At 37.5% G+C, this 72,089-nt stretch overlaps 3 protein-coding genes and 1 pseudogene across 3 annotated transcripts; all 4 read right to left on the reverse strand.

Moving 5' to 3' along the window:
• Positions 1–6,109: 6,109 nt before the first annotated feature.
• LOC138397570 (taste receptor type 2 member 13-like) lies at positions 6,110–7,021 on the reverse strand. The gene is given in 1 exon segment (XM_069491740.1): positions 6,110–7,021. A coding segment is annotated over 1 exon segment (912 nt).
• A 9,821-nt stretch (positions 7,022–16,842) lies between these two features.
• LOC138396841 (taste receptor type 2 member 50-like) lies at positions 16,843–17,732 on the reverse strand (annotated as a pseudogene).
• Positions 17,733–24,116: 6,384 nt separating this feature from the next.
• TAS2R14 (taste 2 receptor member 14) lies at positions 24,117–25,076 on the reverse strand. Its single transcript, XM_069491054.1, has one exon. It carries the CDS (start codon positions 25,074–25,076, stop codon positions 24,117–24,119), a length of 960 nt encoding a protein of 319 aa, XP_069347155.1.
• A 7,276-nt stretch (positions 25,077–32,352) lies between these two features.
• On the reverse strand, positions 32,353–51,096 carry LOC138396843 (liprin-beta-1-like). The gene is given in 12 exon segments (XM_069490528.1): positions 32,353–32,460; positions 32,602–32,667; positions 33,348–33,499; positions 34,823–34,948; positions 35,810–35,975; positions 37,813–37,905; positions 41,840–41,971; positions 42,937–43,050; positions 44,146–44,232; positions 46,827–46,999; positions 47,002–47,031; positions 51,033–51,096. Coding segments are annotated over 12 exon segments (1,311 nt in total).
• Between the last annotated feature and the right edge of the window lie 20,993 nt (positions 51,097–72,089).

Here is a 72,089-nt window from a genome sequence, read left to right on the forward strand (position 1 = left end):
TTTACAATGTCATCCTCTCCTTAAAATGGATTCATTTTGATGATGTATCCATTTGATTCATTCATCATCCTGGCACAATGAACTGTAAACCCCAATCTAGAAAATACAACATATATCTAGAGTTTATGATTAGCCTACTTCTTCATAACCAACCTCATCAAGGCAGATTACTTATCAAATACTCGAAGTTTAAGAAAACAGAGAAACTCTGCTCTCTGATACAATACGAAAATCTGTTAGAGTCTTGGAAGCTTTAAAACATGCCACAAATTCTCTGGCACTCCTTCTATTGACATCTGGAGTGTGTGTACCCTCTCCTTGAATCTAGGATGGTTTCTGACTGAACTAACTCACTAGAAATGGCAGAAAGGATGCTATAGGAGTTCTGAAGCTCAGTCATAAAAAGCCATGCAGTTTTGCTCTTACTCACTGGAACATTTACTCTTGGAGCCCTGAACCGCATGTAAGTAGTCCGACTACTCTCAGGCCACCATGCCCAAACCTCACGGAGAGGCCACGGGTAGGTCCTCTGGTCAACAGTTCCTTCTGAGCCCAGCTTTAAAGTCTTTTTACCCCAAGTGTCAAACCTACGAGCCAAGAAGACTTTATACTTGCACTGTCCAATATGATACCTACTGGCCACATGTCACATACAACTTTTAAAATCCAGATTAATTCACACTAAATAAGATTAAAAGTACAGTTTCTCAATGTCACCAGCCACATCACAGGTGTTCAGTAGCCGCATGTCGCTATCACCTCTGTACTGACTACATTGCCGTCATTGTCAAACAATCTATTTCTCGGCTCTGGTGTAAATAAGTTCAGCCCCAGTCATATGAATTCCCCTCACTTATTCAAGTCTTTCTGGCTAAAGCCCCAGACAGTGTGGAACAAAAAGAAGCCATCCCTGCTATGTCCTGTCCAAAGTTCTGACCTATGGAATCTACGAGCATAAAAAAAAAAAAAATGGTGGTTGCTTTATACCATGAAGTTTTGGAATGATTTTATTATACAGTAATAGATTATCAGAATAGAATTATTCGGCATATGAATGGTAATAGTATTTTGTTATTTCAAATTTTCCTCTCCTTCTGTCTCTCTCCTACTCCATAGAGGTATGCATAGCATGTTTATTTTCCTCACAGAGTTTAAGGTGAGACTTGTGTACATTTCCCGAAAGTTTCCCATACATTGAGCTAAACTTATTCAATCTTAATTCTGATGATGGCAAACCAGGGAAGCTCAATTAGTCACGTTCTTTGTGTAATACAACTGCTGCCTTTCCCTCCCAAAGCAGAAGTAGTTAATCCAAAATTCAGTGACACTCAAAAAACAATGAGAGAGATAACGTAGGCCTAAAGGAGTCAAAGTAAATGAGTTGGATAACCCACCAAGAGACACATCCTAGGCAAATTCACAAAGAAAAGTCCATGACTAAAACAAAGGCTAATTATAATAAGCAAATGCAAAATGTCAACAGAACTGAAACTGAAATATATGGAGGAGAATCCAGAAAAAAATAATACGGTGAAAAAGGGTCATTTTATTTACTCAGGCAGCAAATACTTATTGCATATCTTCTTTGTGCCAGATCTCTAGGAGGTGGGATACAGCAATGAAAAAACTATTTTTTTAAATGCCTTTATTCTAGTATGAGAAGATGAACTCTAAACAGATAAGTAGAAATATAGCGTACTGAAATCAATATAGTGTTTAAGAAGCTGCAAATGTAAGTAGAGAAGGAAAATAGAAAGTGTGTGAGGAGAGAGATTGAAATTTTAAAGAAGGTGATTAGGGAAGGACTGAGAAGTTGACATTCAAGCAAAGACGGAAAATAGGTACACGAATGATCCACGTTTTGTCTGGATAAACTGCCTTCCAAACACAGGCAACAGCAGAGCGAGTGTGCTGGCATTGCAGCTGCCTGGCCTGTCTGAGGAAGAGCAAGGAAACCAGCGTGGTTGGTGCGGAGAGAGGGAGAGCGAGAGCACTGAGAGATGAAGTCACAAGAAGAGGTGTGAGGGCAGCCACGTGGGCCGTGCCCAGCAAAGCCTCCAAGGCCCTGAGAACCCCCCTCGCGCCAGTGTGCCCAGGAGGCAACACATGAAGTCGGAAGAGATTCCTTTGGAGCTTTAAGTTTTAATGTCTGCCCTGCTGAGTTTCGGACTTGCATGGTACCTGTTGCCCACTTTTTTGGGCTAATTTCTCCTTTTTGGAATTTGAATGTTTATCCAATGCCTGTACAACCATTGTATCTTGGAAGTAAATAACTTGTTTTTTATTTCACATGCTCATCCCTATAAGGAACTTTCCTTGAGTCTCAGAAGAGACTTTGGGCTTTTGAATCAATTCTTGAATAAGTTAACGCTTTGGGGGCTACTGGGAAGGGATAATTGTATTCTGCAAAGTGAGAAAAACATGAGATATGGGGGACTGGGGGCAGAATGCTACGGTTTGGATGTGGTTTGTTCTTCCCCACCAAATGTTATTTTTAAATTTAATCCCCAACACAGTGTGGCGGTGTTGGGAAGTGGGGCCTAGTTGGAGGTATCTGGGCCACGAGGGTAAATCCTTCATGAATGGCTTGGTGCTGTTCTTGAGGTAGTGAGTGAGTTCTAGCTCTCCCAAGACTGAATGGGTTCTGGGGTGGGAGGAGGAATGAATTCATTCCCAAGAGACTGGGTTGTTACAAAGCCAGGGTATCCCTTTGGTTTGGTCCCTCTTCACACATGCTCGCTTCCACTTTGACTTTCTCTGCCATGTTTTGACTCAGCACAGACGTCCTTAGCAGGACCTGAACAGCTGCCAATGCCGTGCTTCTTGTACAGCCTGCAGAACCATGAGCCAAATAAACCTCTTTTCTTACAAATTACCCAGCCTCAGGCATTCCTTTATAGCAACACAACATGGACTAACACCCTGGGAAATATTATTTATAAGATTATTTCAATGAATTAGAAAGCTTAGATAAAATGGACAAATTCCTTGAAAGATAAATATTACTGAATCAGGAGCAAAAAGAAACAGAAAATCTTAATCACCTTAAAACGATTTTTAAAAATTGAAAATTCTTCGTTAAAAACCTTCCCACATAGTAAGGAATGACCTAAATGATGAATTCTATCACATATTTAAGAGGAAAATACCAATCTTACAACAATATTGCAGAAAATAGAGGAGGAGGGGAACTCCCCCTCAAACTTATTTTATGAAGTTAGAAATACCCTGAAACCAAAATCAAATAAAACCATTATAGTAAATTAAAAGTATGGACAAATACTCCTCATGAATGAGGGCCACATAGAGTTTATCCTAGCAATGTAAGGCTGGTGTACATTGAAAAGTGAATTAATATAATCACCATATTCACAGAATGAGGTGGGAAAATCATATTATCATTCCAATAGATGTATAAAAATCAACTGACAAAATTCAGCACCCATTCAAAATAAAAGCTTTCAGCAAACTAGAAGTGCAAGGAAGCTTCCTCACACTGTTAAAGGACATTTATGAAAAACCGACAGACAACATCATGTTGATGGTGAAAAACTAGATGGTTTACCCTAAGATGTGGAACAAGGCAGGGATATGTGCTCTCATCACTTACATTCAACATTGTCTTGGAGGGTCCAGCCAGTAGAGTAATGCGACAAAATGAAATAAAAGCTATAATGACAGCAAAGGGGAAAACAAAACTCTTTTATCTACACAAAGCGATCATGTACATAGAAAATCTCAAATAATCTATGAAAGATGTTTCTAGAACTAAAAAGTGAATTTAACAAGTTCATAGTACATAAAGTTAATATTACACAAAAGTTAATTGTATTTCTATATACTAGCAACAAACAATTAGAAATTGGAATTCAAAACAAACCCTGCCATTTTCAATAGCCACAGAAATAAAAAACTTAGGGATAAATTTAACAAACTATGTCCAAAAATTGTACATTGAAAACTACAATGGACCAAAACAAATGAAAAGATATGCCATGCTCATGCACTGAAAGATGTAATGTTGTTAAGGTGTCAATTATTCCAAACATGTGTCTATACACTCAGTACCATCCCAATCAGTATTTCATAAAGCTCTATAAAAGAAATTGATAAACTAAATCTAAAATATATATACAAGAGCAAAGGAACCAGAAAAACTGAAACAATTTTGAAAAAGAACAGCGTTGGAGGACTTACTATTACATTTCAAGATGTAGTATTGAACTGCAGGAATCAAGTGAGTATTTTATTGACATGAGGATAGAACAGAAAACACAGACTAGAAAGAGACCGCCACACATATGATCAACTGGTTTTCAACACAGTGCCAAGTTGACACAATGGGAGAAGATAATCTTTTTAAACAAATGGTACTGAAAGAAATGATTTCTGTATTTTAAAAATGAATTCTAGTTCTAACCTTATAGTGCAAATATAATTTAATTTGAAATGGGTCATATACTTAAACATAAACCTGAAACCATAAAACTTCTAATAGAAACCATAAGAGATAATCTTCATAATATTGGAGTATGCAAGACTTCTTAAATAGAACATATAAAGCACCAGCTTAAAAAAAAATGATTATTGGACTTTATTAAAAAAATTTTAAATGTCTTCCCTTTGAAAGGTGCTATAAAGAAAATAAAATGACAAGCCACTAGCTAGTAGAAAATATTTACAAAACATATGTCTGATAAAGAAACTATGTCTGGACTGTATAAAGAACTTTTACAACCCAATGATTAAAACACCAAACAATGAACCAAATTAAACAATGGGCAAAAGATTTAAAACCACATTTCATAAAAGAAGTTCCATGAATGACCAAACACCCATAAAAAACTCTCAATATCACTAGTCAGCAAGAAAATACAAATTAAAACCACAGTGAGAAGCCATTACACACTAGAGTAGAATGGCAAAAATAAAAAACAGAACAGAGTACCAACTATTAGCCAGGATGTGGAGAGACCAAAACCCTCATACACTGCTGGCTAAAATATAAAATGATACAACCACTTTGGAGAACATTTTGGCCATTTTTTAAAAAAGTTAAACATACATTTACCATATGATTTGACATATTCCTAGGCTCAGGAGTAATGGAATCATATATCCAGAAAAAGACACAGATATGAATGTTGATATCAATTTTATTTATAATGATCAATAATTAAGAACCATTCAAATGTTCATCAACAGGTAAGAGAATTTTTTTTTAAAAAGATAGTGTATCCAACACTGTTCAGGAATACTACTCAAGAATACTACTCAGGAACAAACATATAACAGTACACACCCTACGACTACATATTTATGAAATTCTGGAAACAAAAGAACTCTGTTATATTAACAGTTAACCAAAAGCAGATAAGTAGTTTCCTGGGAAGAAGGGAGTGAGGGGCAGGTTGGATTGCAAAGGACATTGATGTTGTAGTCACACAAAAAGTCACACATTGCCAAAACTCTAACTGAAATATGAACTAAAAATGTTGCATTTTGTTGTATATAAACTATACTTCAGTAATGTTTATTTCAAAAGCATCAAGTAAAATATGCATGTATACAAATGTATAATTACTGAAAAAGGAAGGTCATTGTTTTATGTGGCAATTATTCATATTACACTTATTAATCTTCTCAATTTTCCCATCCCATCAGTACTAGTAATAGTTGCAAGTCCAAATTTTCTGTATATTCTGTTCCAAATAGCTAGTTGTCCTCAATTCACCAATTAAATAGAAGTACCTAAAACACACATACTCAATAAGCTATTTAGAACTGAAGAGTCATTGTTAGCCAAAAGGTGGGGGATTGCATAATTAATATCTGAGGGTATCGTGGTACACATTTTTAGATTACAATGGAATCTATCAATGATTTCTCCAAATAAGTTTTAAATTCCTGATAATATAGAAATACACATTATAAATATGTAATATTCTTAGGTAAGAAGCTAGTATAGATACTTGAAAAATTTACAATGACCTTCACAATGGAAGAAATTGGGAGAAATATAAAATATCTTTAAACTTCTCATAGACTTCTGTTTTTATCTAGAATGTTTATACAATATGGTTGAATGACTGATGGAATTGTGTGTTCTTCATCTTATAGCCCACACCTTAGCTGCCACCCCAAGATAGGCCTGCCTTAACTTAGAGTTTCCCAGAATCAGGACAAAGGAGTGGATTGAAGGATAGATGACTTCAATAGTTTGACAAAGCATGTGGACCAGTTTGGCCTGATTCATCTCAGAAATCCATGCTATGAGAAACGACAGAAAGAAAATAGCATAGAGTAGGAGGAACAAGATCACAGTTTTCAAGGCATTTATGTGGGCCCTGGTCCTAAGATCTCTGTGTCCTTTGAAAGACAGCTACATCTTCTGGAGATGTTTCCACAGGGAAAAAATTAACAGGACAAAAGCAATCAGGGCCACAGTAAATGGTATTAGAGTGAACTTAGTCATAGTGAATTTAACCAGCTCTGAAAATGTTACAAAGTCACTCATTTTGAAATTCCAAGTTGTGTTTCTTTCATATTTCTCTACCCAGTCCTTAATATGAATGTTCATTTTTATCATATTTAAAATCAGGAAAATTAAGCTTCCTAGCAGTATCATCAGAATCACTTTTTTTACTCTCCACTGCAGGTAGAGAAAAGTGGGGCTGGAGAAGGTGGCTATTTTAAGCAAATAAAAGACGCTGAGGATTGTAGCGAGCCAGAGACTGAAGTGATTGGCAACTACCCAGACGAAAATAACCAGTCTTAATTCTGTTCCAGCCACAAATAAGGCTGGATAATGCAGAGTTGCAAACCAATTTACTGATATTTCCCAGAGCAGACCAATTCTGGAGATCGCCAAGACAATGAGGATTTTATCAACTAAGGACAACTTTCCTTTATTGACCCAGTCAATGCAGTTTATCAGTACTATGAATCCATTGCTCAAATTCCCAAGCATGACCTCTGCGATTATTATGAGAGTGAAGATGTGCGGCAGGGTACTTTCCATATCAGAGCAGAGAAAGCTCAAAATCTGATACCACTGCTGGTTATTTGCTCTTCTAAAATGCTATGTATATCCTTGAATGTACAGTGACAATCTTCTTCGTCCTTCTCCTCCTTCTGCTCCTTCTGCTCCTCCTTTAATCGTTGGCCCAATGTCAAGTCTGAAATCTCCAAGGTTTGTTAATCAATGTGCTGCATATAGCTGTTCCTGGGAAGTCTTTATTTCTCTTTAATTTCTTTGCTGAGCCCTAGTTAAGATATTTATGTCCTCACCACAGGCAGAAATATTCCATAGATGATTATGAAGCAAAGCTGAATTCACATTTGCAACCATGCAAATAAAGATATATTTTCTTTCATTGCTTTGTACTTGTCTTGTCTCCCCTGTAAAAAATTTGGTTCTACCAGCTTGAGTTCTGAGTTACAAAGATTATAAAAATATGATTCGTAAATATGAAGCTGAATGAAGCATTGCCACTGAGGATTTATAAAACTCTCAAAGACAGATCTGTGTCATTTCAAAAGGGTCCTCAGTTTCTGGTCAACCTTGTGAATGAAGAGAAGCTCGTCTACAGAGCTCGTCTTCCTCACTCCCTGCCTCTTCACCACGCAGTAGAGCTACCATCATCCCCCTTGGGCACCAAATGCCTGCAGCCTTTATCCACTTTCCCCTCCATATTTCTTTTCCAAACTTAAAAGTGAACAAAACATCAATTTTGAAAGACCAACAACAGCTACCAAAGAAAGCAGTACTACACTATGTCATAAATTTCAAAACCACGAGCGAAGCAAAGAAACAGATGACGGTAGTCTTCCCTTACCGGGGGAGATAATTCTGCCTTATTCATGGGATGTGTTCCCGAAAGCCCCAGTGGGTGCCTGAAACTGCAGATAGTACCGAACTCTATGTACACCATGGTTTTGCTATATATGCATTCCTGTAATGCAGTTTAATTTATAAATTAGGCACAGTAAAATATTAACAATAACTAATAATAAAATTGAACAATTATTACTATAACATGTACATTAATAAGTTATGTGAATGTATGTGGTCTCTCCCTCTTTTTCAATGCCTTATGGTATCATACTCACCTAGTTTTGAACTGTGGTTGACCTCAGGTAACTGAAAGCAGAAGTGTGGATAAGGTGGAACTCCTGTATTCATTGTGAAGTGTCAACATTCCTCATCCCACTTCACCCTCTCAATACAAAGGAAAGTGAAATAGCAACATTCTAAAAATGTGAAGACTAAAGAAAAATTGCCTAATTCAATATTAATGTAAATAAAATACTCCTTTTAATCTTGATGATAGCCTAATATATAGCTATTTTGCCTGATAAAGAAAAAAGCTATTTTTATTTAAGAAATATACAGTTTATGAATTATAAATGTGTGTATTGTATTACTAATGGAAACTTTGCTGAGTGATCTACAGAACTCTCAGATACTCACAAAATAATTTTGTAAGGTTTTTTGGAGTGGCCGACGGCAGAGAAAGAAAGACGAGCAGAGTTGAAAGGGATAAGTAAAGAGGCTTTATTGGGGCGCTCCCGGGTGGGGGTAACGGGTCCCAAGAGAAAGGCCCAGGTGAGCCTCATGGTCCCACAAGTGGAACCACAGAAGCCGCCTCGCCCAGAAGTCTGAGTGGGTTTATATAGGTTCTTAGGGCTAGGGGATGGGAGCTTCTGGGGCCAGGAGATGTGGGCGTGAGGAGTGAGGAATTTCTTTGTTTCAGTTTTAGGGTGGGTATTCAGGAATAGGGGGGACTGCTTCTTTTTTCATTAGGGAAGGGAGGGGTACCTGCCACTAGCCTTGCAAATTTAATTGCAACATGATTGATGATTTGCAAATTTCAGTTATAAAATAACTACATAGATATTTTTTATTCTGTTGCTACGATGGTATATTTGTCAAAGTAGAATAGAACATATTTCCTTTAATAGTTTGTTAGCTTATTTATTTATGACTATTAAATATTTAGATATGCGTCACGTGGACTTCCATTTGTACTCTTGACACAGGCCTGATGAAATCCTGTATACCTTTCCATTTTAAGAGTAAACTATATGAGGACATACTGTATCTAACAAGATATACCGTTAGACTCTTTGATTCTGTAAAATTAAAAAAAAAAAAAAGAAAAAAAAAATAAGACATAATTTATATACAAAAAAACAAAACAAACAAAAAAAAAAAGAGTAAACTAAGGATTGCCTTCCTATCTGTTCAGAGAAAAGGGTTTGAGGATGCTGGCCACAACTTGTTAATAGCCACAATTTTCATGAGTAAGTCACCTGAGGGACAGGACAGTATTTGTATATTAAAAATAATGCCATAGTCCTTTAGAACTTGTGACATAAAACATGAGAGAGAGGTAGAGAATGGATAGCAGAGTTGTGGTTTTAAGCTGCATGTTGGTGGTATGTTTCCATATGAGAAAATATTAAAAAAACAAATTAGATTAAAGAAAAGTGGTCTCCTACTTCTTTGGGAGAAAAAAGGATAGATGCTAGGGAAAAATCACAGAAAGACTTTTTCAGAAGTCTGGACTGGAAAGGAAAAGGAGACAATGTGTAAGAAGAGAAGACTATAAAAGGGGAAGTATTTTCCTTGGATTGTGGAATCATATGAAATATGGTTTTAATGTTTTGCTTCACTTCCTCTCATTCACTTAAGATACCCTATCCGGGTTTGGTGCTAAGATTTTGCTAGGCTCATAACATTTGTTGACAAATTTTTCTTTTCTGTTTTTCTTTCTTCTTACTCCATATTATTGTTATATATAACAAATTTATAGAACATTTTATAAAGTCTAAATGACTTATGATCAAGTTCACACAATGTAAACACCTCCCATGTCAAGAAAGGGAACTTTATAAACCCCAAAACACCTTGTAAGCTCCTAATCACAACCTCTCTCTTTGTCCCAGAAGTACTAACTACCCTGCAACTGAGATCATTGTCTTGTTTTACTTTATTTGTTTTATATTTGAATATGTATCCCTAAATACTAGCTTAGTTTTGCCTGGTTTTGAGTTGCATATGAATGGAATAAGACTGTGCATATTCTTTTTGCATTTAACTTATTTTGACCAGTATTATGTTTTAAAATTAATCATGTTTCATGTAGAGATAGATTATTCATTTTATTGCTGAATATTATTAATTGAATAAGTATTCACAATTTATATATTCTAATGGAAACACATATTTGGATTGTTTTGATTTTGGAAATATTATGACCATGATGTCATGAACATTCTTTAACATGTAACTTATTCTTGAGCACATGAGCATACATTTCTATGATCTTGATCTAGAACTATTCTGTTGCCTATTTCTCTTGATCTTGTTCTTGATAGTTACAGTTTATAGATATTTGTCAATTTCGGCAAATAATATTTTTATGTACATTTGGTTATTCTATTATCTGCTTCATATCCACAGAATATCTCCTTTCAATTCTTCATGTTGTTATTTGCTTTTTTTCCCACAATTTATTTCACTAGAAGTTTATTAAATTTGTCAGTCTATTCAAATAACCAAATCTGCCTTGATTGATCTTATCAAATGTATTATTCATTAATTTCTACTTTTATATATACTATTTACTTATTTTTACTTCCTTTGAGTATGTTTGCTTTTTTTTTTTTAAATTTTCTGAAATGGATATTTAGAACACCAATTTTCATTCTTTCTCCTTTTCTCACATATTTATTCTAAAGGTATTTCTCTAAGAATCTGTAACAGTTTCTTATAAAGTTTTATATAGTTCATTATACTTAAATTTGAATATTTTCTAATTTTATTGTGATTTTTCTTCAACTGTGGACTATTTTTAAATATAGTTTTCATTCCCATAGAATTTTCCATTTTTTTAATTGATTTTTGGAAAAATTGAATGAAAGTCACAGAACATACTCTATATACTGACAACTTGTGATATCTGCTGAAATTTTTCTTATACATGTGGTCAATTTTGGTAAATGCCTTATGTTTGTTGAAAGTAACATGTATTATGTAGTTTGGAGGTGCAGTGTTTCATCCATTCACTAGAGCTATTTGTTAATTCTGTTGTTCGAATTCTACTTATTCTTTCTGAGTTTTATCTTTTTGAACTATTATTTATTGAAACTTAATGTTAAACTATATTACCATGAGTATAGATTCATCTATTTCTCTTTGAAGTCCTGTCAACTTTTACTTCATATAATTTGATGCCATGTTAGTTGGTGCATATAACATTAGAATTGTAATATCTCCATGGCCAATTTAACCTTTAGCCATATGAAGTGACATTATCTACTTTATTTTTTTCCTTAAAATATACTTTGTATATGTTCAAATAATTATATTAGCTTATTTCGTTTAGTGTTTTACGGTATGGTTTTTCCAGATTTTACTTTTAGCTTTTCTGTATTATTAGAGTTTAGACATATAATCTTATATAGCATACAGGTAATAAAATAGAAACTAAGGCTATGTGCTACCATTCCATTTCTTATACGATGATAATAATGTATTATTGTAGAAGCCCTGTCTCCCTTTTGTAGTTACATATTGTCATGTGAAGTTTTTGGTCAATCAAATATTTTGGAAATGACATGTTGCTTCTGAGTGAGTGCATTTGCTCACCAGTTCAAAACACTGCAAAGTCCTCATTTTCTTACTTTGACACTCAAACAAGGTCAAGAAAGTCTCTGTCACTCTGGATTCCTATGTGACTACTATGAGCACTGGACATGTAACAGAAACTAAAAACAAACAACAAAAACTTTTCCTAGGTGAAGTCCCTGAGATTTGGCAGTCTTGTTCACTCAGCATAGCCTAAGATAACTGGCCTCTTAAAATGGGGTGCTGCTGAAACAAAGCACCTAATACATGTGACATTGGCTTAATAATGGCTTCATTGGCAGTGAGTGGCAAGAAAAACATTACTGGTTACTGAAAAGCAAGTTACAAAGTATCAAAACACTTGATAAACTGCCACCTATGATTACTTGGAAGGTAGATCATATATTTGATGATTTTGTAACTTTAGGAAAAGAAAATTATAATCGAATAATATTAATCGTGCATTTGACAACATATTTTTAATTGGTGTCTGAAAATAATTGCCTACTGTCACACTAAATAGCAAACAGAGAGGGAGACTGTCTAAAAGAAAGTGATATTTATTTGGAACTAGCATTGCAATGGGAATATGTGTGCCATAGTAAACTATGTGTGTATTCAGAGAGATAAAGGAAGACAAGAATTTTTAAAGACAAAGTGAGGGGGATTATATAATTGTTTTCAGATGATTATCCTTGACTACAGGGATCATTCTCAAGGGTGGTGCCAGTCTAAGGTCGGACAAGCAGTTGCTGGACAGATGTCCTTGCAGAAGTATTTTTGTTGTATAAGGCTGCAGGTGGCCTTTGTGCAATGTTGTGATTTTTGTAGTCTTCCGTGGTAGCTCTTGTGAGCAGTCATAAGTGCATGAGAACCCCTCCTTCATGGCCGTCCCAGGCTCCATGGCAGGATTTTAGCACAAGTGACTCCATTTTGATTCTGACAACTTTTACACTACTTTGCAAGCAGGAACAAGAATTACCAGAGTCTAGATACTTGGGATCTTTGAATGGAAGAGGGAATAGCTTCTCAACACCAAATAGTGTTTGAGTTTTAAAGCCTGCTTTTAACTCAGCCTTCAGGCTAAGATTATTTCAAGGGTATGGTTGTTAAAACTTCTATTTCATATACAGATGAAGGACAAATTAATAGTAATTATTCTTTCAGTTTGACAAACTAACTCAAGGCACAGAGCTTAAATATCTCATTTTCCTTATAACGCCTCAGAATGCTCAAAGCATCTGATATTAGGTCCAGAGAGAAAGGTGCGGGGGTAAAAAAGCAATGAAATACAGTAAATACAAGGATGACTAGAAAAGAACTGCGAGTCATTCCCTGGCATGTAAAATTGACTGCAATCCAGTACATTAAAACCTGGTTTTGAAAGAGCTGTACTTCTGAAAGGACTGCCAGCCAAAACTCAGATGCATGTGTCAAAGTAAATTAAAAGGGAGACTGGGCCTGAAGAATCCCTGAGCAGACAAAGCCAGTTAGGCCTCATAAGTGACCTTAACTGTGCTTTATTTACAAGCATAAGCAAAACTTAACTTAAGTTATTTCTTATAAATACCTATTTTAAAGAAAAACAGAACTTAAGCTCAGCCAATCGGAAGCGCCCAACAAACCTGTCTTTCCAAGAGAGTAGACAAAATAAGGCATCTATATAACTGTACTTGCTTTATTTCTGTGTGTCTCCTACAAAGCCTCCCCTTTGCATTCCCTCAGTAGAGCTCCTGAACCACTTCTTGTTTGGAACTGCCCAATTTATGAATCACCATTTGCTCAAATAAACTCTTTAAAATAAATTTTTAGTGTGCCTCAGTTTACCTTTTAATACATGTTGAGCTAAAACCCCATTCTAGAGACATGGTTTAATATATTATGAAGATAATAGGAAGACAACAGAAGATATGAGAATCTCTTGAAGATAACACTTTTGTTCCTAGTTCTAATGGTACATCTTTTTTTATATATAATAATTCCTTTATTCCTCCCTCTCAGGACACCTTCAACTATCGCAGGCCCTAAAGGAGACCTGCCCTGCTACAGGACCCTAGAAAGGTAACAGTGCCAACTACATAACCCTCATGTTGGCTATGAGAAGGGTTAGTGGGAGGAAAGAGCCATCACCAAGAAAGAGAAAAACCGAGGCATGTGTCAAACCTAACAAATCTGTGAAGGCAACAGTCAGAAATCCAAGTAAACGATCATTTGCCATTTTACCAGTTCTGTGAAGATCTTACAAGAACTCCCATAGCAATGGATCAGTGTTACCATCAAGAAATGCGTTTGGGAGATAAGCTGGTGAGAATGACTGAGGTGATGGAAGTTGATACCCTGTTCTTTCCTCAGCCAACACAGTGGTGAATCCCACAGTTAGTACTACCACGAAAATGGCCTCCTCTGTACTAGGCTTCTCTTCAGATAGAAAAATCCATGATTTTATCATAATGTCTCATTTTTAATTAAGGGATTGATATAATAAGGAGTTAATAATTTTTATTGTTTCAGTCCTTCTCTGTTACTATTTCTTTTAATGCCATTAAGATATCAGTTCTACTGTAGGACAGGGCCATATTGGTCTTTATGAAATCATAACTATCATTATTCAAACGATTTAGCTAGCAATTTCCATACTAACACGTATTTTCTTTCTTATATAAGAGCCACAGGTGATAATTTTCCATATTCAAAATAGCACCCAAACAATGAAGTCTAGTGTTCTCAGATACAAATATGGATGGTTTTTCTCTCACTGTTTTCACTGTTTGGTTCACCCTTAAATGCGACTTATGAACACATTACAGTCCTCAATTTGGAGACTAGCAGGAGGTTAAAGAATGGAATTGACAGATTTCTGAATTAAGAGATGGCAATCAGCATCACCATCACTATCAGCAGCATCATTTATTAGATTTTAAATCATTTACTAGCAGGAATAAACTCAAAACCAGCACTTTGGATTCAAAATCAGACCCCTTATACCATTAGTCATAAATACCTCTGTAGCCATTAATTTTTAATTCTCACAGAGGTACTATATTCACACTCAGAAAACATACTGATAGGCTAAAAGACAAAAATAAATACCATGAATATTTATTCCACTGTTTTAGCCATTTTAATACAATTTCATCTAAACAAAGCTTAAATGCATGTTCATATGAGTATGCATACACAAACACCCACAAGTATGCTATAAAAAACTTATTCCATATCAATAAATCATAAACATTAGTCATTCCAGTTGTTTTATGAGGGGGAAAAAGTTTCTATGACCAAAGAAATTCAGAAAGCACATGCTATATCCTTCTCTTGGATTTTAACAAAATACCTTAGCATATTAAATGCTCAGAGAGGTTCTTCAGCACAGAACATTGTGTAATGTGCTTCGTCTGGTATTTACCAAAATTATTTTGGAAATGAGAACTGTTTCTACACAACATTTTTCAACATCATGTTAACAAAGGATCCTCAGGAAACCCACTGAGCAGTACTGCTTTGTAACATCTTTCTTAATAATTACATAGTAGGGCATAGACCTATGTATTATCCATTTATTTAAAAAATATTCTTTTTTTTATTCTTTTAAAATATTGTTTTGGATGTTTCACAGTATTTCATATAATAAACCTGGTATGATTTGAGTTTGTCCTCACCAAAAACCATGTTGAAATTTGACCCCCAGCGTGGTGGTGTTGGGAGGTTGGCCCTATTGGGAGATGTTGGAGTCATGGGAGAAAATCCCTTATGAATGGCTTGGTGCTGTTCTTGCAGCAGTGAGTGAATTGTCTTTCTGGAGAGACTGAATTAGTTCTCTTGTGAATGTTCCTGCAAGCCTGTGTTTTTATAAAGCCAGGGTGTTCCTGAAAGCTCAGCACTTGTCCCCAAGGCCGCATCAGAAGAACAAGGACAAACAGTTTGATGAGAAGGAAAGAGGAGTTTATTAATTTGCTGGCATATGAGGAGGATGGAGACTCCTGTCTAAAAATGTCATCATCTTCCTAATAAGTAGAAATACAAAGTTTTTAAGGGAGAGGCTTCAGGCTATATTCTGATCAGTCCCATCTCCCAGGAAGACAATCTCAGGACCTCCACTGATCTGGGAGGCCCACCGGGACCTTCACCCCCAGGGACAGTTCTGCCAGACATCCCCTGTAATATAAAGAACAAAGGACTCTCCCCTGCTCCTCCTGACCACTGGCCTGAGGCAGGCATGCAGGTTTTTGTTCCCAAAAAGAGTGGGAATGTTTTAAAGAGACAGAAAATATTTTTATCATTTTTTAGGTGATTTTCTCTGTTACAAGGTGCCTCTCCCGTTTTGCCTCTTTGTACTGTCTCCTTCCCCTTTGACCTTCTGCCATGTTGTGATGCAGCAGAAGAGCCCTCACCAGAGGCTGAGCGATGCCAGCACCATGCTTCTTGAAATTCCAAGCCTGCAGAACCATGAGCTAAATAAACCTCTTTACTTTATAAATTACTCAGCTTCAGGTATTCTGTTACGGCAACACAAAATGGACTAAGACAGAAACTTAGACTAAGGAATGGGGTGTTGCTATAAAGACGGGTGAAAACATGGAAGCAGCTTTGGAACTGGATGAGGGCAGTGGTTGGAAGGGTTTGGGGAAGCAGGTCAGAAAAAGACTGTATTGCTGAGGACGCAGCATTAGGGTGATTCTGGTGAGGGCTCAAAAGAAGACAAAAAGAGGAGGGAAGTTTGGAACTTCTTAGAGGTTGGTTAAGTAGCTGTGACCAAAATGCTGATAGAAATATGGAAAGTAAAGGTTGTTCAGATGAGGTTTCAGATGGAAATGAGGAGGAACTCACTGGGAACTGGAGCAAATGCACCCATGGTACCCCGAAGGGAAGAACCTGGCTGCCTGGTGTCCATGCCCCGAGGGCTTTGTGGAAGGCCAAACTTAGGAGTGATTACCTGGGGAGTCTGGTGGAAGAAATTTCTAACCAGCAAAGTGCTCAAGAAGTGGTTTGGTTATTTTTAATAGCTTTTTCTCAGTTACTATAGCAAAAGAATTACCTAAATCCAAATTTCTAATTAAAAGGGAAGAAGAGTGTAAAAACTTGGAAAATTCACCATCTGGCTATGTAGAATAGAAAGAAAGAACATTTTCAGGAGAGGCTCCTAGAATGCAAAGAGAGACCTTTTGATAAAGAGATGAGCAGGATAAAAGGGAGCCAGGGGCTAATAGTCAGAACAAAGGGAAAAAGGCCCTGAAGACCTTTCCAAGCTCTTCAAGGTTGCCCCTCCCAACACAGGCCCAGAGTCCTAGGAGGACAGAGTGGTTTTGAGGTACATGCCTCAGGCCACTGCCCTCCACCACCTCCAGGCGCTGCTCCCCACATTTTATCCTCTTGAAGCAGCCCTGGCTGAAGCAGCACCAGGGGCAGCTGCAGCTGCAGTTGCTGCTGCTGCTCCAGAGAGCATCAATGGAGAGCCTGGGTGGTATCCATGTGCGTGTGGCATTAATTCTGCAGGCCCACACATCACAACCATAAAGCTGCATCTTCTTGAAATGTTTGCGTAGGGAACAGATTAATAGCAGAAACCTATCAGGGACATTGTAAAAGAGTATGAAGTTTGCTAGAGTAAACATAGTCCTAGTTGAAAGGTATATAGTGCTCCTCAATTTCATCTTTCAAGTCAACGTTTCTTTCATATTCTTTTGTCTTCATACTCTTATCCATGTTTACCACTACAAGATGACAAGACAAAAAGACCAAAGTCCCCAACAGTATCACGAAAACTACACTCTTAACTTTCCTTTTTAGGTAAAGAAAAATGTGGTTGGAGAAATTGTCAATTTCGACCACATAAAGTATACTAAGGCTAGTTGCAAGTCAGATGCCAAAATAGTTGGTTACTGCCCAGGTGATATGAGCAATAATTCTTACTTCTAGATGATATAATGCTGATTAAACACAGTTGAATACCAATTTAATAACATTATTCAGAGAAAACCAAATCTGGAGACCACGAGAGCAGTGAGAATTTGATTAGCTCAGAAGATCTTTCATCTCTTGACCCAGTAATGAAGTTCACCAGTGCTATGAAGCCACTGGCAAATGTCCAAGAACACATTCTGCATTGCTACAGTGGAAATGTTGCTCAGTAGTAAACTTATTGTGTCTGGAAGCAAAAAAAAAGACAAACCTAGCCGGGCGCGGTGGCTCACGCCTGTAATCTTAGCACTCTGGGAGGCTGAGGCAGGTGGACGCTCAAGGTCAGGAGTTCGAGACCAGCCTGAGCAAGAGCAAGACCTCGTCTCTACTAAAAATAGAAAAAAATTATCTGGCCAACTAAAACATATATATAGAAAAAATTAGCCGGGCATGGTGGCGCATGCCTGTAGTCCCAGCTACTCGGGAGGCTGAGGCAGTAGGATCGCTTAAGCCCAGGAGTTTGAGGTTGCTGTGAGCTAGGCTGATGCCACGGCACTCACTCTAGCCCGGGCAACAAAGCAAGACTCTGTCTCAAAAAAAAAAAAAAAAAAAAAGACAAACCTATTATTAGTGGTTGTGATCCCTTAATATATTAACCTTAAGTTCTACTGGCACCTGGTTTTGATTGTGCAGTAAAGTGTTTGTTTTCTTTTAAATTCCGTTACCAACCTCAAGCAGGAAAGCACCAGAGTATACTATTTGCTACGTTCAGTGCTGTCTTTATGGAAAACATTCTTATTCCCAAAGCAGCTCAAAATAACTACTATTCATATGCTTTGTGTCCTTACCACACAGGCTGGAGTCTTTCATAGCTGATGTTGGCATGAAAGCTGAACTGTCATTTGCTAGCATGCAAATAAAGGTGTATTCGCTTTCATTGTTTTGCAGTTTTTTGCCTTGTCTAACCTCTACATAATTTGGGTTCATGAAGTTTAGATGTTAGCTATTAAAATTTTTAAACTTAATACATAGAATGTGTAGGAAAGGGCTAAATTGGTAGACGGAGATTAGTAATCCAGAGATGACCTTAATGGCTCATTACCATTAAGGGTTTATTTTACAAAAACATTAGATCCATGTAGAAAGGCTTAAAGGAACTCATCTGTAGGTTTTTCAAATTTTTACTATCAAAAGCTTTCCAGTTTCCCTAGGAATCCCCAGGAAAGCTAATATTCCCTCACATTGGGAGCTGATAACTACTTACTTATATTTAGCTTTATTGCTTACAAGCTCATAGACACACACCAACACACATACACCACCACCCATACATTTCATGTAGTTTACAGAAAATTCTAAGGAGCCATAAGACATAAATTATTGTCCTGTAATTTCTAAAATAAAAAATGAGTCTCCGAGGGCTGATTTAGATTTAAATCCTTTTCTTTCACACTCAGCTTTTTAGTCCAGAGCCTGGTACTTCAGAAACTGCTTATGCTACCAAGCCAAGAAATTAAAGACAATTTTTAAAAAGTGTATTTATTTGCCTTTTTTACTATGTACTACTATTATGTTTCTAACATTGTCTATTAACATATCTGCTTTTGTCTGTTTATTGATTTTTACAAAGAATCCTTTAGTCTGCCCTCATCTATATTTTATTTTAGTTTTCTATGTCATCAATTTCTTCTCTATTGTATGCAAATTATAAAATAGTTAAAAATACAAGCTTGGAAACCAAATTGCTTGTGCTAACATTACAATTTTCCCATTTTCTAGCTGTGTAACCTTGTGCAAGGTATTTAACTTCTTTTATTCTTCAGTTTCCTTAAGGACTTAATGTAGTACGATTGTTTTCAGGAATAATCATGATAATGTATGTAGAAAACTGATGTATAGCTGTCTGTATACAATAAAACTAAGTTAACACTAATATTATTATTAATATTATTTTGTTTCTAACTTCATTCCACTTTTTAAAGATGACTTAGTCACTAATCCTATATCTTCTTGAGTTAAATATTGGCCCATTCATCTTTTAATTTTTTTTTAATAAATACATTCATAGATATGAATTTTTCAGCTTTGGTTGAAATTTTCAAACTTTCAGTTTAGGTAGTACTTTAGTTGTTGTTCAGTTTTAAATTTGGTATTAACTCTAATGTGTGTGGGTTTTTTTTAAGATTTTATAGCTATAGTTGAATTGGAGAGTAATTTACTTTCCCAATTTATGGCATATTATTATTGTTAATCTTATTTCATTAAAGTATTATATTATGGTAATCTGAGAACATCTTTTGTGTAATAGCCATTCTTTGACATTTATTGAGAATTTGTTGGCTATGGTTTGAAGAAGTTAAAGGTTTCACTCAAATGATCGTGCATTCTCTGTTAGTGAAGGATTCTACATTTATCTATTAAATTAAACTTATTACTTGTGTTATTCACATCCTTTTTATAGTTACTAATTTTGCTTGATCTATCAGCTTGTGAAATACCTGAATTTTTATTGTATATTGATTCAACATTTTGTCCATTTTTAAAATTTCGATTTATTTATTTTGATACTATATTTTTAAAAGCACTCATGGCCATAATTATTATATCTTATTTATTGTTGTTTTATTAACTTAAATATCTCTCTTTAAATACTGATACAATTCACCTTAAAAAGCATTTGATATTAATATTGCTCCATCAGCTTTTGTTTGGTTGATATATTAGTTTAAGATTTAGCTTTGTATTACAAAGCTAAAGAAATGAGTAAAAACATCCTAGTGATTTAATTAAGTGGAAGCTTGTCTATCTCTCATCTAACAAAAGGATCCAAAGTTTGGATGCCAAAATGCGCATGATAATACAGGGGGTCTGTCAGGAACCAGGAAGGGAAGAATAAATGTTGGAAAGCCCCTAGCAGTCCTTTGACAGTTGGTATTCTTACATCTTTGCCCACATATTTTCTACCATTTTTTGTTTATTTCTTTTAGGTGTGGCTCTTGTATATAAGATATAATACACAAAATTAAAATATATAAAATTTATAAATGTTTAAAATATATAAAATTTAATATTAATATGTTATATATAACACATATATTTGCTAATCTAAAATTTGAGTGTTTCTGCCTTTTAATGACTAACTTAATTCATGTAGTGATTTTTGATAACTCTGAACTCATTTCTAATGTCCTACTTGTGGTTTTCAACATGCTTTCTCTTTTCTTTTCTAATTCTCTTTGCCTGCTTTGTCTTGGATTGATGGAATTGTTGCTATTGCTTTTTGCAAGCCATCTATTTAGATGTTTACTTCCTTTTTCCATTTTTTATTACAAAACATACATTTGTTAATATACATAACATGTTTCTGTTTTTAATCATGTTTCAATTAAATCACTGTCTTCTTTCAATCCAGGAAAAGTTCTTGACATGTTTTAAAATTTCTTTGCACTATCAATCCCTTCCAATATGTGCTATGCAGATTTTTTTTGTTTTATTAACCACCTTTATTGAAGTATAACTGCATAATTTATGTAGAATAAAATTTAGCAATTTTGAGTATGCAGTTTATATATTGAATTTTAACACTAGCTTGCTTTACACTATAAAATATCAATTTTATTACAACTTACATGCAGCCAATGCTTACTTATTTTCTCAGCATATTTAACATTTTATTTGCTCAACATCACTTCTTCCATCCCAATTTTCCCATCTTAATTTATTTTTTGTCTTTCTATTAGTCTACTCAGGCTACCATAACAAAATACCACAGACTGGATGACTTAAACATCAGAAAGTTATTTTCTTATGGTTCTGGAGGCTGGAAATCCAAGATGAAGGATATGAGCTAAAAATAAAATCCTAAGCCCTCTGCTAACTGAATGGACCCCTCTTAGTCCTAGGAGTCCCCGAACACCTTAAAAGTGAGTTCCCAGCCATGACAGGCTGGGAGCTATAAAGCACAATTACACATGCACATGATTTCTCTTTTCATAAATACAACTCCTCCTGTAGCTTGTTAAACATGGATATTTAGCCACCCTGCTCAGTATAAAATCCTGTTCCTTTTTTCTCTCCCTTTAAGCATGTGTACCTGGCTTGCGGCTAAGAGCTGTGTTTCCAGGCTTGCCAGAATGGCTGCTGCGAGCTGTAAAAAGACCTTTTTATGGGAAATAATGCTCTCCTTTTTCCAAAGTGTAACCCTCATTATATTTTTAGTTAACAGAGGGCTGCAGGGTTGGTTTCTGATGAGGCCTCTCTTGCTGGCTTATAGACAGGCCACCTTCTCATTGTGTCCTCACCTGCTCTTTCCTCTGTGCCCACGGGCTCCTGGTATCTTCCAGTCCCCTTGAATTAGGGGCCCATCGTCATGACCGCGTTTAACCTTTGAATACCTCCTTAAAGGACTTATCTTCAGATACAGTCACACTGGAGATGAGGGCTTCAAAATGTAAAATTAAGAACATTTCCTATAACCACCAAAATTATATATTCTTTTATGTGCTTTTTCCACCAAACTGAAACAAAATAGATATGGATTTTGGGGGCATGTAAGTCAGCCCATGGTAGTCTTTCTGAAGTACATCCATTAGTAGCATTTTCTGTGAGGAGGTATTTTTAGTAAATAGCCCCAGTCTTTTTTATTTAGAAATATTATCTAATTCAATCCCACATTTTAGCCAAGAATTCAGGATTATAGTTACATTCCTTAGCACATTGAAAAGATGAATCAATTATCTTCTGGCATATAATTTTTTTGATAAGGTTTCTCTTGTTATTCAAATTAGGTTTTTCTCCTCCTTTAGAGATTATCTCAGTACTTTGCAGTTACTTTCCGAGTTCCAGTTTGCCTCTGACAGTGAAATTTTGTTACAATATATCTAAATGTGAATGTGTATATGGCGTTTCATTAAATCCAGAATGCATAGAGTAGAAAAATATACGTTTGTTTTAGGTGCCACTGTTAACAAGTATCATTATTTTAACTGGTCACAGATCACCTTAGTAAATAACAAAATACATTTGATGCTTTTTAGCACAGATTTTATTAGAGTGCCACATGCAGAAAAATAAGACAAGATTCTCTCTGAAAAAGATTTTAAAAAGTATGTATCGCAACGCCAAAGTCAGTATGTTTATTGTTGAAACACTAAGAAACACTCCATCTACAAAGATATCAGTTATCACCACAATTACTTAACATTTTGAATGTTCAAGTCAGTTCATTATACAAACCAACACCAACAAATTAAATTATAAATAATTAAAAGGAAGAAGTAAAAGTAATCATCATAAATCAATAAAGGTAGATGATGTAATTTTCTATCTGCAAAAGACAAACAGAGTGAGCTGAAAACACTAAGCGCGTGTAATGGTTGAGCAAAGAAGCTGGCTTCTAACTCAATAAACAAACAAAAACAATCACTTTTGTTTGTAGTGTTGGTGAATAAAAGAAGATTGAAAATTGTACAAAGTTGCTTGAATTGGAAACATATTAATTAAGTACCAAATATTATAGAAAAAAATTAAGAACATTTAATATAACCACCAAAATTATATATTCTTTTATGTGTTTTTTCCACCAAATTGAGATGTGGTTATGAGCAGCCTGTTCCTGCTGATGCGTCACCTGAATTTGGGGGAGAGCCTCACTCTGCTGGGGACTGTTCCTCTGCCCTGAGCTTGTGTCTCCGTGCACTACTGGGTAACACAGAACCTCAGCTTCTTCATGTGAAAAATGTTATTGCTCATACGTGAGTGTTAGAAAGTTATGAAGTATACAGATTACAGATTTATTTGCCTCGTACATATTATATCTTCCTCTTTTTAGTGGCTACCTATGACATAGGCCCACTTTTTAATTTATAGCATATGTTTCTTATTAAAATATCTTTAAAAAACACATACAAAAGATGTTCAGCACAGATATGTTCAATGAATAAATGATAGATGAACTACATTAGGAGAACAAGAAAATCCATTCCAAACACAGAGCCTGCATGTGAAGGGATTTCTTTGTGAACATAGGCTAGGAGCAAATTCATAACTTCCAAAAATATATAGGATTCTCTCATATGGAAGATTTAACAATATTAAACACCGGGCACATAACCATGATTCCCTCCCTTTTATCTGACACCTTTAACTTGTTTTATGTTTTTCACCTATTAATTTATATTTCTACCATAAAACCAACATTAATAACACATGCATAAAATCAAATTACTGCTAATTATGCATTTGTTGATCACTCATGAGTTGCTTTAAATTTCTGTCCCTATGAAAACCTGGTTGCATTCTTATTTTAAAAATCTCAAAAAGGTTAATGATTGATAACAACATTGATATGTTACTCTAAAGACTTCTTCTATTTAAGTGGTCCATATTCATATCCTTCTATGTATGAGTATGTTAATATACATTCTTGTATATATTCTTCCAAGTTGTAATATGTTTGGATAGTGTTTATTTTAAGCATACTTTTATAAAACTCATGATTTATACATAATGGGAGAATATTGGGAAAGTATAAATTTATATAACATACAAGAATTTCTTATAAACTGATTTTCCTCTATAATACTCAAGAGGATTCCCTAAATAGTGTATGGCCTGAGGGCTCCCCATCTTTGAACCTACACCTCAGCCACCATAGCACCCAAAGAGAGGCCTGTCTCAGCTTACTGTTATGCAGAATCAGGACACATGAGTGGCCTGAAGGATAAGCAATTCTAAAAGCCTGGCAAAATATCATGATCTGACTTTTCTCCAGCGAGTCAGAGCTCCAAATTGGTATTAAATAAGACAGAAAGAAAATGGCATATAGTAGGAGGAAGGCCATCAGAGCTTGCATGGCTCTTATGTGGACCGTGGTGCTGGCATCTGCAGATCCTTTGGCACCATGCTGCATCTTCTTAACATGTTTCCACAGGGAAGAGATTAGCAGGATAAAAGTTGTCAGGGACAAAGTAAAGGGTATGAGAGTGAATGTAGTGTTGGTGAATAAAAGAAGAGTAGAAAATTGTACAAAGTTACTTGAAATGGAAATGGAAGTCCTGTTTCTTTCAAATCCATTAATCCAGGTATTAACATGGATGTTTATCAGTGCAATATTAAAAAACAAGAGGACCAACGTCACCAGAAGTATCACTGAAACCACCTTTTTAACTCTCCACTTTAGGTAGAGAAAAATCGAGTTGGAAAAATTGGCTATCTTGAGAAAATAAAAGATGCTGAGGCTTGTAGCAAACCAGATGCTAAAATGATTGGCCACTGTCCAGGTGACAGTAAGTGTTCTAGAGAATTTTTCAGACATAAATAAAGCTGGATTAAACATAGATACATACCAACTTAAGAATATTAACCAGAGCAGAGCAGTTCTGGAGATTGCCAAAGCAGTGAGGATTTGATCAGCCAAAGAGACCTTTCTTCTCTTCACCCAGTCAACACAGTTCACCAGTGCTATGAATCCATTTCCCAAATTTCCAATTATGAATTCCACAATGAAAATGAATGTAAATGTGCTATTTATGACCCTATCCATTGTCTGCAAGAGAATGCTCCAATGTCTAATATCACTGCTGAAGATTTCTTAATGCATTCATCTCAAAATATTACATTTATCTGATTCTTGAAAATTCAATAATAAACTCCCTTTAAAAAACTTGTGTACACAATATTAAATCAGCAACCATCAAGACTAGCTAATGACTGGATTGATAGTTTTCTTCATAAAAATGTTTGTAGTTCCCCAGACAGCTCAGCTGAGCTTCATCCAGATACTGTGTGCCTTACATACAGTAGGTTGAAGTCTCTTGTAGTGGGTGATGAAGGAAATGCTGAATTCTCATTTGCTAATATGCAAATAAAGAGTTATTTATTTTCATTGATTTGCTTGCTTTCTTTTTTTTTTTTTTTTTTTGCTTCATCTATATATTTGAGTCTGTCAACTTGAGTTCTGGGTAAGTACTATTACAAAATTCTAACACACATAGCAAGCAACAAGAATCTAAAGTGGTATATATGGCTTCCTAAGCACTGAGGCTTTGTAAACACTCTAAAGTTAAGGGTAGGGAAAATGGGAAGATGGCAGTGAAAGGGTACAAAGCCTCAGAGAGGAATAAGCCTTGTTTTGTCTGAGATCTATTGCACACTACGGTTAAAATAGTTAATAATACTGTATTGGACATTTCAAAATCTCTGAGAGAGTATATTTCAAATGTTCTCACCAAAAAAAAAAAAAACCTTAGGTACTTGAGGTGATAAATATGTTAATTAGTTTGATTTAATTATTCCACATTATACTCATAAATCATAACATCACTTGATTCTCCATAAATATATACAAGTATATAATTTGTGAATTTACAATAAATTTTTTTAAAAGAGATTTGATTTTTTTAAAAAAGTTAGTTCTGTAACAGGACTTATCCATAGTTATCCAAAGCTCTTCCTACAAAGTAACAGTTTTCTAATTTCATAGAAGTCATCATTCCTAGAATGCTGGGTACCAAGAATAATATTTATTTATTGTTTACCTTTTACAAGTGCATGCATACACACAGATTTATTTATTGATATATTTGGATCTAAATCCCCTTCTCTTTCCAATAATTCAGGCTTTTTACTTCTTCAACATTTATTATGCATCTTGTTCATGCTTAGTATTGTGATAGTTAACACATTGTTTTCAAAAGGCTTACAAGTTTATATTACATAATATTAAATGTAAATATTCAGTAAAGTTTGGTAATATTTTTTCTATGCATTTGAAAAGAGATAGAAATCTTTCTGTTGTCCCATATAGCAATCACTCGGTTTGAATGAGTTCAAACCCTCCTCAGAGACCCTCCTCTTCCCCTAAATGACGTTAACTACAACTGGCGCCGGCGCGAAAAGCCCGAAGCTTAGAGTCAATCAATCAGGAGCCAACGCGATCAGCCACTTCTAAAAGAACAAATAAACTAAAGGGGGATGGAGTGCAGACCAGTGTGTCGTGTGCAGACTAGTGTGTCGTGTGCAGACTAACGTGTCGTGTCAAAACTAGCATACAGAACAGTATAAAAGCTTAACCTTTACCCCAGGGCAGGGTCCTAGTTCGTAGAGAGGCCACTGCATTGGTCCTTTGGGACCTGGACCCTAGCTCGAGCTAGCCAATAAACTCCTTTGCCTTTTTGAAGCCTCAATGACTCTGCCTCTCTGTTCCTGGGGCCAAGGGGAACCAGCTCTAACAATACTTACCAGCCAACTTGGGAGGACTGCCAGCAGCTCCCCCAAACCCTCTTCCCTTCTGAAGAGTGCGAGCAGATGAGGACGGAGGCGGTCAAAACCATTCCTGGCCTGGATGGGCAACCCACGACTGACCCAGTCCAAGTAAAATTTGTCTTCCTTGCCAGGCACCCGGCCTGGGACCCAAATGAGAAACAAGATAAGGAGCCTCTCAATGGGTATCACCAGACTCTACTAGGAGGCATACAGGCTGCAAAAGGCCGACTAATTTGTCTAAGGTAAACAAAACCATACAGGGACCTAAGGAGCCCCTGGCTGGGTTCTTAAAACGCCTCTTTAAAGCTTACTGCCTGTATACTCCCATAGACCCAGAGGCACCAAAAAATAAACGTGCCATTAATATTGCCTTTGCCACTCTGTCGGCCCCAGATAGTAGAAAAAAACTACAGAAATTGAAAAGATTTTTTAAAAAATGCTGTCTAAGTTAATAAAAATTGCCCAGAAGATCTACAACAACAGAGAAGACCCTGAGACTGCACAGTCTAAAGGGATGGCCAAAATTAACATATCTACTATGACAAAACAAAAAAATTATAAAACTAAGAGAGACAAGGAGCCTAAAAGACCAAATCCAAATACAAAAAAAAAAAAAAAAAAAAAAGACCTCTTAGTCCGTGACCAGTGTGCCTATTACAAAAAACAGGGTCACTGGAAAAATAAATGTCCCCACAAAAAACATGAGGGAACCAAGTCCACGCTGGTCCTTATAAAAGACACAGGCTGACGGGGCCGGGGCTCCATCCCAATAAGCCCCCAGGACCCCAAGGTAACTTTAAATGTCAGAGGCAAACTTTAGAGTTTTAGGTAGACACAAGAACAACATATTCCGTTGTCCAACAAGCTAAAGGGCCCCCTTTCAAAAAAAAACCTCTAGTTTAGACTAAAACCCAGACTTTTTAGACTCTCAAGCTCTCACAAACGCTCCTACATTGGCTTTGCCTAATCTAACTAAACCTTTCCAATTATATGTTGCTGAGAACCAGGCATAGTAAAGGGAATATTAACCGAGATGCCGGGACCCTAAAAAAGACCAGTGGCTTACTTATCTAAAAGACTAGACCCTGTGACTTCAGGTGGGCCAAACTGCCTGCGAGCCATTGCCACAACTGCCATCCTGGTCAAAAAAGCCTCTAAACTAAACTTGACGCAGGACTTACATACTATAGCCCCACACTCCCAGAAGGTGGTTTTCAAACCCCTACATAAGCCAATATCAGGTGCTGTTGCTAGACACCCCCCCCCAACACACAAGATTCACTTCCTAAAAGCAGCCTCCCTCAACCCTGCCATATCTCAGAGGGAGTCAGGTATACAGGGATGGCTGTTGTGACTGCTGACCAGGTTATCTGGGCACAGGCTCTTGGACATAAAACCCCAGCTCAAAAGGCTAAACTCATGCCCCTGACCCAGGCCCTCAGGCAGGAGAGGGCCTTTACAACAACACATGTACAGGGGACATTTTACCAAAAATGAGGACTGACTCCCCAGTGATGAGATGATGCTTTCACCGACGTGACAACAAAAAAAGTCACGCAAAAACCAGTGGGGCCTCTCCTAACTCTCCCTGCTCTGCCAAAACAGCTCTTGCCAAAGTCTCCAAACTACACAGAAAAAAATTTAAAAAAAAGTTAAAATAAAAAAACCCCTAAAGACTAAAACTAATTCAAGAGGTCGGATATTCTCGACTATACCACCAAGCCCAGCAAACTTCAACAAGGTGCCACGTCTACACTCAAATAAATCCAGTCAAGTACAGATACCGGTAATTACTTATATTCATTAATACCTTCTCTAGATGAACAAAAGCTTTTCCTACAAAGTCAGAGACAACACAAATAGCTATAAAAAAACTAGTTACTGAGATTGTTCCCCGATTTGGCCTCCCACTTGCACTGGGGTCCGATCATGGCCTGGTGTTCATCACCCAAACAATTCAATTATTAACTAAGACATTAAAGATTAATTAAAAATTACACTATGCTTATAAGCCTCAGAGTTCAAGACAAATAAAAAAATAAATAAAACTTTAAAAAACATTAAACAAGTTAAAGCTAGAGCCTGGCATAGACTGAGTAAGCCTCCTCCCCTTTACTCTACTAAGGGCTAAATACATTCCTTATATTAAAAGCTTAACCCCATATAAAATCATGTTCAGCTGACCGCCCCTACTTATCGCCAAGCGGGGGGAGGACAAAATAACAGAGTTAAATAACCATTCCCTTCTTAAGTCATTACAGGCCTTACACTCTGATGTCCAACAGGCCCGAGACCTTATAAAGGCCACTCATCCTAGACCAATTAATCTTCCCCCTGAAAAAGGCTTCGTTTCAGGTACAGCCCTGAAATCTCGTCTAGATAAAAAAAACTTCACCCCACTACCTTGGAGGCAAGGTAGACTAGACCCCTGCCAGTAACCCTCACCACGCCAACAGCCGTAAAAGTTGCCGGAAAGCACCACAAGATCCATCAAACCCAGATTAAAAAGACATCTTCAGATCGACTCCCGGAAAATAAATTATCCAACCAACTGAAGACCCGCTGAAAATAAGACTTTCCAAAGACTCCTCTAGTTCCTCCTAATTACTTACTTTAAACTGACCAAAGGCACCCCCAGCAACCTATAAACTACACTTAGGTACTTACAAAAACAATAAATGACACTGTCATAACATAAAATTCCACTCCATACTTAAAAGATAAATCCTTAGACATAAACTAAACACCTTATTTAATTAAGACATTTGTGTGGGAGACAGAGTGATATAAATAGCCAAAAAAAGTTAAAATAAATTATTTTTAAAAAATGTTCTAAATTATAAATTTAAAAAATATTTCAAAATCTTAATAAAATACACAATAACTCAACTCTATCTTTCTAAAACTTAAAACTTAATGGCGATATGGCATCTCTTTGGTTCTCCTGGAGAGAGCTGGAACCCATTCTATTAAGTGAAGTATCCCAAGAATGGAAAAATAAGCACCACATGTACTCACCAGCAAACTGGTTTCCCTGAGTGCACATTGGGGAATAACACCAATTGGGTATCGGACAGAGGTCGGGGCTGGGTGGAAGGGATGGGTGTATACCTACTTGATGAGTGCGATGCGCACTGCCTGGGGAATGGACACGTTTGAAGTTCTGACTGGGGGGGATGGGGTGGGGGGAGGGGAGGGGTGCACACCTACATGATGAGTGTGATGTGCCCTGTCTAGGGAATGGCCACAATTGAAGCTCAGACTCGGGGGGATGGGGAGGCATGGGCAATGTATATAGCCTGATCTTTTGTACCCCCTTAATGAGCTGAAAAACAAACAAACAAAAATAAATAAATTAAAAAAAAAATCAATGATTTAATTCCCCCTAAAAACCTGTGGGGAATTTTAAGGGCCAAAAACTTCAAGACTACTGACTGTTATAACTTTTGACCATATAATGTTAAAAGGCTAAAATTTTAACATTGTTAAAGCTATTTCTATAATGTCATAATATAAGTTTCGTGCCAAAAAATCATTAACCTACTATCTCATTTCTGTAAAACTACTTACTAAAGACAGTGCCCAAAGTGTTCCACATGACCAAACCCTAAACTGCCCAGGTCCTGTTATACCAAGACATGAAAGTAATGTAATGTTACTTTTTGCCCCTATAATCATACTTGCTCTGCCTCAATGATTTTTCACTCACAATAAAAACTTTCTACTTCAAAAGCTCAAAACTGCTCTCTGTGCCGCCGCCTTTGGCAGTACAGGGAGTAGTCGCTGGCCAGCTAATAAAGCCTCCTGATTTGGCTCAATTTGGTCTTTAAGTGGTCATTTCTCATGTCTCAGACCATAACAAATATCAGCAGTGCATGATATTTGTAGATAAAATACATCATCAAAAATTTTTCAACCTTATTATATATCATCAATTAGTTATGTTATATTGTCCTGAATAAAGAATTTTTGGCATCTGTAACCGTCTTCTGGTATTCTCAATCGGGTTCTGTTAATAACAACAAATTGAGTTTTTCAAGTGGTGACACATAGTCATATTAAAATAAAACCCAGGCTGGGCACGGTGGCTCACGCCTGTAATCCGAGCACTCTGGGAGGCTGAGGCGGGAGGATCGCTTGAGCTCAGGAGTTCGAGACCAGCCTGAACAAGAGCAAGACCACATCTCTACTAAAAATAGAAAGAAATTATCTGCCCAACTAAAAATATATATAGAAAAAAATTAGCCAGGCATGCTGGCACATGCCTGTAGTCCCAGCTACTCGGGAGGCTGAGACAGAAGGATAGCTTGGGCCCAGGAGTTTGAGGTTGCTGTGAGCTAGGCTGATGCCACGGCACTCACTCTAGCCTGGGTAATAGAACGAGACTGTGTTTCAAATAAAATAAAATAAAATAAAACCCAAATACAGTAAGAGGCCAATACAGGTACCAAATAATGAATGGTAGGCTACCATGAGGAATTACGTAGCACTGAATAAAAAATAGAATATTTTTTCTAATATTGCTAAAAAAATAAATACAATGGGAGATTTTTGTTGCAGCTTTCTATTTTCTTTACAAAGAATATTGGGGCCCATTGCTAGCTACAGAAAAACATGAACTACATTTTATCATCACCAAATAGCCATTATAAAACTCATTTTGCAGCCTCAATTGTTTTGAACTCTGATTGAAACAAAATGTTCAGAAAAATATTCAGATTTTTAAAAAGCTGCATTCATTGATAGCCTGAGAAATGTACACTTAATAAGTTTAGGCAGATTATTATTATTTTGATGTAATGATGTATTTTAAAAAGACAAAAATAAGAAACAACACTGTAAAGGTTTTTGTTTTGTGTTTGGATTATTCAGAAATTATTTCTACAAATTTTTTGGAAGAAGGAGCTTATGGATATAGTCAAGTTAATAGTATACTAATGTCCCTCGAGTTCTTCCTTATGAGGTAAAAGGATTACACGATTATGGCTGAAATTCTTTAACTGCTCAACAATTTTGTGGTGTTTCATCAAAAGAGGAGTTTTTTCCTATATATTAATTTAGCCCCAATGATCAACATTGTTAAAATTCAGTTGTGGTGAAGGAAAGATCATTCTGACCTCTTCAAGAACAGCTGGTATAAGAAATTTTGATCACCGTATTTTTTTTAAAATGTGATCTTTTCACCAACTTCCTTATGTCACAAAATAAATGCTCTATTTTCTCCACACTGTCTATACACATATATTTAGAAAAATACATAAAAAGACAAGAAGAGGCAAGTAGAGGCGTGGCTGGCATTTAGTGGTACACTGAATGCTTTTTAAAGGAATCCCACATACCGATTTTGAAAGCACATAATGTCATACTTACACAGCTGCAGTGAACCCAGATGTGACAAAATCATTCACACACTGGTTCCTGCTCCCCAAATGCTCCATACTGTGGATGTGAAAGAAAAAACTGTGATAAAAGCCTCATCTTAAACGCAACACTTTATTAAACAGAATATATTACAGATTTTTACATTAAATAGGGAAAAACAATTACACTCCAATTCACAAGTGTCCAGGTGCTGGGGTCAAACATCTGAGTCTGTCTGTGATGCTGGCACGGGGGGAGTGGGCAGCAAAGTCTTTAAACATGTCGTCTTCTTTTAACAGGGGCTGGAAAACAAGGACATGGGGAGTCACACACTGAAAGCCCGGAGCTCAGAACTGTGCATTCCTCAAAATGCGTGCAGTCCTTTGGGGTTATTCTGAAAGACATTTTTAAAATAATATTTTCAATTCATTTTACCAACTTACTGTCAGATTGTCGATGCCTTCAGAGAACGCATCCATTTGTCTCACTGTCCCTTCTGAATTTTCCATCTGCAAACAAACCACAACATGACATACTCATTTTCATAATTTCAAGGAATGTGCAGCAAGATGAACAAAACTCTAAGAAGAAATAATGCAAATGGTATTGAATGGGGTAGGAGCAACGGGACACTTTTCATGATCATCTCCTCTCAGCGCTATTAGAAGTGAAAAATTAGAAGCAACATTTGACTGACATATCTAGTCTAATGACTTTGGTAACAGTGCCAAAAGGAGTTCTGGTTAAGAGAGCTGTATGCAGTCTCGCGAGTTTAATATAAAAGGTTAGGATGACCTGTCCATTTCTGACTTGTTTCAATACATAGATTTCCCTAATACTGAGAGGGTAGAAGACAGCTAAATAGCACAGGCTTTGGAGCCGGCCTGACGGGTTGGAGACCCTGGGCAAGTCATGCACACTCTCCATGCCTCAGGTTTCTTATCTTTAAAATGAGGATAACAACACTCTCTATGTCTTAAGATTTCCATGAACATTACTATCTAGTAAGTGCTTAGGATAGTACCTGGAATGCAGTAAGTGATCTGAAATTAGTTACTATTATTTTATTATCTTTATTTTTAGTTATCTGAGGAGATAATCCCTGATTAGCAGGTGCAGTGTACAAAGTTTCCACTTAGTGTTTGAGTGCTGGAAGCACATTCAAAGAGATATATCGGATTATATTTACGGGCTCTAACCAGTCCAAATCACCTTTGTCACACAGGCGCATGTCCAAACCAGTTCCAGAGGCTTTCTTAGATGCACTTCCTGATGCCTGTCTCAATTCCACTGGACAAACACATTCTTTACCATCTTCTTGTTTCAGTGGCACGTTCATAGCTCACTGCAGCCTCAAACTCCTGGGCTCAAGTAATCCTCCTACCTCAGTCTCCTGAGTAGCTGGGACTAGAGGCAAGGACCGCCACAACCTAACTTGTCCATTTTTTGTAGAGACAGAGTCTGGCTATGTTGCTCAGACTGGTCTCGAACTCCTGGCCTCAAGTGATCCTCTCGCCTTTGCCTCCCAAAGTGCTGGGATTACTGGTATGAGCCACCATGCCCAACCATTCTTAATACGTAAAGCATTACGTAGTCTTGATAAATCTAAGAATTCTAGTAGGATTTATTTCTTTAAGTGCTTTCATAGTCTCCATCAATTACGAATGCTTGTTGAGCAATTATTGTCTGCCAGACACTAAACACATACTAACTCATTTAATCTTCACAATCCCCTTTTCGAGTAGGTACTAATTACTATGATGAGAAAACTAAGGCACAGAGCACGGAAGTCATTGCTCAAGGTCACTCAACTGGTAGAAAGTCATAAGGCCAGAAATCAAATCCAAATTGTCTCATTTTAGAGCCTACTCTTAACCACCATGCCATCCCATCTTTCCAAAGCTATGCTAAAGAGTACTTCTAATTATTGTCTATGTAGAATTTAAGTCCAAGAACTGTTCTGATACAGATGTTGTTGATGCTTTAGCTCTGGCTCCTCAACTAGTTCCCATAGCCCTCACCTTCTGTATAGTTGTTCACCAACCATTGACAAATTGCCCCACTCTAGAGATGATGGACCCGTCCAGTAGGCCCAGCATAACCAATGACTTGGTTTAACCCAATGACAGTACTACTACAGGAGCTCATGAGGCTTTGAGGAGTAGCACAGATGCAAAAGTCCATTAGTTTGGCTGTTCTTACTTGCTAGACTGTCCCAAATCTCAAGGCCAATCCAATGGGGGCCCTGCAGTTGCCCCTGTCCCTCTTCTTTTGAATTCAGACTCAGACGTGCTATCTGCATTGAATGTTGTTGACAACTAACTTCTCCAACATGTGAAGAAGACACAACACACATTGCCTTATTAATACCTAAGGAGGCCTTAGACTTGCTAATCAGAACATTTTTAGCTGGCACATATATTTCAGCCTATCCTCTTTGTATGTCATTAACTTACACATACAAGTTTAAACTTTAACTGAGACCCATGAGTTAATGAATCCCAAATCACAACCTTGCTTCCATAAGAAGAATATAAAAGTCTTACAATTCCATACCCATTTTTAGCCAGTTTTCCAATTATCGCTACATTTGAGCCACATGTAAGACAAGGCCCAGTCGACTTGCTCACTCTTTTACTTACCTTCGAAAGAGTTTCATGATACCTCTGAATTTCTTTTTGGAATCCTGAGATGGTGGAGATCCCAAAGAGGTACTGTTCCCCCGTGAAGCTTTCTGCTTAGAGGATGCAGCCAGATCCAGGCGCTCTGCTGTCTCCTTTTCTGTGTCAGCTATTCCAAGAACAGAACAAAGATTTGATGAATTTTTAAATATGGTATGAACATGATTAGGTGTTAATTTTCTTGGTGTTAGCAACTGTTAAGAATTCTTCTTCTGTTGGTCTATAAATCAGTGATTTACAAAGAGCACCCTGTAAATATTAAACATGGAACACAAATGTATGTTCTACTCTACAGTTTATTGTGAGTAAAGTTAATAAACTTAAAATTGCAACTCCTTTGAAGATTAAAAGAGTGTGAAGGATTGCCATATTCTTTCCTCAAGTGATTTGAATTCATAATATTAATAAAATTAGTCTCAACATTGCTGTGGCATTTGGTACCGTTTAACTACTTCCTACATCCTTTAAAATCATCTCTTTTAGCATCATGTCACGATACTCTCCTTCTCCTAGATCTGTCAACTGATAGTTCCTTCTTTGCTGGAGCACTCCTGTTCTCTTCTCCTCCTCCATTCTGCTCCAAGATTCTGTTCTAAGTTCACTCTGCAGGATCTCTTGACAAGCTCACCCAACTCTATAAGCTCAGCACTAAATAATGGCTTTACTCATTTATAAGTAGGTGGCATTAAAATGACTGGGCCTCAACTTTCTCTCCAGCCTCAGTATCTGAATGTGTATATTCCCAATTCAGTGTGCCATTCTCGTGATGAGAATGTACAATTTAGTAATCTAAAAGGACCACCCAATAAAGTACAGAATTGTCCTTCTCCAGCTGCAGAAGAGGAAGGTAATGGATTCCCAGGCACAGTAAAGAGTTGTGGAGAATCCCCTGCAGGCCTGGGCCGAGCTGGTTTATGGTACTCTCTCTTTGACGCTAAAATTACACATTGACTAACATCAGTCTCTTTACAGATTTTGGAGGATTTTAACAAGAAAACAAATGTTAAACATACATTCTTACCTCTATCGAGAATTTCAATCTCTTTTCTTTTCATCTTGCAAACAAATTTTTTTTGTAGCCTTCTTATTTCAGATTCCTTTTCTTCCAGTTGTTCTTTTGAAGATGCCACTTCATCCTATAAATTATAAATTCATTTTAAAACAGTAGATTATGACTAAAAGAGAATATTCAGAAAGCATCTGAGCTCTTTAAATCAATAATTAGATTTTACAGATGAAGCAACAATCTACAAGAATTTAGACACAAACATCCAAAATCAGGGGCAATGAGAAGCAGGAAGCAAGACTATTAATAGAAGTCCAATTAATAATAGTCATGCTTTATTTATTTCAAGTTTCGTTGTGATCAAATTAAAAATAGATCTGTTACAGTGTAATTAACACCAAGAGAGCCCTAAAGATTAAATCTCATGTTAAATACTAAAAAACAATATGTGTGTGTGTGTATATATATATATATATATATATGTTAAGGAAGATAATCAAATTAGATATTCAGTGTCATGAAAGCAAAATAAATCCAAAGTGGAAGAGACTTTCTTGACTTTTACTCAGCGTTTCAAGATAGCACTCATGCTCCTTGGACAAGCAGAGAGCTTACGGAGTGGGTATAGTAGCAAATCATGACCAACTTTAGCCAAATCTCAGAACTAAATAATTCATCTTCATCACTAAGATGAAAGAACAGAATCTCCTAAAATCAATGGGAAAAAATACATTTAGGAAACACACTTTTAAGTCCTCTTTTTATTTTTTAACTACGCAACTGTAAAAGATTCCAAGTCCATTGACCTATTTATTAATGTTTTAATGTCAGTTTTACTTTAGTAAAGAATTAGCTTTAGCAAATTTAACTTTTGCTGGCTGCATTTAACATGAAAAATAGAGTTATGCAATGCTAAGAAGTATACCTTTATATTCAATAACCCATTTCATTTTCAGAGGTTTCTAAAGATATTTATTACACATGATACTATGTGAAAACATAGCTCTCCAAAAAAGTTAGGCTGACTTACAGCAGGAGTGGACGACAAGTACAAGAAATTTTCAGTAGCACTAGCAAGAAGTACTGCCCTTTTCTCACAGCACTGTTTCTAAGCAGTGATTTTTATTCACTGCCATGATATAGTAAAGTGCTGTATATTTATTTACCTTCAAGTAAGTTGCTAAGGAGAAAAGCTGTCTCTGCTGTTGATATGCAAGAGAATTCTTTCAGAGGTGAGCTTCTACAATTATTTTACCATGGTTGGGTCTCAGATAGTCTAAGACTGTTAGATTTAATTTATAAATTAATACTTTTATTCACCCGCTTATTATGTTTCACTAATTCATATCTTTCTGAAAACAATATTAGGGATCACGCCATCCCTTCAATCAGCTTGAAATGTATTTTTCATAAACAGGTGACGCACATACAAAATGAATGCACACACCACTAAAACCACCATCACAGCAAAACGACACAAGACAGAAAGCGACAGGCTGTGGATCCCATGACCCAAGTCTTCTGCCCCATCAGTGACTCCCATTTTTGTTCCATCTGTTGCTTTTCTCCCATTTTTGTTCCATCTGCTGACCCACCTTGATTTTCATGCTAGAAAGTGTGGCCATTCAAGACTGGTAGAGAGACAGAGGAGTGAAAGCAAACTATAGATACTAATAGAAAAAGACAAGCTAAAGAACCAAGAGAATAGCATCAGTTTAGAAAGGAGGTTGGCTGTCACTCACAGAAATGACAGGTTGTGTTCTGTCACATTAGTTAAGCCTTGATTTTTATTCAGAACACCAGTGTTTAAATTCAAGAAGCTTCCCAGCTTCGGGGAAAACTTCATTCACTTACAAAATACCTTCTTCCTCATATACTAAGCAGAAAACATATTTTACTTATATTACTGGTTATACATGAGTAGTAGAACCATTTGTTTAAATCTTTTAACCAGTGAGAAAACTTACTTTGGTTGATTTAAGCTTTTTTTCATGCTCAGTTCTTTCACTGTCCATTTCACTGACTTTTAACCTCGAATCATTGACCTCCTGAATTAGCCTCTGTCCAAAAAGAAACAAGGAAATACATTAGGAAAGTGGTAACACAGTTATCTGTTCCAAAATAGCAGCTTGGAAATCTAAAGAAGTCAATGGCGCCTAGGTTAAAGTTGTATGAATTAGATGAGACAAATGGAAATGAACGTATCCCTTAAGAACCAACACATCTTTCCATTTAAAACACTGCTTTAAATCCCCAATGCCCTGCTCTAAAGTGAGGGGCTTATGAAAATAAAAGGTGACTATAATTTTGATTAAGAAAGGTAGCTTAATATCTGACTTACTATCATCTATCAGATATTTCTAGACTAAAATTGACTACACGAACTCCATCTGTTAAAATAAGCCACATTCTTTAGTAATGCCATTTACCTTTAGGGCTTTTTCAGTGATATATGGGTATTTATAAAAAAATTTTTTATAATTTCTTCATTTGTCTACAAAAATACAGATTGCTTATCAACCCAGTCTGGGAGAATGGAGTAAAATTTGAATCCTTTAAACCAGATTTTCCACTTGAAGGTGGATGAGGGCCTATAGTTTACACATATATTCAGTACTATACTACAATTTTGTATTTGTAAAATGAAAGAGAAAGCAATCCTGATGTTTTCATAATACAATACAATTTGACACCTTTCCTATAGCCACTTCTTACAACAGACTAATTTACTTGTAAAACTTGCCTAAATATTCTAAGGAGTAGTCTCGTATTTATGGCCAGAGCCTAGAAAGTAGGAAAAGGAAATTAGAGTACTAAACAGTAACTCCTCCAAAAGAGAAGCTCAAATATTCTGTGCAGGAGGCCATTTTTTTATTATAAGCAACAACAATCTCTCTAATGGTGAATATGTTTGGCTCCTCTCTTTTTACAAGACATTTATTCCGGGGCCACTAATTCATAAACTACATAATAGAATTTTATACAAGAGTGCAAAAAAAAAAAAAATACAGAATACTATAAAAAGTAAAACTTTGTGAACAGGGATTATTCTAAACTTCCAAGTGCAATAATTCAAGTTCACAAACACTAGGAAAGGGATGCTACAATGAAATACACTTCCCAGCAAACCCACAGGCTTTTATATTGTGATCTCTTGTAAAGTGGGGAAAAGTACTACCTACCATTATTACGTAATTATTCCTTAATAATTATATTTCAATAACAGAAAAATCTATTTTCTCCTTTTATGAATGAGGTCAAGAACTGTTTCACATGATTCAATAACATTTTATTTGTGATTCCTTATCTAACAGCTCAGAATTCAAGTTTTTAAAATAAGCCAGTTTCTCTCACTTATTTAAATGAATCATTTCTGCATGATTTGACTCCTTAGTGATCTCCCTTCATCAATATGGGGTGTGTGGATGTATATTTACAAGGTGTCCCAAAGGTCTCCACACATAGGGAAAATGGGAAATCGTAGCTGTATGTTTATTTACAAAATAGCCATTACACAATTTTATAAAATTTTTCCTTTGTATGGCAACTCCACATAAATATCTAGCTATACTTTACCACTTTCAGAAATAGTGACAACTTGCAAAGAAAAAACAACTGAAGAAAATGGAGTTATAAACTGGTATCCTTTTCCTATTTTAAAAAAACTACCTCATTATCTTTTGGAGCAACACTTTAAACATGAATCCAGATTTTCAGGATGAAAAAAAAAAAAAATCTTCTCTTCCCGTGACAACTCAGGCTGGAAAATCTGGAAATAGCACCTTCATGTGAAACTTTTAATAATAAAATACAAATTATTTTAATTAATTTCTTATCAAAAGTTCAGTTCTTTAAAAAAGAAAATCCCTATTAAGTTTCCCTTTTCCTTTTCAGAGAACTCTCCAGAGCTCCCAAGGAACTCCGTCTCTGACGTGTGTGTTCTCACCAGAAGGGGGCAGTGGTGAGCGATGCTAACCATCTCCCATCTATAATAACTGAGACAGGCAAGTCCTGAATTTTCCAAGGTTTAAAGACTTTTATTCCTAATCCTTTGGAAATGCCTATACTTCTTCCTCACGGCAATATTTTCTTAGAAATTAATATCAAAATAATCGAAAATTCTAAGACAAAGTTAAATATTTTGAATTCAGGAAATATCCAGGGAAATATTTTGCTTTTATGAAGGAAAGAATAACAGGAACATAATAATATTCAATTCAGTTTTAATTCTGAGGACTATTTTAATTATTTTTATATATAACATCACAAAGTTTATCAACTCTTCCATAATCTCCCACTACATGCGTACTACGTTTTACCAATACCATTGAATTTTTATTAGAAAATGATCAGGCATTGAGTTTACTGGAAGTTTGATGACAAGATCACTTTGCATGTGATTGGGAATGCATGGGAAAGTAAGGAAGCAGTGGGGGAAAAGTTTGATACAAACGGCAGCCAAACTCAAGGGATGTAAATATTACTCTGGAGTCTTAACCCTCAAAAAAGAACCAAAAACATTTGGTTACCATCTTGTACCCAAGTTAAACTAACAACAGTCATACAGGCTAAGACTTCCCCTAGACTTTGCGTGCACACGGAGAAAGGCCACCTCTGTACCCATCTGCCGTAATTTCTTCCCTGCAGCAGAGCTAGCCCCACTGCCCTGTTGTTTATCTGTTGACTGAGTTCTACTACTGCCTTTTATAGCAACTAAGGGATCAGGGAACGACAAAAAAGAGGAGAAAGAGGAAAACATCAGAGCAGATTTTTAAAGAAAGCACAAAAGCAAGAATTTTAAAACTGAGTAACTTTCTAAATCTTATTTTAAGAGCTCCTATCTCAATCAGATGAGAAACATGCTCATATAGGTGATTGACAAAGAGCTTTAAGATTAAAACATGAACCAAGTAAGAGATTTCCTTTTGCTGGGGAGGAAGCAAGACATATACCAAGACTTCCCATTACAGTTGGATCTTTGACAGAAAATTTGATTTTGAAAATAGCAATGGAGTAAACCTCATTATCTCCAACTCTATAAAGACCTTTCATAGAGTGGATAATATAGGTAATGTGCCCGGTATCATGATGGCATACAGTCAGCATAAAATAAATGTCTGAGATAAAGATAGAGAGGAAGAATAAGGCATTTCCTCTCCTCTCTCCTTCTTGGTATCCATCTTCTAATCCAGTGTGACACCTCTCCACATTCCAACCAAAGAAAGAAAACAGAAAAAAGGAGGGAAGATGGCCCTCAGAAGGAATTGCTGCAGGTCTTTACATTTCATTTCAAATGAATAGATTTCAGAGGGATATGCTCTCTCCCCCAACCCACAAAACAAACAAACTAGAAGGCCTAGATTAACAATAAAATAGAGAGAACAAACAAAAAGCTTGTTTAGCCACTAAAATGGGTACTTCAAGGTGTAGAATACACCTCAAATTAATAAAAGTATAGTAAGCCTTATTTAACTGGAATGATTTGTGTGTTGAATAGACCAAAAGTAGAAGGCCTAATTAACTGATCTCCAAAAGTTCTGTGATTTTATGATATTATAAGCATCTTCTCTATACAAATAAGCAAAATCCAATGACATAGTAAATCATCAGGGTGCCTAAATAATTACTAGTAAAACCATGCTTTTAAATGTATTATTTACAAAATTAAGAAAACCAGTATGGACAAATGGATGGATGGATGGATGGATGATCCAAATATCCTAAAGTCAAAAGTATTTTTAAAGGGTAATGGAAAGATTAATATTGCATATCAAAAGTCTTAACAAAATTTTTTTTTAAATAAAAATTGCCATTTGCATTTAGTGATCAGATGTCAATGTAAATAAAGTTTATTCTTAAAACGAAGCAGGGTGAGGGCATAGAGTAATTAACTACCTCCCCTGCACACACCTCCAAGGAATTTCAACTTTGCCATAGGACTGTGTGTGAGAGGTGGGGTTGGGAAAAGAGAGACAGACAGAGAGACGGGTTCACCTCTATGTCTCTAAACCTCTCTTCATAATCCACTTTGTCCTTCTCCACAGCCATCACTTTTAACTTCAAGTCACAAATTTCAGCCAACAGATGCAATCTCTCAGTTTGTAAAGAAGTTCTGCTCAGAAGTTCCTATTAGAATTTAAGAGATACATTGAAAATTGTTTTATTAGAAGCAGCCACATGTGAGTTTATTTCATTTATGTGTACAAAGCAGCACCAATCAAGTAAAGGATGCAGTAAAGTATAATTACTGAATATATACAATTAAAAAATTATTAACTTTAGTTACCCTTCTTTGAGAATCAATAAACACATGTCAGTATATTGGGGGAGTTATATAGATGTTATGTAGTTACATAGTTATACATATTATGTAGATGCACACACATATATAAACCTTATATATTCTTAAGCCTGGTGATAACATTGATGATGATGATGGTGACATTGTGTTTACTATGTGCCAGGTGTTGTTGTGACATATAGTCTTTTAATCCTCCTGGCAATCTTATGAGGTAGAAATTCCTGTTATCTTTATTCAAAAGATGAGGAAGCTGAGAAACAGAAAGGTTAAGAATTTTCCGAAAGTTATACAGCAAGGACATGGCAGACCAGGAATTCAGACCTGAGCGTTTTGCTCCAGTGTGTACATTATCTGCTATATTACAGAGCCTCTCACATGTGAGCACCGTGTGTGCGGGCGCATGTCTATATACATTATCAGTTTGTTCCCCAATAACAAAAGTCATATGTGGTACTTGTCTTTTTTCTTAATCATAAAATACATGCTCTTGAATGAGAGTTAGAAAACCACCTGAATGCCAAAAAAAAAAAAAAAGAAAGAAAAAAGAAAAGAAAAAAAATTAAAATAACCTACAATCCTATTAATATTTTATTCCAGATTCTAATGACATAAATATTTTATATTGTGTGTGTGTTTTGAGACTCTGCTATTCTAGGTTTTTGCACAAAATGTGCTGGTCTAAGTCAATCTCCAAATTTACTGCTGCCTCACAGCAAACACAGCATAGAAATGTAGCATCTCAAATAACTCAGCTGGAATAGCCCACCTTGGTGCTGGCTTCTGCACCAGCCTGCAGCGGCATTTCTTCTGTGGCATTCAACTTCTCTCTGTGCTCTTGGACACAAAGCTCCAAATCTCTAATCTTCTCTCGCTGAGCCTCCAGCTGGCCTGCTAACACACTTATCTGTATTTGGAGTAAAATACAGCAACGAGTTAGAAAGAATGTGGGTCCTACTGCCTACTTTATTTCTCTAAAGGGAACAAGCACTGCAATGATCCCACCACTCAGACGGTTTTAAAGAAAAATAATCTGAAAATTTACAAGGTGACAGTGGTCCTTCACATTCCTATTTATATGTAGCTTTCTGATCTAAAGAGTTCTATACAATTTCGGAGAAAGTTAGCATTGATTAGGGATGTACACTGCTTTATAGGTAAGACCATTTCAACCATTTATGAGAGAGTGTGTGTGCATACTAATTATCTTTCTGGGGGCAAGGGACGATAGTATTAGAGGTTCAGAGAGGAAATGAAGTTAATGTTTGAAAGAGAAATTATCAAGGACTATTCCAATTTGGATACTTCAAGAAGAATAAGGAAAAGAAACCAGAAAATTCAAATTCCATGAGATCTTTCAAGATGATTCAGATCAGAACTCAACACATTCAAAGGTCTGTGAGGATCTAGCTATTGGGTGATTCCTTCAACCTCAGTGCTTATTGCAAATCTCTGAGTTTTTCCTCAATAATCACCAGCCTAGTAAATATACTTCAATTCATTTAGCTCAAAATACAAAAGACAAATAACTGCCAAACATTTTAAAACATTATGAAGAAACAAACTCAAATTTAGCCCACAAGCAAGATCCACTCACTGTTGTGTTTTGTCTGGCCCATGGTATCATTTGAAAAAATTAAAAGTCTATATCCAGATTCAGAAATATACAATAATTTTCAGATTTGTATACTATAGATATTCATATGTCTGAATTCCTGCTATATATTGAACATCAGATCATCTGACAGATGAGATCAAAAAGTCACCTCGGATGACACTGGGCCTCTATTCAGACTGGCCCTGGAGGAGCTGAGGCTGAGTCAGGGCAGCTCCCTCCAGACTGCGTGCACACGGCCCTGTGCTGCCCCAGCCTCACCATTCCCTGCTGCACTTACTGCCATGACCAGTCTGGGGGCTGTAAGCATTGGAATTTGTCATCCCAGTTTAAAATAGTCTTTATAAGTATGTTGTGAGGAAAGATCAACACTTTAAAATCACTTGCCTGATGAATGAAGTATTCTGTATTATTTTCTAAACGTGCCAGCCTTTCCTGATACATGTCTCCATTCCCAGGAAGGTGTCCATTTGTCTGACAAAGGAAATAATATGGGTGAGGTTGACCCTCTTTAAGATCGATGTATTGTGGGCAAATGAAAGTCACGTGTCTTTAATCCAAGGAGCCTGAACTGAATTCAGCACAGCTGTCATTGCCAAACAGAAAACAGGAGAATGGAATTTGGTTCATTTACCTCAAAATAGGTAAGACAGGCACATGAAGCGTTTAGACATGTTTTCGCCAAACTACACAACAATTTCTTATCTTCAAGGAGAGAATAATGACCCCAAAGAAACAGTGGCTGGTAATATTCTTCATTGACAGTAGACACACAGCCAAGAGCAGGCAAAGTTCTCTGAGTGTGCGGTGGACACCCAGAACTGTTGAAGCCCTTCTCTCTGCCTCAGAAAACTCACTCAGTCCACAAATGACGTCCCTGGTAGCACTGACTAGCCATGCTTATCAGCATTTTATCACTTTCTGTCTTAAACTCATTAACTTCTTGTGAGTTTGCTTGTCTGTACAATGTCATGTTCAGCTCCTGGGCAGAGCCTGTAAATCGTCTTGTGCCCTCCCTAGCACCTGGCTCCTCTGCATATATTGATGCTCACTCTTTCGTCCCATCCCTCCTGCCCCCGCTTTTAAATATGATTTGGGTATATTTACGCATGGTATAAATGCCACAGGAAATAGAGATTGAGAAAGAAAGTATAGATTCTTTCCTCTGCGGTCATATGCAAGTCATGAAAGACACATAAAAAACATCATTTGGAAACATGTAGTAGTTTATGTGACTTTTAATAGCTTTTAAATGGTTCATAACCATAAAATATATGATCCCAATAGATTTCCTCATTTCCTATTCAAATACAATAGGAATAAAAGCCAGTTGGAATCCAAAATAGTTAAATGGGGCCATCTAGAGTTCAATTTAAAAAGCAACCGAGGCCGGATGTGGTGGTTCACGCCTGTAATTCTAGCACTCTGGGATGTCCAGGCAGAAAGATTGCTTGAGGTTGCGAGTTCAAGACCAGCCGATGCAAGAAAATAGAAAAAAGTAGCTGGGTGTTGTGCTTGCCTGTAGTCCCAGCTACTCAAGAAGCTGAGGCAGGAGAATTGCTCGAGCCCAGGCGCTGTGGCCAGTTTACCTGGCATGTTTGAGAATCAGTGAAGCAGCCAAAGTGCCTCGAGTGGACTTAAAAGGGGGAAGCATTGTAAAGAGAGGTGAGGTCTGAGAGTGACGGGGAACCAATCCCATAAGGCCTTGCATCCCACGGTAAGCACTTTGGCTATTACTCTGAATAAGATGTGGTGCCATTGACAATTTCTGAAAAAATGTCAAAAATTTAACCACAGGTACTCTCTTAAGTTATTACCGTCACTGGCGGCCTCTGGATGTGGGTTAGGGGAATAGGTTCCTCTAACAATAGTAAATTCCTTTCTCACTACATGCTAAATATTCAGAAAAACATGCAGTAAAGAAGGGTGAGATAGGATGTAAAATGGGCTAAGGAATATGCTAGAAAAAACCTAATTTCAGAGCAGGAGGCCATCCCCAAAGAAATCAGCAAACCTGGACACTTAAATCTCTGGAGGACAAACTTGCAAAGTAAATATGAAGTATAATAGCAAGCCATCGTATATTTTAAAAAAGTAAAATATCTCCAGTTGTGAAGGTGGTGTGGCTGTACCAGCATAAAAGGATGGACGGTACTATCTGCACTCAGAAGGGGAGAGGTAAATTGGGTGGGAACACAAGTATTTATGCCACATCACATGAAAACAGGTTGTACTATCAAGCTTCCCTAAGCAAGTGGCTTCATTTCCACCACAGATCCAAAATCAGAATTGATTCTTTCATACCATGTTCATTAGTTTTTATATAAACACAATCAACTCACAAGCATATTAGTGCATCTTACTGAAAATTGAGTGTCCTTTAAACGCTTACGAAATAGTATCCTTCCTACCCTTCTCTTCGAATCTGTGTTTGTGATATTCTTTAGATTTTATGTGATCATCACATATTAAAACCGTGGTATTTACCACTGAGACCAGAGAAAGGGCAGCTCTTCCATGGCATCAATTTGGGGGAAGGATGCCTAGAAAGAGGCCTTGTTGTTCAGTGAGTCACACTCAACTCAATTTAACTCAAGAACTAGAATTGAAATGATTGCCATAAACCACTAGATGGCGCTTCCTATCAAGGACTGCCACAAACCTCTGTTGCTTTCTCAAGTGTCTATTCAGGACACTTTCCATTTAGAATTGCCATCGGGTGCTTCAGAGTGAACTTCCCAATATGACTGAGAAAACATCTGTTATGTCCAAGGTTCTTTCTCTCACAGGACTGTTTGTGGTGAGCCACTGTAGGCCATTCAGGCACAGTCTAAAAGCCCTTTTGATGGGCAAACTCAGGTGACCTGTCAGCAATCATAAAACGCAGACTAACAGCACTTTGTAAACAGTTATCTTTAGAGTCAAAATGAAATTGGAATCTCTTAAGGGACAAAATCAGAGTAAATCTCTTGTCTTACAATTTTTTTTTCTTGTTGTAGTCACCTATGCTATGTTCTGAACTTTGGAATAAGCAACAAAAGATTCACAACACAGCCTGTAACAACTACCATTGGATTCTGAAGCCATTGAACAAGCACTTCTGCTGTTGAGTGTGGGATCTGGCATCTCAGGCCTTCCTTCTCATCTGTTTCCATCCCCTCTAACAGTCCAGACAGGTCTTCCACAAGGTGCAGAGCTCGCAAGCTTCCTGTGAACAGAGAAGTGGAAGACTGGCAATCAGAAACCCATTGGAATATTCCAGAGCCTTAGAATCTAGGTTAAAGGAAAAATCACAGAGAGAGACAATGGGATTTATGTTAGATAAAATACCAGAGCTGAAGGCGATAAACCAGTCTAACCACACTGAGGAATAATCAATACAAGGAACAAGAAAACAATAACTCAATCATGTAAATCTCTATAAGTCATAGCCATTTGGTGAAAAAATAAAAATCATATAATTGGTGGTAAATATCAATGGTCCAATACCTAGCAAGGAGGCCAACTGTGTAGTATAGAAAGATAAAGAGCCTGGTGAGCTTTGGTGTGAGGTGTGCTGGCCTCACGGAAACCATGGATAAGGTGGCAGATGAGGCCAAGTGGAACCATACATATACAGACCATAAAATCTTCAAAAATCCCTGAAAAGGATTTATACTGAAGTAGAAGCTGCATAGCACAACTTCAAAGCCATGAAGGCCACCTGCCACTTAACTTACTGGAATTTAATCTCCAGATTTCACAGAATTACATGTGTGCATTTGTGTATGTATGTGCGAAGCACATGTGTCTAAACTTTTCCCCTATGATTTCATTTGCAGCCCAGCATCAAATGCTCTTGTTAATATCAGCCTTAAAAAAAGTTTTACATGCTGGGCACAGTGGCTCACACCTGTAATCCCAGCACTTTGGGAGGCTGAGGAAAGAGGATTGCTTGAGCCCAGTGGTTCAAGACCAGCCTGGGCTGTAACAGAGTGAGACTCCTGTTTCGATAAAAATATAGAAAAATTAGATGGGCATGGTGGCTCACGGCTGTAGTCCCAGTTACTTGGGAGGCTGAAGCAGGAGGAGGGCTTGAGCCCAGGAGCTGGAGGTCACAGTGAGCTATGATGATGCCATTGCACTCTAGCTTGGGTAACACAGGGAAACCCTGTCTCAAAAAAAAAAGTTTTACAGCCACTTTTGTTTGTTATTACTTATAGGAGAAAACATTCTACTACTTTTAAATTCATACAACTGACCCACAACCCATTATGAAAACAATCATATATACCTCTCTATCGCTTTGATTTTTATTTTCAGTTCCGTCAGATACACATACTACATTTATACTTACAAATCAGTCACTGTGATGGTCAGGTTATCACCTCACATGTTTGAAGGGCTGCAATTGGATGATACACACAAACCAATGCCTGCGTTCTCTCCCCAGTTGGCCATCGGGCTTGATCAATTGTGACCATGGAAACAGAAATTCTTTCAGCTAGTCCATTCCACTGACTTTCCTAATACTGGACCAAATGATTTAGACCAGTATCTGCCAAACTCTAATCATAGTCACTGTTGACACGCTAGGCACAGTGCTGACTGCATCACACAACCCTCTGAATCAATCCCCTAGCAGCCCCGTAGGCTGAGAGGGGAGGGAGGAACACAAGGGCATTAAAACCCAGTCAGGCTGTGGTGTTCTCTTCCGGCAGTTTTGGGCGTTAGGATCACCTGATGATATTATTAAAAATATATGTGTCCGTGACAGTCCCTTCTGTTAAATTGCCTTCACAAAACAAGGCGGGCATAGGAGAGAGATGTATATTTAGAAAGTTTCCAAACATTTATAGTCATTTCTCCTCCTCTCCCTCCCACCCCAGTTAGAGAATTACTGAACTTAATTTAAAAACATATAAACCCAGGTCCTACCTACCCACAACGCTTCTCACTGACTTAGTTTGAGGTGGGACCTGGGGAAGGTTTGTCTTTCTTAATAACTGTCTGAAAGGGTCTGAGACCCTGCTGGGGGCTAAGAAATAAAGACACTAATATGATACAATATATAAAATGTAAAACCTTCAAACACTATTCTAGAAATATCATTTCTCTCAACTAGAGTTTCTCTAAGAGTGTACGGTAACAATCTCTGGCAAAAGCCTAGAATTGGTTCTAGTAATATTTTCTGAAATCATGACAGAGTAAGTCCATATCTTTTCCACATAGTATTTTCAACTAGTATTTGGAAGCATGTTGCACGCCCTGAGCGAGAAAACACTTTTCTAGATTAAACTTAACCTGTTCCTTCCCAGATTTGGTTGTTAGACTTTGGTGTTCATGTTCACCTCCCCTAGACAAGTTTTAGCTTGCCAAGAACTCTTGAAAATGATATTACAAGAACTGAATGCAGTACTCTAATTTACAAAGGAGGTTAAATTGAAGTTGGGTCTCCAGGACATAGAAGTATAAAAAACTATGGCATGCCACTTCCCTCGGGAGAAAAAGAACCTTCTGAACAGGACTTAGAACAACCAAACAGAATAAGGTTAAATTTATGACCAGAAAAAATAAGCAGGTGGGGCCAGCACAACTAGAATCCAGGAGGAGTAGAGCTCAACTGCTTCTGACCTTGACCATTGCGGGGTGACAACCCCACCTACTGGTACATATGCATCCCTCTCCTCCTTATAATGGGTTCCTAAATACGTAAAAGTTCCTCTCTTCAGACAAAAACTGTAATGTGACATGAGACCTCAGGTAGCCAGCATTCCTGGAGACCTCAAGGGTTCACTTGCTAGTCAGTCCCCTCTGCCACGGTGTGAGACAAAGCTGTGCTGGTTTACAGCCTTTGCTCTGCTTCCACGATAGACACCTGCTGAAGATCCTTGACAAGGGAGTCGTAGGATGAGATCCGTGTTTTAGAAAGGAGACTCTGGTGGGGTCGGGAAGGATAGACTAGAGCGGGAAAGCAAGAGTCTTGGGGGCGTCATGTGGAAAGGTTACTTGGCCATAGAAAGATAATGGTAGGACAGACAGGACAGATTTTAGAGAGGATAAAAAGAAAAGGCAGAATCTGGGAGAGGCAGAATTTGCAGAACTTGATTAACTAAATGGGGAACATGAAGGACAAAATGTCTAAAATGATTTAAATTTCTGGCTTAGGAAAGTGTGGATGGAGGGTTAGAAAATGAACTGAGAAAAAGACTATTAGAGGAACTTCCAAGGATGGACAGTGAAAGAGCTCAATGCTTTAAATGATAACATTGATGTACTTATAGGACATTTCAAGGAGATATCTGGTTGTCAGTTTGAAATAGGGACTGGAAGCTTAGCAAAGAATTGGGATAGTAAATAGATGTAAATTGAACAAGCCAGGCTCAGTGGCGCACACCTGTAGTCCCAGCCACTCGGGAGGCTGCGGCCCAAGGATGGCTTGAGCACAGGAGTTGGAGGCTGCAGTGAGCTATGATCGCACCTATGAACAGCCATTGCACTCCAGCTTCGGCAACACAGCAAGACCCTGTCTCTAAAGAATAACAAAATAAATGTAAGAGTCATCGGTGGAAAGTGAACGTCGATTCAAGGGAAGAGATGAGAACGTTCATGGATACTGGGCAGTGCAGTGTCCCTCAAAGTGTGGTCCACAGACCACGTACACCAGAATCCCCTGAGGTGCAGATTCTTTATCCTTGATCCAAGACCTAGGATGGAAGTGGAATTTTTGATATTTTACAATTAAGTTTGAGAATAATTCTGGCAGAAAATGAATAACAGAAATAAGGAGAAAATGAAGAAATGAAACCATAGGAACCCAAAGGCATTGTAGAGAGCCAAGAAATGAAAGTAAGAAAGTGAAAAGGTAACAAGAGACTTGTAATGAAAAAGCCAAGCAAGCAGAGTAAATATCATGATCCCATCTTTTTTTTTTGTTTTTGTTTTTCTGGAGACAGAGTCTTGCTCTGTTACCCGGGCTAGAGTGCCAGGACATCAGCCTAGCTCACAGTAACCTCAAACTCCTGGGCTTAAGCAATCCTTCTGCCTCAGCCTCCCAAGTAGCTGGGACTACAGGCATGCGCCACCATGCCCGGCTAATTTTTTCTATACATTTTTAGTTGTCCAGAGAATTTCTTTCTATTTTTTAGTAGAGACGGGGTCTCGCTCTTGCTCAGGCTGGTCTTGAACTCCTGACCTCAAGTGATCCTCCCGCCTCGGCCTCCCAAAGTGCTGGGATTACAGGCGAGAGCCACTGCGCCCAGCAATGATTTCTTCTTTCAGAGGATGCAAATTACCTGCTCTGATGCCATTCATCTTCTCTGATGCCGAAACCAACATGTCACTTTCATCACTCATCATCTTCTTATATGTCAAGCGCAAATTCCAACCTAGACCTGAAAAAATAATGATGTTGTCATTGTATCCTTTAAATGACACAGGCTTGTATGTGAGTTTGCTAATTCAGCTTCCAATTAGAACTACACTTCACAGTAAAATATGGAAAGAGAACTTCAGAAGTAGTGGAGCTGAATCAACCTAACCATTCAGTACGCTGTGGCCAATCATCTGTAGCACAAGACCACATGCCATACCTGTGTCAGGTAATAAAGAAGATTCAGTTCTTGCCCTCAAGGTCCTTAACATCCAGTAGAATGGTCTCCATGCTCTATCTACTCCAGAGCTCTAGGACTCTGTGAAGTGCACCTGGGATGGCTGTGGAAGCTTGCTGGGGGCACGAGAGGTGCTGGCTCATTCCTCCCTGTACCAGCCCCACCAATCTCTGCTCTCTTGTTTGCTTTTTTCTTTCTGCATAAGGGTTTGCTTTAAGAATTTTCTAACAAAAGGATTCACTAACATACATGCTAAACACACAGACACACACAAACCCCTAGTGGTATTTTATAATGTAATCATACCTATCAGTTGAGTACCCATAGTGATTCTTACGCTTTTATGTAAGTTATCCATAATCCTTAATAATGACAACAAACCTATAAAATGGATACATTGATCTCCATTTTACACGTCAGGATCAAAGATGTTTGATTTTTACATGGAGCACATCAAGTAAATATAGCAAAGACTAGCTTTTAATCTAGGTTTGTCTGACTTCCGGTATAACACTGAATTTCTGTTTATCTGATTTTATCTGAAGGACAGGTCTATGCTGAAATTGTGTGACAATCTACTCATTGTTTCACCTGTCAAAAATATTTTGAGATTATGCTTGTAAAACATTTGGTCATAGACAAGAAGAAGATAAGCTAATGTGATTTTCAACATTAATTAACGCATTTCAGGTACCAGACTAAGCACCCTTGTAGATTCTCCGAACAGACCTAAATAAGGCTCTTGTTACCTTGCAGATGCTGTAGTACAGCAAATACCTGGAAAGAAAGGGCTCACTGTTTAACAGAAACCTTTGCCCTCTGTTTCCAAGCAGCCAGATCTCACTTACCACTTTATTTTCACAAATATGTTTATAGTTCTGGTATCAGTTTCTTGACTCAATTCTCTACTCTACATTTATTTTAACAAAATACCAAAAATTTGTTGGGATATATTACTTTGATTTTAGAATAGTTTTATCTAATGGTTTTCTAGAACTTTACTCACTTCAGAAGGTATAAAATATCATTTTATGTGGAATACTACTGTACAAAAATACTCAAGGTATGCGTTTACAGTACCCAGAAACCGAGGAATCAACAAATAGGTTATGAACCGAGGTTGTTCTAACAAATTGACTTGCACACTCAGCCAGTGTACAATCCAAAGAGGTGGAGCACACATTTAATAACCATACTTCAGGCTGGAAGACACAAAACATAAAAATTGAGAGCACAAAGGATTAAGCTGGATTTCATATGATATATGTGTATAGAGAAAACAAAGAGACACACACCATGCTCAGCTATAAATGTGGGAATACCAATAAAACAAAGTAACACCCACATTAGAAAAACACACTCACCATCTCACTAAAATAGAAAAAAAATCATCTTTGTTAGCAGTTATATTTTGTGTAGAGTACAAACACTTCTTCGAATATGACAGTAGTATTTCCTCTCTGTTCTGTTCAATGAGCTTTTCAAATGTTCAGACATGAAGGCATAGATATCCTAGAGCATGCTTTTCAAAGTCGTGAAGAACCAGTTTTTATAAAAATTTCTAATTCATTAGAGAATAATCCTTTGTTTAACATAAGAAAAACATGATGATGATTTTAAATTGCTATGAATGTTTATAAATGCTTACTTTCAATCTCTATATTTACCATGTTGCAGCCCACATGTACTAATAAAGACAAGACAGTAAATACGAGCAATAAATACACATATAATATGGGAAAGGTGGTAGGTGATAAGGGAAGAGAAATGGAGGAGGCTAAGGGGGTCCAGTTTGGAGGGGTTTGCACATTCAATAGGTGGCCGGGAAGCAGTGACAGATTCAAAGGCCACAGATCTCTCTAATAAATTAGCAGTAGTCAAATATAGGTAGTCTACTTCAGTGGTATTCCAAGTGTAGAATGCCTACAAATCAATAAAAAGCAATGAGAGGAGTGAAGACATGAACAGACATTTACAAGAAGAGGAATATTTTTCAACTACTAAAAATATGAGGAGATGCTTAATATCATTAATAACTGAGGAATTTAAAACCATGTGATATTGTTTTAAACCCAGGCAATTAGTGAAAAAAATTTGACAACACCAAGTGTTGTAGAGGATATGGATTCACAGAATCTTTTGTTGTTTGCTAGTTTTTTGATGGAGTTTTACTTAGGTTGCCCAGGCTGGCCTCATACTTGGGCTCGAGCAAATCTCCTGCTTCAGCCTCCTAAGTAGCTGGGACTACAGGCATGTGACACCATGCCCAGCTTTACAGAATCTCTTATAGAAGAATGGTGGTGGGAATGTAAGATGGTCTACCACTTTCAATAATAATGTGGTATTAGCATCCTTAATTAAACATTCATATTCATTTTCAATATGCCAATATTTACTCCAAGGTACAATCAAGAGCAATACATGAACATTCATAGAAGCACTCTTTACAAGAACAAAAATATAAAACCAATCCAAATGTCCATCAACATGAGAGGGGATGAATAAACTGTGGGATAGTCACACAATGGAATGACATACAGATGTCAAAACAAACTAAAGAAATATATGTGTAGTATGGATAAATGCATACAATATAATGGTTAAAAATTTGATTATACATCAGCTAATCGATATGGATTATAAACATATGTTGATTACATATTAATACATAAAATTTATAAATATATACAAATTCAATAGAATTGTAGAAAAAGAAAAAAGAGAACGATGCAACTTACCAAGTAACAAGGTTAGTGCCAAGTTTTTGAGTTGCGTAATGAATTCAAACGTGCTTATAACATTACTAAAAATAACAAAATGGGAATTCCAGTTTGGTAATGTTAGAATAAATATTATTGGACAAACTGTCCCCCACATAGGGATTCAAAACAGTGGATGAAATATGAAATACGAAAACATTGTTTGAAGAAAGTGGAGAGTGACCAAAAGCAGGTAGAAACCAGAGGGAATTTAGCTCTTAAGAAAAAGGAACCATAATGGAAAAGATTCACATTTATACAGGTTTTACCTGTGAGCACCCCAAACCATGTGATGCAGAGTGGCCAGGACTCCTGAAGAAAACTCCAAACTTACTGGCTCAAAGGTCAGAATGGGGTAAAATTCTTGCATTCTACACAAAGATGTTTCATACTAATTCATGGCAGACTGTGATAAGAATCAATAATGTAACCCACTAAAACTGTAAAATGAAAATCTAAGCCAGGCGTGGTGGCTCACATTTGTAATCCTAGCAGTGTGGGAGGCCAAGGTGGGAGGATCACTTGAGGCCAGGAGTTCAAGACCAGCCTGAGCAAGAATGAGACCCCATTTCTACTAAAAATAGAAAGAAATTAGCTGGGCGTGGTGGTGCACACGTGTAGTCCCAGCTACTCAGGAGGCTGAGGCAGGAGGATTGCTTGAGCCCAGGAGCTGGAGGTTGCAGTGAGCTATGCTGATACCACTGCACTATAGCCAGGGTGACAGAGTGAGACTATGTTATGGAAAAAAAAAAAAAGGTATAAGTAAAAACCCTATTGAGTTGATAAAATGGAATATTAATAAAAACTTCAATTTTATTTATTCCAAAAGATGCAGTAATGGAGGAACAATGGATGATTGGGATAGAAGAAAAATAAAAAGCCAAGATAGCAAATTTAAACTAAACCATATAAACAAATAAATTAAATATAAATGGAATAAACAGTAATAAGAGCCAGAGGTCATCAGAATAGTTTTACAAAAAGAACTATATGCCGTTTATACAGGTGTACTTTACCTATAAATAAATATAATAGTATAAGGATGAAAAATAAGATATATTATGCATATAGTAAGTATAAGAAAGCAGAAGTAGGTTTTTTTCAGGAGTAAGTATATTAATATGAGGGGAAAAATCTACAAATCAATAAGTATTACTAGAAGGAAAGAAAGAGAGATATTTTATAATGATGAGTGAATCCATCAATAAGCCATAAAAAGCATATATGTTTTTGTAACCACTAACAAAGCTTCAAAATACATGAAGCAACCGAATTAAGGGAGAATTAGGTAAATTTAGTCCACTTATATTTAACATAATAGTTGACATGGCTGGATTTTAGTCTACTTCCTGCCATTTTTTACTGTTTGTCCCATCTATCATTTGTTCTTCCTTTTAAACCTTCTTTTCAATTAGTAGATGAGGTAGGGAAAAAAAAACCAGTAATAGGCCAGGTGTGGTGGCACACACCTGTAGTCCCAGCTGTTAATACTTGGGAAGCTGAGGCAGGATTGCTTGAGCCCAGAACTTGGAGGTTGAAGTGAGCTATGATGACACCACTTTTCTCTAGCCTAGGCAAAACAGTGAGACTCTGTCTCAGAAAATGAAACAAAACAAAAACCCAGTAATATAGAAGATGTGAGCAACATTGTCAACCATCTTGACCTAATTCAATTTACAGAACAAAACACCCAAATGCAGAAACATTCCTTTCAAGTCCACATGTTATATTCACCAGGATAAGGTATGTATACAAGGCCACAAGCTAAGTTAAAATAAATTTCAAATGGGTTTTAAAGAACTACACAGAAGAGTAAGAGCCATAACCCGAAGTGGTAAAGTACTAATACTACGAATAGAACGTCCATACTTAACTAAAATTCTGCCTTGCCCGTGGCTTGAGCTATTCTAGAGGCAGCCTAATTTAGCAGGCATCTGTGTTGATAAAGCTATGTCAATTTTCATGGCTAGGTCCAAGTATTTTTTACAATGAAAAGGATAAATAAAAAGCCTTCAGCTGCAGAGAGCTATGATGATGTCACTGCACTCCAGCCTAAGCGACAGAGTGAGACCCTGTCTCAATAAAAATAAAATAAAAAGCCTTCAGAAAAACCCCATGCTCTCTATAAAGACTTTCCTATATCCTCAAAAACATTTCTGAGAGGAAGTTCCCTGGGCTTCTACACAGAATTATTTAATATAATGAAATATTATTCTAATACAATGGAATAATATCCTACAGTAAAAAGATTGAACAAATAATACACACAGCGATAGGTTGAGCAAAAGAAGCCACACACAAAGGACTATGTACCGTATGATTCCTTTTATAAGAAAGTCAAGAACAGGCAACCTATGATAGAAAGTAGAACAATAATTACTTGTAAGAAAGTGTGAGTGAATGAAGGAGACACTAGGGAAATTTCTGTTCAATATCTTGATTGGGATATTGCTTACACAAGTCTATACATTTGTTCCAACTCATCAAACTAAGCAATGGTCTTTTTAACTTGTCAGGCATTAAGAATCCCAATGTCAATCAAATCTAAATTCTTTATTTTAACTGGGAAAGAAACATTAGTTGCTGGCTAAATGTTGAAAGCATAAAATTCACTCAGTCTATTTAATCAGGAATTCCCTTAAAACATATGTATTAATAGAATTGTTCAGTTTCTGGGGCAGATGTTATTGGTGCCTCATGCATATTTTCATGCACACCAGCCCGACTTTTAACTAAGATATCAGGGAGCCCTCTGCTGTTGCACATGGTGGTCTGGAAATGCTAGGGAGTTAACATCCCCTGGGAGCAGTCATCAACTTTAAACACAGCAGCACATTTTCTCCTGATTCATGTAATCTGCACTAGTGCCCAGGTTCCCAGATTTACCCAGAGGATTACGCTCCTCTCAGACTGGTAACTTGCTTGATGATGCATCATTTATCAGTTTTTCTTTCTTTTACTTCCCATTTCTCTCACAGTCTTTCCTATAGTTACTTTTCAAGTACATTTTTTGTACTCAAAAACTCAGGAATGAAGGTGATTGTTACAAATCAGAAATAAAATCACATTCAAAAAATGAACTAACTAAATAGATGGATGAATATAGGTAGGACACACATGGACCTATAATGATGATATGTCACAAATCAAGGATGAGGAATAATTCAAACATATGTACCTGAGGTCCAAAATAACAGAATATTCAGGTCTCTTTATCCTCATTCTATACCTACCTAGAAACCTGCTATTTATAATTTGGTCTTTTGGGCAGACAAAACCATTTGGAAAATTAAAACTTCACCATCCAATAATTCTCACAAGGGGGAAGATTTACTTGTGGATTCTAAATGGCTAATGTATACATACCTCTTGGAATACTTGCTGAAGACAAAGCTACAAAGAAAATAACTACCAAAACAAAAGAGTGGAGCTTGGGTTCAAAGTCACAGTTCAAACTGACGAAGCCCCTTGTTTCCTTATTTGTTGGGTGATGTAAACAGTGAAATGAAGCTCTGGGAGATGGGAAGCCATTGGAGGGTTTGGAGATGAGGAACAACATGGTCTGACTTCTGCTTTAAAAAATATGAGTCCTAAGAACACACTGAAGGGGAAGGTAGAAGCAGGAAGAGTCAGAAAACCATTGCAATAATTCACATGAGAGGTGTCCTGTTGGGGGCTCAGGGCAGAGTGGGAGCAGTGGAGGTGGTGACTGGACCCTGGCTATGCATGTGTGACTGTACATATAGTAAAAAATATATATACATATAATGTATATTATTATATATTAACTAAATATAAAATGTATCTTACTATATGTAGAGTAAGGTATATGTGTATGAATTACGTTATAATGCAGAGAGAGAAATGCATAGATATTTACTGTACAGTTTGATGAGTTCTGACAAATGCATACATCTTAGTAACACACCCCTAACAAGACATCCACATTTTTATCACCCTGTGTTTATTCTGATGGAAATGCTCACAAAAATTGGTATAGTGTTTGGGGGAAGTGACAGACTCAAGACTGTGGCCTACACCATAGAGGGATGGAGTGGCCATTTACTGAGGTGACTAACTGCCACTAACTGCCCACTCCCAACTCCGAGCATCACAAGCATGTCCTTTATCCACCAAAGGAAAGGAGCAAGAGGAACTGTAAAAGTACCATCCAGGGTGAGTCATCACCCCACTGTCCTTTATACTAAAAACTGACAACACACCTGAACCTTACGCATAAAAACTACATGTCATGGCAGAATACCAAAGGAAACTTCATGACCACATCAAGTACTCCCAAAGCATTCTCTCTCTCTCTCTTTCAACCCCTTTTACCAAGTACCATAAGGAACCATTAGTTATCGCTACTAAATATTATTCTTGGCTAGGGAAAAGGTCTGTCTCTGGCAAACAGGCTCACTTTACTTGGTCTGTGGAAGGCTGTCACTACTAGACTAAGCTTTTTAAGGACTAAGGTCCCACTCCTAATATTGTCTATACCAGGTTTACCACGGTGATCACAAAAGATTTGATGAATAGATAAATAACTGTTTCTATGCATCAACATAAAATTACTCTTTACTCAACAAAACCACATATGCTTTGGAGTATGCTTTGGAATAGGAAAGAATGGTACATTAATGGACTTGCTTGGCTCTTTGACATTTTAGAGCATCAACTAGACTTTGTTTTCATTTCAATAATATTCTGGCAACCCATACTTTCTAGGAAAGAAGGAAGGGGGCAGTGGAGAAGAAAAGAAGAGGGGAGTAAATATGTTGAATTGTCTTGAAAGCTGGCTTTTACCATAGCTATATGTTGAGTGACTTGGGCAGGACTACCAAATGACCAGTACAATCAGAATTTTCCATATTTTACTATATCTGGTAGGACTAGTGCTCCAAAGTGACATGGATAAGTTCACACATTTACTCATACACATATACATATATACAGTCAGCCCTTCACATCCATGGGTTTCCTATCTGTGGGTTCAACCAACCGTAAATTGGAAATATGCCCCAAAACAACTAATTAAAAATAAAAATACAACAATAAAAATGATACAAATTAAAAACAATAAAGCAGAACAGCTAATTTATGTAGCCCTTACATTGTATTAGGTATTATAAGTAATGTACAGATGATTTAAAACATACAGGAGGATGTGCATGGGTTATATGCAAATGCTATGCCAATTTTTGTAAGGAACGTGAGCACCCACAGATTTTGGTATCTGCAGAGAAGTCCTGGGGTCAATCCCCACAGATACCGAGGGACAACTGTACTTAAGTCAAACAATAGTCCTCATTTACCTACCATGTACCAGAAACCATGGGCCAGAAACTAATCTAGGCACTGAGGAGCTTTCATTCCACCTACCATCTCCAGTTCTGTATATGCTTCCAATCAAGTCCACCTCTTGAACCCCATTAAGGGAGCCCATCTGCCAGAGAAATATGTTTTTTTCCTAGTTAAGTACAACATCTGCCTTATTTTCAAGTGACAAACCTAAATTTGAATATTCTAAGTGATTGGGGTATACATTCCACTTAATGGGATACTTGAGCTTAAAAACAAGGCTCGGGAATAACAATATACTTCTTAGTTTTTAAATTTTTGCTGTTTAGGGCATCTGTACTGAATGTCTTTAATTAACTTCATCTCAGGATGCTTCAGTGCCTAACCTCTGTTAAACAATAATAGAGTGTTAAAATTTTATTTTCCCCTATGAAACTCCTTGCTGTGTCTTAGCTGTACCAAGCATGGCTAGAGAAAGCCAAGTTGGCTCCACTTCAAATGCCTGCTAGCTAATCTTCACTGGGCACTTAATGTTACTCAAGAATCCTTTTATTTATCATTAGTTCCCTCCCTGTCACAGTTCTCATAATGACTGTCTCTAAAAATTCCTGTAAAACTCTCCCCTAACCTGTTCCTTCTTAAGCACCTACCCTTAATCTCAGCACAATACTGACATCCCACCATACAGAGAATACCAGAGCCAATCCTGGGGATATGTCCCTTATCGAAAGTTCCCATGTGTACTCATTTGCCTGTTCTTGGCCTATAGCCTTCTGTCACGGGAAGACTCTCTGGCCGTAACATTCTTGATCTCATCCCAAGCTTTCAAACAATTACTCACTTACACTTCTATACCTTCAGTCTTTTCCATTCCTCTCTTTCCTTCTGCTCAACCAATACAATTTTGAGAGTCTTCTAGACCTAAAAATCCCATCCAAAAGCAAAGACACAAAACACACTCTCAACCACTTACCTTCACCCGTCCTAAGTTACAGATCTGCTCTGATGCCTCACAATTACTCCCTCAAAATGGAGGGTGCCGCATTCTGCTCCCCCTCCCCCACCAACTGCCACTCCACTGCCCACCCCAACATGGCTGCCACCTCAGCACCACCGAAAAAATGCCATCAAAGATCATCAGTACTTGAAGAGGTCACATGGCTATGAAGTGGCAGAGGAGGGATTCAAACAAACCAAAAAAACCTATAGGCAACCTAGGTGTTCATCAATGGGGTTCTCAATATGCACTGGTGAAGCTGAGTCCTGAAAACTAGGGAAGAAGGTCCAGAAGAAAACCAGGTATTAAAAAACATTCCTTCCTTATCCTATATATTAGGCTTAAAAACAATAGAGATAGGGTATAAAAAGGAAAGGAGGAGGAAAAGGAGGGAAGAAGATGGGGAGGGAAAAGGAGTGAGAATGAAAAAAAAGAGAATAGGAATAACTTATTTAGGTCATTAAATATGAAATGTCCGATTGCAAATCAAAAGTTTAGTTTATTATATCTCAAACAGGAAGCTGTACAGTTAATCACAGTATGGCCTAAATTATCGACACAGTTTTGCCTTCTTAATTGTAGCTTGTTTATGCTAGCAGCAAAGAAGTCTGGAGAGCAAGTGACGATGAAGTCGCAAAAGGTGTTTTCCATAGCTTGTTGAGAATTGAAGATTTTTCCTTGCAAGAAGTGGTCCAAAGGCTGGAAAAAGTATTCAGTTGGTTCATCATCTGGTGAACATGGTGGATGACAGAGAGAGTTTCAAATCCAGCCTCTGTAGTTTTGTACAAGCAGCCCTGTTTGTACAATGTGGAGTCAAGCGTTGTCTTGCAAGAAGATTGGCCTGTCTCTATTGACCAATCTCAGCTGCTTCATCTCAAGCGTCCTCATCATTTCATCCAATTGGTTGCAGTAGAGTCCACTGTAATCCATTGACCAGGTTTCATGAAGCTATAATGGATAACACTGGTGCTAGACCACTAAACAGACACCATTAGCTTTTTTGATGAATATTCTGTTTGGGACTGAATTTTGGCACTTCATCTTTATCCAACCATTGTGCCCAACGCTTGTGATTGACAAAAAGAATCCATTTTTCATCACACGTAACAATATGGTGTAGAACTGGTTTGCCTTTATGTCATGACAGCAGAGAAAGGCAAACTTCAAGATGATTTCTCTTCTTACGCTTGTTTAATTCATACAAACCCATCTATCTAACTTCTTTACCTTGCCAATTTGTTTCCGATGGTCCAATATTGTTGGATTAGTAACGTCAAACCTCGGTGCTAATTCACGCGTGGGTTGAGATGCATTCACTTCCACTACAGCTTTCAGCTCATCAGTATCCACCTTGGTCTCAAGTTGCCTACAGGGCTCATTTTACAGATTAAAATCACCAGAACAGAACTTCTCAAATCACTGAAGTACTGTGTGTTCATTAGCCATATCCTTCCCAAACACTCTGTTGATATTTTGAGCTGTCTGTGCTGCACTGGTTCCACCACGGAACTCATATTTGAAAACAACACGAATTTTTACTTATCCATGGTTTCACAAAAATTGCTCTAACAAAATTGAAAGATAATCACAAGCTAGACCATCCGTTTGAAAGACTGAGGATGTACCCTCACAACAGTAAAAGAAGTGTCAAAGTGAAGTGTCAGAGATATCACCTGTCAGACTTAGTACCTAGGGAAATCGGATATTTCATACTCAGTAACCTAAATAATATTCCTGATGGCTTCTATGACATTCTTGAGGTAAGACCAAATGGGTGGATTTCTTGCCCTTTTCTTCCCTGTGTATCACGTATTTAACTTGACCATGTTATTTATAAGTGTCCAGTAAATCTATCCCATAATTTAGATTGGTGTAATTGTAGGTAAGAGTTTTCATGGGTGGGCAAAGGCATAAAGCAGAGGAAAATGCAGGTAGATCTCTGAGTTTTAGAGTATTTGAAGTTAGAAAGTTCTGGTTTGATTACTTCTGTGATTCTCAAAGGCTTTGGGCATTATTGACTATATAGGTAAATATCAGGCTCTTTCTTTAAATAATCCTAATGTAACTCTGAACCTGGTGTCCACTTTAAATCCAGCCAATTTGTTGCCTACAGACTCTCACTTCCCATTCAATGATTACATTCAGATAATTGACCGAGTGTATTCTAGTCTCCAGGATTTGACTGATCAGCCCCTATGTGACCCAGATTAGGAGCTCTTTATGGATGGAGGCAGCATTATGAAACAGGGGCAATGCAAAGCTGGGTATGCTGTGGTTACTGACCAAAAGGTAGCACAAATCCTACTCCCTGGGACATCTCAAAACCTATATCCTGTATGTCTTGCTTATCCTTTGGGGATTTTTATTTGCTTGACAAGGGAACTCTTTAGTTAAGATCTTACAATCTCTTGCCTCTTCTGCTAACCTATCTCACTGCTGGATCAGCTACCCAAAATTGTTTTCATAAATGACTAGGGGAATTTTAGGATGGAGATTCCATCTGGGAACCCTGGGCCAATATTTCCTGAGAGGGATTCCAGATGGGGATGGTTACTTCTTTTGATATACCTACTACCTTGGTGGGGAGAGGTTGGCAACTCAGCAACATCTACTAGAAACTTTCAGGTACAGGCCCAACATGTACGTTCCTTCTCATAACCAAACTATGTCACATTTCAGCAGGAAGCAGACAGATATATCAACGTTCTGATTCCCCAAGATTGAGGAATGAACTAAAAAGAATGGGGGAGTTGTAACCGATCACCCCAGTGTACAAATTTCAGTGACCTTTAATTTTTCCTTAAACTGTCTACTTAACCTTTTGATTTGTTTCCCAGAAATGGTGGATTTTCTGCAAGACAAAGGAGCTGAGTCTGAAGGCTCCTGGGCAGACTTCCTGATGAGACTCACTATCCCCTACAACTTGTTTCCAGTGCCTGGACCCCCTTGTTAGTTATACAATGAACTTCCCCAAGGCACATGGCCCCTCCTTTAAAAGCTCATGATCTCTGTTAGTCAGAGAGATGGGTTTGAAGCAGCATCTCCCATTCTCCCAACTAGATGTTTATCATATTAAAAATTCCTTTCTTCCTTGGCAATCAACATTGTCTCAATAATCAGATCTTTGGACCTAGTCTGAAACTCCCGTGTGGATTCAAAAACATAAGTTTGTGGTTTCAGGAGGGAAGCAGGAGAGTTTGTGAAACTTAAGAGAGAATGTGAGTGCCCTTGATGTAGTCTTAAAGTCTTTAGAAAAAAAGGGTGTGATCAATGGTGTCAAATTACTGAGAGGTCAAAGGAGAGGCAGGACTGAGAACTGGCTCCTGAATTGGGTGGAATGGCATGATAGATGACTTTGACAGAAGTGGAGTGCTGAGTAAAATAGCCTCTATGTGTGTGTGGAAGAGAAAATTGGAGGTGAAGAGGTGAGGGCAATAAAGATAAACAGCTTTTCAAGAATATTTGCAATAAAGATGGCAGACAAATAGTGTTGGAGATGGAGAAGTGTTAGGGTATAGGGGAATCTTGGTAAAAATGGGAGATAATACCACAGGTTTTCACTTCTTATTTTGGTCCCATAAAGAAGCACAAATTGAATGAACAGGGGAGAAAAGGGACATAATTGCAGTAGCAAAATCCTTGATTAGGTGATATTGTATGCATTTTGAGGGTTGCACATCACTCAGTCTGTACACTAACCTAAATAAAAACAATGAAATCCACACCAAGATACGTCATAGTCAAATATCCAACAATAAAGAGAAAGAAAAGTCTCTAAAGTTAGAGAAAATAGATTCTCTGTAGAAAGGAAAACACTACAAATGAAAGCAGAAAAGATTATCAGAAATATGTAAAAGCCATAAATAAGTGGCATAATGTTTTTAAAGTGTTGAAATAAAGAACTGTCATTCCTGATTTCTATATCTGGTGAATTTATCTTTCAGGAATAATAAGGATATAAATGTATTGGATGAAGGAACCTATGAGAATTTTCCACCAGTAGACCTACCTTGAAAGAATTGCTAACATAAGCTCTCTAAATAGAAAGAAATAATAAATAAAGAAACATGAAACTTCAAGAAGAACGAAAGAATAATGGAAAAGGAAATGATGGGCAAATGCCATACATCGTACTTTTCTTTTCTTTTTTTTTTTTTTTTTTTTTTTGAGACAGAGTCTCACTCTGTTGCCCAGGCTAGAGTGAGTGCCGTGGCATCAGCCTAGCTCACAGCAACCTCAAACTCCTGAGCTCAAGGGATCCTCCTGCCTCAGCCTCCCGAGTAGCTAGGACTACAGGCATGCACCACCATGCCCGGCTAATTTTTTCTATATATATTTTTAGCTGTCCATATAATTTCTTTCTATTTTTAGTAGAGATGGGGTCTCGCTCTTGCTCAGGCTGGTCTCGAACTCCTGAGCTCAAACGATCCGCCCACCTCGGCCTCCCAGAGTGCTAGGATTACAGGCGTGAGCCACCACGCCCGGCCGTATACATCCTACTTTTCATCTTGAGTTTCTCAGTATGTCTGACAGTTGAGGAAAAATTACAACACTACCTGTTATAGTTCGAAGTGCAAGTAGGAAAATACTTAAAACAATTGCATTATATTCAGAGGAGGTCAAAGGGACATACAGAAGATAAGGTTTCTACACTTACATTATCAAACTGTTGACTCCATTAGACTACGATTACTTACACACTTTCAGTGTAACTCCTGCTATATCCAATTAAAGATTCTGTACAAAGAGATACACTCAATAATAGGACAGATAAGCCAAAATGGACATATAAATAATACTTAAGTAACACACAGAAAGGCAAGACATAAAAACTGAGGAAAAAAGACAATAAGCAGTAATCACAGAGTCAAATGACAGACATAAGACCCAACGTGTGAAAAATTATTAATACATTAAACCTAAATAATGTAAAGTAAACCACATAGTGAAAAATTGGGGACTTTCTGGATTACATAAACATAATAGCCTACACCATTATCACACTTTACCCAATATTTATATTTTATATAACATAATTTTATGTTAATTACTTTATTAATATTTTATACAATAAAATTTTGATGTGCATTTAGTTTTTTCAACTTATAATATTATTTAAAACATGTACACGATATCAGAATCCATGTACACCTCTCAGCTCAGCCCATGCCTGGCACAAGGAGGCCTTCACTGGCAGCTATGCTTGTGAGCACAGTCATAGGTGTCATCCCCATCATTTTTGCTTGCTCTGTGTGTCACATTCCCCAGGTCTGTCTCAGGGGCCTCACTCCTCCTGATATCCACCCTATACCTGAGATACATCTCTTACAACAGGGCTTCAACTGCCACTCACACCAGGGACAGCTAGTTGCATGGCACAGGTGCTATAACTCCTCTGGTTAGGCACACAGTTTTTTTTTTTAATTTTTGTTTGCTTGTTTTTATTAATATTTTAAAATATTATGGGGGTGCAAATGTTTTGGTTACATGGATCACTTTTGTAATGCTTGAGTCAGGGTTACATGTGTGCCCATCACACAGATAGTTTTCATTGTACCCGTTAAGTAGGTTTTCATCCATCTTCCCCCCTCCTCCTGCCTGCGTCACACTGAGTTTTACTTCTCTCTGTGCACACGTGTACTCATCAGTTAGTGAGCAATTTAACAGTGAGTATATGTGGTGTTTGTTTTTCCATTTTTTAGATACTTCAGTTAGGATATTGGTTTCTAGTTCCATTCAAATTGTTGCAAAAGTCATTAATTCATTCTTCTTCATGACTGAGTAGTATTCCATGGTATACCTATACCACATTTTGTTAATCCACACATGAATTGATAGGCACTGGGGTTGATTCCATATCTTTGCAATTGTAAATTGTACTGCCATCAACATTTGAAGGCACACACACTCTTAATCTTAATTGATCAGTGTAAGTTTAAAATGGAACTTTTATCCATTCTGGATGGATAGCAGTGAGTGACTAATTAGAGTCTACTGACTGTTTTCCTGGACAAATTTTGTAAATCATCCTAATGTCTTATCATAATAGCCAATCTAAAATCTGTTTGAAATTAAAAAAGAAAATAGGAAAAGAAACTGAGAAATGGTGACTGGCAGAACAAAACTGTCTTGTCTTAAAGAAGATGGATGCCTTGGAATTTCTTTTCTATTTAGTGGAAAGGCCCTGAGATAAGGGGCTTGATGGAGACAGTGGAAAAATATCCCAAAAGCTGATGGGCTCTGGTATAAGCTCACATAAGAGTGAGGGATTTACTGCATATTATAGAAAACCCATGGGTAAGCATGGAATATTTCTCTCTGAGCTAAGCTTAAGAGTTAATACGGTAAGTTCATGATTGAAAAACATTGTTGTATTATTTGTTGAAAATATATTAAAGCACAACAAAGAAACTTGCAAATTAACAATGCAACTTTATTAGTTTATTCGAGGAAGCTAGGATTTGCAAGTGATTATCTCACTGTTAATAGTGGTGCTAAAATGAGAATCCATATCTTTGGGCCCAAGTGTACACACCACTCCACAGAAGGGATTTCCTCAACTTACATATGCAGGACAACCTCCAAGTAAATCTGTACCATTTTTGCCTTGCCATTTATACTATAGCATGAACATACTACATAGTACAGGCATTTGCAATACTAAATTTATATGACCTCATACAGGTCCTCTCGCCAAAATCTAGTTTACAATTTACCAAAGTATGGATAACAGTCTTGAATCCCCACTGAATAAGTGCAGTTGTGAGGACTAAGAGTTCCTATCCTGGCCGGGCGCGGTGGCTCACGCCTGTAATCCTAGCACTCTGGGAGGCCGAGGCGGGTGGATCGCTCGAGGTCAGGAGTTCAAGACCAGCCTGAGCAAGAGTGAGACCCCGTCTCTACTAAAAATAGAAAGAAATTATATGGACAACTAAAATATATATATACAAAAAATTAGCCGGGCATGGTGGCGCATGCCTGTAGTCCCAGCTACTCGGGAGGCTGAGGCAGGAGGATCGCTTAAGCCCAGGAGTCTGAGGTTGCTGTGAGCTAGGCTGACGCCACGGCACTCACTCTAGCCCGGGCAACAGAGTGAGACTCTGTCTCAAAAAAAAAAAAAAAAAAAAAAAAAAAAAAAAGAGTTCCTATCCTGTCTGTGGTAGGAAGACCAGTGGCCTCCCAAAGATGTCCATGGACCAATTCTCAGAATATATGAATATGTTATATTGAAAAGGGGCATTATGGTTGCTAATCATTTAAAATAGATTATTCTGAAATACCCAGGTGAGGCCAATGTAATCACAAGGGTCCTTAGAAGTGGCAGAAAGAGACAGAGGCATCAGTGATGACAGGTAATGACATGAAAAAGATCAGCCACTGCTGTCTTTGAAGATGGGAGGGGCCACAAGCCAAACAGTGTGGGTGACTTCTAGACACTGGAAAGGGTGTTCCTTGCAGCCTCCACAGAGGAACATCCTTGAAGACAGATAGCTTTTGGTCGAGTGAGGCCCATTTTGACTTCTGAACTACAGAACTGCATAATAATAATTTGTGTTGTTTTAAGCCACTAATTTTGTGTGAATTCATCACAGCAGTAATAGAAAAATACACTGTGCATATGTTCAATTAATGCTTTCTTTCCCCTGGAACTTATCAAGCATTGTCAGGTATTTATAAGAAGGCTACCAGAGGGGAATAAAATTATTATTGAAGCTAATCCAAGGCAACTAAGAAATATATTCTCTGGTGAAACAAAAACCAAGCTTGAATTTCAGTCCGAAGAAACATTTATTGAGCCCATACTAAACTGGATGTTGTTAAACAATGTCCCTTCTACACTGTGAGCAATCACCCTGTTGTTTCTCCTGAGCTGGGAATGCCATCCTTGGATCATTGATTTGCTGCACTTAGACAAGTCTCTATAGCGTAATGGTATACTGGTTCTGATCTTAGAAACTTCTCAGAAAGTGGTGGGTGACACAGCTAATGACATACTAACTTCATTATTAAAAGAAAAAGGAGAAAGGAAGAAAGAAAAAAGGAAGGAAGGAAAGAAAAAGAAGGAAGGGAGGAACAAACAAAGGAAGGAAGGAAGGGAGGGAGGGAAGGAAGGAGGAAGAAGGGAACTGGGGCTCAAAAAGTAAGCCCCGTATTTTCTCATGTACCACTGTGACTGTGGGCATGGGACTTACTTTCTGTAGGTGTAATTCACTCTCTTCCCTCTCTCTCCTCCTGCCTTATGTAAGATCTATACCCACTGTCCAGGTATCCTTTTTACTGCACGAACAACCACTTTGGGGACTTCCATATAAGCCAGGAGTGAGGTGAAGTGTTAAAACCAGACCTCCTCATTTAGAGCCCTTAGGATTTGGAGTTTCTAACTGAATTAAATGTTTTGCACATCAGAAAACCAGATGGTTTTTCTTGAGGCTGTCCCTAGCTGAGACTCCATGGACTTGACTGGAATTCACATCCTAGACAGACAGGAAGGAGAGAATCTCGGAAAACTCAAGGCACATTTCTGTTTAACCTATGCTATTTGGTAACTACAAATACAGACAATTAGACACGGAGGAGGTCAGGAAATAATGGGATCATCTCTAACCTCCTATTTGGATTTTACACGTGAATGTGGCACCTGGCAAGTGTTTAAGTTTGGAATCCTTTTCCAGTGTATGAAAACCATCACTGAAAATGCTATTAATTCTTTTGCAAGATATCACGGTCAAGAGAGAAGAAAATTATAAACATGCACTGACATGGACTCTTTGCTTCCTGTGAAGGTGCTCTTCTGGTCTGCAGTTAAGTAAAGAAATGATGTTCACTCACTTCCAGTAAGTGTCACTCACCACGTGTTTAGCATTCTGTTAACAACCCCCAATACTGTTAGTAAATACAGGATTGCAATGAGTCTTTCCCACCAAAATATTCCAGATACTAACTGACCAGGCACTCTGCCAGGGCTAAAATCCTATCAGTGAATAAGATACGCATTTATACTCCATGAAAAGGATGTGGTTAAACATTTGGTCTTCACTCACACTTAGAAGTTCCTTAGATTAACTAGTGAACTGACCATATAGTTACTTATGTGCTAGAACAATACTCTAATCTCTCCCCAGGAGTGGTTTTCTGCTATGCAAATACGGTACCTGGTAGGGAAGCACAAAATGGGGACAAAATTCCAGAGTTCCACTTCTTGAGTCTGTACTGGAATTCCTCTGAAGAAAAATCACTAAGTGGCCAAGGATAAAGACAAAATACAAAGATTTGGGGGTCAACTAGTTTTTCAGTAATGGAGCCATCAGATAAAAGTACAGCAACATCTGCTAGAAATAAGAAAGTAAATAATTTAAGAGAGAAAACCTCCTAGAAAATTACTCTCCCTATTAAAACCAAGGAAATACAGTTTGTTGGTAATTGCCACCGTCAGAAATCATCTCCTATTATGCAGGCATGGAAACAGACAGGGTCCAGTACTGTAGTAGAAATGACCAGATGGATCTGGGCCATGAGGCTGCTTCTTGGTCTTATAGACAAACAAGAGAATTTTCTTGACACCCCCACACCCCACCCAGGGTTGAAAAGTAAGGAATACACAGCTAACATGAACCTAACACAGCTAACATTGCATACTAAGTAGATTGGTCAGTATAAATACTGAGGAGAGCACCATTTTCCAGAGGAAGTATATTCTGCAAAGGAGACAAGTGGAAGAGCAAGAATTTATAGTCACCCAACCAACCTTTTCTAACAGGCCCTTCAGAGTCCACTAAAATTCAATGTCTAGATCCCTGCACCTATTATGCAATCCTTCGTTACATTTGGAGCAGTGCTGGAATATAATTTGCTATCATTGAAATAACATTTAGCTTACTTAGAAATTTGGTTTTATAGCTAGGACCCAATGCTTCTTTTTAACAAAAGTATCACAGATCCCTCAGCCTATTGGTGTTTGAAGAGAGAATGCATAGAAATCTTAAGAATTCAAGGGTAAATGGTGGGCATAAAAATACAAAAGACAGAAAATTTAAAAAAAGGTGGAGTCTTGGCAGAGGGAGTGTAGACTGGGTTTATCTAGAAAACAAAGAAAGTGAAAATTTAAAATAAATACAAACTCTATATAGATTTTGTCATTCATTTTAGTTTCTTTCTGTGACTATAAACCAAAGGGATAAAAGATTTTTTTATCATATTGGTTGTGAGGTTTACATTAGACGTTCATTAAACAACTCACTGGTAGACTTGAAATTATGGGCATTTGTTATAGAAAACTATATCTGCTATACTATTGGAAGAGAAAATAGGTTTCATTCATTTAAAATTGTTTTTAGGGTTGCAAAAATAGGTTCAGTTTTCTCAATAATTTTGTTGAAAATAGCCTAGTGATTTTGAATTCATGAGAATGTTATATTTTATGCAGCCAGTAAAATAACACTATGAACTTCCAGTCATCCCCAAGGACAAGCTACATGAAGAGTCTTTGTCATGGAGTACCACTTCTTGCCATTTGAACACCAACCACATGCCTGAAATTGTACCAAGTTCTACAGACATAGCAGCAAGGAAGTGAGACGTGGTCACCACTGAAGAAATAATTATGCAGATTCTAGACCTCGTTAGTTTCCCCAAGCACATGTGTGCACCATCAGGGGGCCTTACAATAGGCCAAGATCGATGGCCACCATCATCCAAGAATGAAGTATGATGAAGGCTTCAGGATTACTCCACCCCACCCATTAGAGCCAAAGTCCGTCTGCACCACCAGGAGGCCTATAGAGAGGCCCGTACAGCTACACACTGCCCCCTCACAGTGCCTGAGTGTGTCATATCAGGTTTTAGGGTTCACCTTGCCATGTCCAGCAGCACTGGCATGTGCAACCGCCTCCCATGAGTCTGAGGACAGGGCCATGCAGCCTGCTTTTAATACTACTGAAGTCATTCACACGTACAAAATGGGAACTTGAGGGTTATTCCACAACTGCTATGGCCATTGCCCATGCCAGGCACAATAACCAGGCCCCAAAGACCCGCTGACCCACCTGGATAACCACTGTAACTGCTGACAACTGAGCAGGCCACCTGGGGCAGAGAATCAACCTGCCTGGACTTGCTAGTACCAGTGCCAATGTACAATGCTCGGGGACCCAAGGCCAGAAATGTTCAGCCCACAGCAGCCACCACTGAGGCCTGAGGACTGGCCCACTTGGCATCCCTATTCCCATCAAAGTCTCCCCACAGCATTTGCTAACAGCAGCAGCCTAAGCCACTGAGGAAAGCACAGACACCACTGATACTCATTACAGCCAAAGAGAGCAAATGGAGACTACACCCGTGCATGCAAACAGAATCAGAGCAAAAGTGCACTACTCAACTAACACTATGGATTTTTCAACAGAAACACTCATCTCCTGTGAAAGCTAATCAAATGAACTGGAAGAAGAGACTATTACAGCAGGTGCCCAGATATCAATATAAGGACACAAGAAACATAAAAAACTAAGGAATCATGACATGTTGAAAGAAAAATAAAATAGTTCTCCAGCAAAAGCATCCATTTAAAAAGAAATCTATTAAATACTTCAAAAAGAATTCAAATTGTGATATTAAAGAAGCTCAGTGAAATACAGTACAAGACAACCAGTACAATGGTATCACAATTGAGGGCTGGGTGTGGTGACTCAC

The sequence above is a fragment of the Eulemur rufifrons genome, chromosome 16, assembly GCF_041146395.1.
Source record: "Eulemur rufifrons isolate Redbay chromosome 16, OSU_ERuf_1, whole genome shotgun sequence".
NCBI classification, from domain to species: Eukaryota; Metazoa; Chordata; class Mammalia; order Primates; family Lemuridae; genus Eulemur; species Eulemur rufifrons.

Coding starts and splice junctions, on each gene's coding strand:
- TAS2R14 (XM_069491054.1), bottom strand. CDS start 25,076: ATGGATAGGGTCATAAATAGCACATTTACATTCATTTTCATTGTGGAA.